This window comes from Petromyzon marinus, chromosome 60, assembly GCF_048934315.1.
Source record: "Petromyzon marinus isolate PM22_M1 ecotype Great Lakes invasive population chromosome 60, UKy_Petmar_22M1.pri1.0, whole genome shotgun sequence".
Classification (NCBI taxonomy): Eukaryota; Metazoa; Chordata; class Hyperoartia; order Petromyzontiformes; family Petromyzontidae; genus Petromyzon; species Petromyzon marinus.
In genome coordinates, this window is record NC_133726.1 from 9,361,536 (window position 1) to 9,433,624 (window position 72,089).

The following is a 72,089-nucleotide window of genomic DNA, read 5'->3' on the forward strand; positions in this document are numbered from 1 at the left end:
AGGTAGACTTTTTTCTTGAGCAAACTCCATGAAAGACTTGAATAAATCCTCACCTCTTGTGGACCCTTTTAATGGCAGAACAGCAAGACTTTCTTCGCGCAGTGTGTCACCAACAGCATATCTTGCAATCACGCTGAACTGCGACAAATGGCTCACGTCTGTTGACTCATCCAAAGCCAGAGAAAAGAACGGCGCTGCATTTATGTCCTTCACTTGCGTTTCCCCCACTTTGTTTGCCATCACGATGGTACGATCATGAACAGTTCTTGCCGACAGAGGCATGTCTTGTATCCGTTTGATTATCTTGTCTTTGTTCGGAAGATCATCAAAAAGTTCATTGGTTACATCCAGCATGAACGTTTTAGCATACTCGCCATCTGTGAATGGTTTTCCGTTCCTTACTATTGCTAAAGAACCAGCAAAGCTAGCCGAATTATAGTCACCTTGCCGGGTCCATACGCGGAGTTGCTGCTGGCTAGCTTGCACCCTGCTCAGAAGCTCTTGGCACGCTTTCTTTCTGCTGTCTCCCGCAGGGTATTTTGATGCAAAGGTAGCGTGGCGCGTGTCGAAGTGCCGCTTTACATTCGACCGTTTCAACGATGTAATTTTGTCATTGCAAATTAGACACACTGCAGAACCCGCTCTCTCCACAAAGGCGAATTCTTCGGTCCATTCGTCCTGAAATGTACGATACTCGTCGTCTTTTTTTCTTTTCGCCATCTTCTTCGTCGAAGGGTTAGCTTTGAGCTAATGACCGAGCAGACGCAGTCTCAGACTGATTCAAAAGGGGGCGTTTACCTGTTTTACCCAGCAACGGCAAACGTAGGCCAGTATCATCCAATTAAAATAATGGACAATTGCTCCTGCAGCCCTGAACAGGACATGTGCAGTGAAAAATCGATGGATGGATTAAAACAAGTGAGAATATTTTGTTTTATCTGCGAGCCATATGCAATCATCAAAAGAGCCACATCTGGCTCGTGAGCCATAGGTTCCCGACCCCTGGCCTAAACCACACACACAGCCTGCACCACACACACAGCCTGTACCGCGCACACACACAAGCTGTACCACACACACACAAGCTGAACCACACACAAACAAGCTGAACCACACACACACAGCATGTACCACAAACACACAGCCTGCACCACACACAGCCTGTACCACGTACACAGCCTGCACCACACACACAGCCTGCACCATACACACAGCCTGTACCATACACACAGCCTGTACCATACACACAGCCTGCACCACGTACAAAGATAAAAAGATCCCCCATATAGCCTTAACAGACTGTAGGGGCAAGTGCTGTTAGCGAGCACCTATGAAGGCCGGAACGGTACACGAGGGGGTGGGTGGCCAGCACCACGCCCGACCGCCTTTGTCTCCCTAGTGGCAATGTTTTTATCCACCGCACCAGGTACTCATTTGAGGCTGAGTCGACCTAGGGGAGGCCCGGGACCGGTTCAGATAATCGTCACAGGTGTTGGCCGTGAACGGGAATCGAACCCGGGTCGCCAGGTTCATAGCGCAGCACGCTAACCGGTACACTATCGCACCACACACACAGCCTGCACCACGTACACAGCCTGCACCACACACACAGCCTGCACCATACACACAGCCTGTACCACACACACAAGCTGTACCAGACACACACACACCCCATACCACACACACAGCCTGTACCACACACAGCCTGTACCACACACAGCCTGTACCACACATACACAGCTCGTACCACACACACACAAGCTGCACCACACAGACAGCCTGTACCACACACACTTACACGGTCTGTACCACACACACACAGCCCGTACCACAGACACACAGCCTGCACCACACACACAGCCTGCACCATACACACAGCCTGTACCACACACACAAGCTGTACCAGACACACACACACCCTATACCAGACACACAGCCCGTACCACACCCACACAAGCTGAACCACACACACACAAGCTGAACCATACACACAGCCTGTACCAAACACACAGCCCGTACCACACACACACAAGCTGAACCACACACACACAAGCTGCACCATACACACAGCCTGTACCACACACACAGCCTGCACCACACACACTTACACAGCCTGTACCACACACATAAGCTGTACCACACACACACACACAGCCTAGACCACACACACAGCCCGTACTACACACACACAAGCTGCACCACACAGACAGCCTGTACGACACAGACAGCCTGTACCACACACAAAGAAAAAAACAAAGATCCCCCATATAGCCTTAACAGACTGTAGGGGCAAGTGCTGTTAACGAGCACCACACACACAGCCTGTACCACACACACACAGCCTGCACCACACACACAGCCTGTACCACACACACAGCCTGCACCACACACACAACCTGTACCACACTAACGCAATCTGCACCACACACACACACAGCCTGCACCATACACACAGCCTGTACCACACACATAAGCTGTACCAGACACACACACACCCTATACCACACACACAGCCTGTACCACACACAGCCTGTACCACACACACACAGCCCGTACCACACACACACACAAGCTGCACCACACACACAGCCTGCACCATACACACAGCCTGTACCACACACACAAGCTGTACCAGACACACACACACCCTATACCACACACACAGCCCGTACCACACACACACAAGCTGAACCACACACACACAGCCTGCACCACACACACTTACACAGCCTGTACCACACACACAAGCTGTACCACACACACAGCCTAGACCACACACACACAGCCCGTACCACACACACACAAGCTGCACCACACAGACAGCCTGTACCACACAGACAGCCTGTACCACACACAAAGAAAAAATAAAGATCCCCCATATAGCCTTAACAGACTGTAGGGGCAAGTGCTGTTAGCGAGCACCACACACACAGCCTGTACCACACACACACAGCCTGCACCACACACACAGCCTGTACCACACACACACAGCCTGCACCACACATACAGCCTGTACCACACACACAGCCTGCACCACACACACAACCTGTACCACACTAACGCAATCTGCACCACACACACACACAGCCTGCACCACACACAGCCTGTACCACACACACAACCTGTACAACACTAACGCAATCTGCACCACACACACACAGCCTGTACCACACACACAGCCTGCACCATACACACAGCCTGTACCACACACATAAGCTGTACCAGACACACACACACCCTATACCACACACACAGCCTGTACCACACACAGCCTGTACCACACACACACAGCCCGTACCACACACACACACACAAGCTGCACCACACACACAGCCTGCACCATACACACAGCCTGTACCACACACACAAGCTGTACCAGACACACACAAACCCTATACCACACACACAGCCCGTACCACACACACACAAGCTGAACCACACACACACAGCCTGCACCACACACACTTACACAGCCTGTACCACACACACAAGCTGTACCACACACACAGCCTAGACCACACACACACAGCCCGTACCACACACACACAAGCTGCACCACACAGACAGCCTGTACCACACAGACAGCCTGTACCACACACAAAGAAAAAATAAAGATCCCCCATATAGCCTTAACAGACTGTAGGGGCAAGTGCTGTTAGCGAGCACCACACACACAGCCTGTACCACACACACACAGCCTGCACCACACACACAGCCTGTACCACACACACACGGCCTGTACCACACACACACAGCCTGTACCACACACACACAACCTGCACCACACACACAGCCTGTACCACACACACAGCCTGCACCACACACAAAACCTGTACCACACACACACAGCCTGTACCACACACACAGCCTGCACCACACACACACAGCCTGCACCACACACACTTACACAGCATGTACCACACACACAGCCTGCACCACACACACAACCTGTACCACACTAACGCAATTTGCACCACACAAACACACAGCCTGCACCACACACACAGCCTGTACCACACACACAAGCTGTACCAGACACACACACCCTATACCACACACACAGCCTGTACCACACACAGCCTGTACCATACACACACAGCCCGTACCACACACACACAAGCTGCACCACACACACAGCCTGCACCATACACAACAACAACAACAACCGCCATTCGCCACTAAGTGGCGGTGACGTCACCACGACGCTTGTGCCAGGCTATGTGCACCCTGAGGCCACGTGAAGTGTCGAACGCCCGCTGGCAGGAGGTCACGGGGCAGACCCAGGTGCCACGGGTCGACTGACTGAGATGACTGAGATGACTGGCTGATGCACCACCTGTGCCCCCTACTGTGCCAACCTGCTGTGCTTTAGCCACCCGGCGCTCCGCTCGCTGTTGTGAGCGTCGCTCCTCCGCCCTCCGTTGTTGTTGGAGGGCGACTGCCTCCAACTGCCCAGTAGCATCCTTCACGAGCCTCCTCCACAGAGGCCGATCTTGACACCGCTGGTACCAGTCATCGGCAAGTCCACTCAGCTCCACGTCCTCCTGTACCACATCACTCCATCTCTTCTCTAGCCCGTGCCGCGCCCGCTTAGCCCCCTCAATCCGGCCAAACAAAAGCTGTTTCAGCATGCGGTGGCTGGGCATGCGGGCTACATGACCCAGCCATCGCAGCCTTGCCTGCCGGAGGAGCTCACCGATGGGACCCTGCCCAGATCTTTCAAGGATTTGTGAGCTCCTCACACAATCCAGTCTGGTTAAACCCAGGATGGATCGTAGGCAGGTCAGCCTAAATGTTTCTAACCGGCGAAGATGTTCCATTAGGGGGGTCCACGTTTCGCAAGCGTAGAGAAGGGAGGGAATGATCGTGGCCGAGAAGACCTGAAGCTTAGTGCGGAGCGACAGACCAGGTAGCTTCCACACAGCGTTACGCAACCGATGAAAAGATATTGCCGCTCGACTGATTCGGAGTGAGACCTCTGCTGTTAAACTGGAGCCAGTCATAAGCACACTGCCCAGGTATGGGAAACTCTCCACTCTCTCCACAACTGCCCCATCACCGATTGGGAGTTGTGGGGGTGGAGTGTCCGATGGTACAAAATACCCAGGCAGGTGCTTAGTTTTGGTGGGGCTGATGGTAAGGCCCCACCTCTTAGTGGCACGCTCCAGTCTCAGCAGCAGCGTCTCCAACTCCTCCTCTGACTGAGCAGCTATTACCAAGTCATCAGCATACATAACGTGGTTGAGCAATAGGGAGCCATCCCTTGACCGCACCCGGGCATCGATTAGCCTCCCATTATATCTGTACCATATGGAGATTCCCCCGGTACAGCTATTGAAGGCTTCACGAACTACGTGGTCAAAATAGATGTTAAATAATGTGGGAGCCAGAGGACATCCCTGTCGCACCCCAAGGTGTACAGGGAATGGCTCTGACTCCCGGCCACGTAGTTTTACCCGGGCCCGCTCACCATCATGAAGGTCCTTAATGATCGTGAGCAGAGGGTCAGGTACTCCAAAAGCACGAAGAACGACCCAGAGCCCAGGCCTACTGATGGTATCATAGGCCTTGACCAGGTCAAGGCCTATGATACCATCACCATACACACAGCCTGTACCACACACACAGCCTGTACCACGTACACAGCCTGCACCACACACACAGCCCGTACCACACACACACAAGCTGAACCACACACACACAGCCTGCACCACACACACTTACACAGCCTGTACCACACACACAAGCTGTACCACACACACACACAGCCTAGACCACACACACACAGCCCGTACCACACACACACAAGCTGCACTACACAGACAGCCTGTACCACACACAAAGAAAAAAACAAAGATCCCCCATATAGCCTTAACAGACTGTAGGGGCAAGTGCTGTTAGCGAGCACCACACACACAGCCTGTACCACACACACACAGCCTGCACCACACACACAGCCTGTACCACACACACACGGCCTGTACCACACACACACAGCCTGTACCACACACACACACAACCTGCACCACACACACAGCCTGTACCACACACACAGCCTGCACCACACACAAAACCTGTACCACACACACACAGCATGTACCACACACACAGCCTGCACCACACACACAACCTGTACCACACTAACGCAATTTGCACCACACAAACACACAGCCTGCACCACACACACAGCCTGTACCACACACACAAGCTGTACCAGACACACACACACCCTATACCACACACACAGCCTGTACCACACACAGCCTGAACCACACACACACAGCCCGTACCACACACACACCAGCTGCACCACACACATAGCCTGCACCATACACACAGCCTGTACCACACACACAGCCTGTACCACGTACACAGCCTGCACCACACACACAGCCCGTACCACACACACACAAGCTGAACCACACACACACAGCCTGCACCACACACACTTACACAGCCTGTACCACACACACAAGCTGTACCACACACACACACAGCCTAGACCACACACACACAGCCCGTACCACACACACACAAGCTGCACTACACAGACAGCCTGTACCACACACAAAGAAAAAAAACAAAGATCCCCCATATAGCCTTAACAGACTGTAGGGGCAAGTGCTGTTAGCGAGCACCACACACACAGCCTGTACCACACACACACGGCCTGTACCACACACACACAGCCCGTACCACACACACACACACAGCCTGCACCACACACACAGCCTGCACCACACACACAGCCTGTACCACACACACTTACACAGTCTGTACCACACACACAACCTGCACCACACACACAGCCTGTACCACACACACACAGCCTGCACCACACACACACAGCCTGTACCACACGCACAGCCTGCACCACACACACTTACACAGCCTGTACCACACACACAGCCTGCACCACACACACAACCTGTACCACACACACAGCCTGCACCACACACACAACCTGTACCACACTAACGCAATCTGCAAAACACACACAGCCTGCACCACACACACAGCCTGTACCACACTAACGCAATCTGTACCACACACACTTACACAGTCTGTACCACACACACAACCTGCACCACACACACAGCCTGTACCACACACACACAGCCTGCACCACACACACACACAGCCTGTACCACACGCACAGCCTGCACCACACACACTTACACAGCCTGTACCACACACACAACCTGTACCACACTAACGCAATCTGCACCACACACACAGCCTGCACCACACACACAGCCTGTACCACACTAACGCAATCTGTACCACACACACTTACACAGTCTGTACCACACACACAACCTGCACCACACACACAGCCTGTACCTCTCCGACTCTCCCCCCTCGCTGCTGCCCCTCGTGGCATAATGTAAATGGCTGTACGAACCACCTCGCGAATGCGCCGCTGTGCCCCTCTCGTACACGCCAACCACGAGCTGCGCAGTGGCGAGAGTCCCCACGCAGGCAGAATACACGGGACACCACAACGCGCAGGCTCACAAGTTAACGTGCACGGCCGAGAGGTCCTTGTCCTCCTGTACCGCCCTGGCACCACACGTGGTGCAAGGTCCCTGCACACGTTGTGCGGAGACGAGGGCCCCCCCTCCCCCACTGTGGCTTCAGCAGCCCCCGTGGTGACCATGTAATTACCACTCAGGTCACAGCGCCGCGGTGCATGACAGCCTCGGGGAAGGTCGCTCAATTCCCTGGTCGCAGGAAGCCGTGCAGCTTCGTCCCATAAGGGGGCTTCTGGGTGAAAACCTGCCTCACTTTCCCAGTCACCCACTCACACGCCCAGTTACCCACTCACACACCCAGTCACTAACCTACCCACACACCCAATCACCCACTCACTTTCCCAGTCACACACTCACACACCTAGTCACTCACTTACCCACTCACACATCCAGTCACTGACCTACCCACGCACTCACCAAGTCACCCCCTCGCTCAGTCACTCACCCACTTACTTTCCCAGTCACCCACTCACACATCCAGTCACTGACCTACCCACACACTCACCCAGTTACCCACTCGCTCAGTCAGTCACTCACCTACCCACACACCCAGTCACCCACTTACCCATTCACGTGTGTATACATGCGTGTGTAAATGTGCGCATGTTTATACATATGCGCGCACATGTGCACACGCCTATACACACATGCACATACACACATTTACACGCGCATTTACACACGCATGTACACACACGTACATACACATGCACACACATTAACACAAGCATTTACACATACATGTATTTACACATGGGCACATATTCACACACGCACAAACCAACGTGTACATTCACATGCGAACACGCGTGTACATTCACATGCACACATTTACACACGTATGCACACACATGTACATACACATGCACGCACACGCATGCACATGCGTACACGTGTACATACACGCACACACATGTACATTCACACACGCACGTACACATGCGCACACATGCACACACGCATGTACACACATGTACATGCATATACACGAGTAGATACATGCGCACACACGCATGTACACAAACGTGCACATACACATGGGCACACATGCACACACGCATGTACGCACACATGTACATGCATGTACACAGACGAGGAGATGCACATGCACACACGCATATACACAAATGTGCACATACGCATGGGCACACACGCACGTACACACGGCACGTGATAATCTCGCGAGACGTGATGTTACTCGGGCACGTGACCAGGTCGGCGCAGCTGTTGTCGTCACAGATTACGTCATCGCGACGTCACCGGAAGCGAGCGCAAGTCCACGTTGAGAATCTGCAGCAGGAGCTTCGCATCGCGCCCAGCGCCTCGCAGTTTCACCACCGCCGCCGCCACCATCAGCAGCAAGTCAGATAAAGAGAGAGGGCAGCCGTGTACCCCGCTGTGAGTAGCAGCGGTGGCCACGAAGTTCCAACCGCAGCGCCGCGCCATCTTGTGGTTGCGAGGCACGCCGCGCGTGCGGCTCAACCTGGGCTTTGGGTGTCTCCGTGTCTGTGCGTCTCTGTCGCACGGACATACACCAGGGACGTGCGGTGAGGGGAGGCAGAGCCTCACCTGTCATACTCCAATGAAAATAGCTGTTACGAAAAGTTAAAAAAGATAAATAAATATTACAATTTTTCCACCGATCTGTGTTATAAATGTAGATTTTGTACGATTCCCATAATTTTTATCGTCAAAATCTGATTGCGCAACCCCTCAGTAACTAGATGGAGCGCGGGAAATAAGCGCGTGCCTGTTACTATCTCAGTATTTCACCAATATAATGTTTGTAGACCCCTTCACTTCATGTCCTCGCCTTCCATACTCCAGGTAACATTTCACGTATGTGTATAAAGATATTTAGGCTCGCTGGTCTCGTCATGAAACTGCAATCAAAAAGCACCAGGGGAGGCAGCTATCACATCTGCCTCACTAAGCGGGACGAGTTTAACACGCCCCCCTCCGTGATGCCACGCCCCCTCCGTGAGGCCACGCCCCCATCGGTGTGAATCTGGCTCTGACTAGCCAGTGCCTCATCAGCCATTGACCTCACCGCACGTCACTGGTATACACAGATGTCTGTGTGTGTCTTCGTGAGCGTGTTGTGCGTCTCTGTGTTCCTGTGTCTGTATTTGTGTATGTCTTGGTATATCCATATCTGTATATACGGAGATACAGATGGACATGTGTCAAACCTGCGTGTCTCTGGTATCTTGGTGCGTTCTACGTGTCTCTTTATACCTCCATCTCTGTTATACGGAGATAGAGGTACACGTGTCTTTGTGTGTCTCCCTGTGTGTGTTGTCCGTCTCTGTGTCTCTCCGTGTTTGTGGTGTGTCTGTATTTGTGTCTCTATATCTCCGCCTCTGATACTTATACGGAAATACAGAGAGACATGCGTCTCGCTTTGTGTATATCCGTGCGTGTCCGTGTATTCTCTGTACCTCCACGACACGTGTCTCTGAGACAACACGTGTTTGTATTTGTGTGCACGTGGTGCTTCAATGGCCTTGGCTGAGCTTGACAAACTCAGATTTTTGCGAATTAGACGAATGTTGCGTTTAGCCCCTACCCTGCATCTGTTTGTGTTGTCTGTGGTGTTTCGTCATTTGCGTAAAAAATTAGGCTTACAATGTGCAGTATTTGCAGAAATTACAGTTATATTTACAGTCCTACGCAGATTTGCCTTCACCACTTTCATGTCGTTTCACAAATACGTTGTCACTTTATTGATACCACTACCTAATTTGCATCGCCTCAACCCACAATTACGTCGCTGACAGCATCGTCCGTCCTTTTGTCGTCCATCACCTCGGCCTCCTCCTCCGCCTACTCTGTATATCACTTTGATTCACGTCATTTCGATATTAGTTTTCGCATCTTTCAGGAATGCATGGCCAACGTATAATGGGGTATTACTGTATATGACAATCATTATTTTAACACGTAGGCTTTCCCGACCAATACCCATAATACAGTTTTTTTTGGGTTAGATTGCGTAAATATATAAATTAATGAATGCATATAAATGAACAATGGGCGTGCTTAATGTACATGCATAATGTACGTTGATTACCATGTAAATAACCCAACCGGCAATGGATACCCAGTCATTTATATGCATTAATTAATCCACCCTGCCTCCCCCACCACATTGTTCAAGAAGTGCTCACAAGTGATACCATCACATCTACCCCTCTATTTAAGGAAAGGAACATGAGGATTTCTCGACAAATCTGGCTGTCGCCTGATGAAGCTAGTTGTAATTACTGGCGAAACGTCGTACTCCAATTATGAATGTTGTGGCTTTGCTCTCCAACACACTGATGTGCTGTACTAGTAACGAATTGACATGTTCTGTTTACATGACAAACCTTACTCATTGGCTATAGGGTGGTGGCGGGTTTAATGACACATTTATATATTTATGCGATCTAACCTAAAACAACCTGTATTATGAACACTAATTGTTATTATCTCTAATTAAGGCAGCGCTCTCCACGCTATGTGCTACCCGTGCACGCTAACCCCTTGGCCGATCGCACGCAGGAGGAGATGGTGTGCGGAGCGCGTGGCAGCAGGAGCCTCGCCAGCCCAGACGTGAGAGCTTCAAGTCACGGAGCCGACGTCGCCCGGGGGACGCGACTGACACGACTCGTGATCACCGCGCAGTCACCGCGACCCTTGCCACAACAACGCAATGATGCGAGTCCGATGGTACGACGTGTGAAGGAGGAGGTGTGTCACCTGATAGGTTATCGGGTCACACTCTTCATAACGACGTCACTGAGTATGTTGCGTCGTGTGTAGAGAGAGAGAGAGAACGCGCAACCAAGATCTGGCCAGGTGGTTCTGCAGTTGAGCAGTGGCTCACAATTGGAGTTCACGTCCTGGTTTGAATCAAGGGGGGGTGGAGTGGTGGAGGTGGTGGTTGACATAGCTCATCAATCTTCCCTTTTGGGTCTGTTAAGTAAGATTTTTTTGGAAAGATCCGCACTGGTTTTACTATGGATAGACTCGCCTCCATCATAGGAATGTTCACCACTGGCCAAATGTATGTATATATGTGTATGTATCTTGGGGGAGGCTCGTGAAGGACGCTACCGGGCAGTTGGAGACAGTCGTCCTCCAGCAACAACAGAGGGCATAGGAGTGATGCTCACAACAACGAGTGGAGCATTTGGCACCTAAAACACAATTTGGCACAGTAGGGGGTACAGGTGGTGCATTGGCCAGTCATCTCAGTCTGTCGACCCATAAAACCTGGGTCTGCCCCATGACCTCCTGCCGACGGGCATTCGACACTTCACGTGGCCTTGGCATGCACATAGCATGGCACAAGCGCCGTGGTGATGTCACTGCCACTTAGTGGCGAATGGCGGTTGTTGTTGTTGTATGTTGAACATGTTGAGATGGTAATTTGAGTGGAAAATCTCTTTTATAGTTTCACAATTCGATTTTTAACTTGCGTGACTCACGCATCCTCCCTCCCTGCCTAACACAGAAGCCGCCTTGGAACATAGCCAAAGGGGCCAAGTCAGGGCCCCAGCACGAGGTATCATGCTGGCTCCCTGATGTCCAGTAGTTCGCTGTGTTTCAGAGGTTCAAGATTCGAACCCAGCGGCCACCCTTATTGCTGAGATGTTGGTTCTGTACTCACCACAGTAACACTGGATTTACAGTGGACGATAAAGATGCCCTAATGTCCTTCGCAAGAGTAGGCCATCGTCAGATGATCTCAGGGTCCAAATAAAAAATTGAAGCTCAAATTACTCAATGCCCCAGGTTACTCTTGCAAATGGGACTCTATTCTGGCCTCCTGATCTCTCACCTGGTTCGACAAAATAAACTTAACCTGGCCATCCCTCCCACAGAAACAGTCAAGGGATGCGTACTTAAGAATCGATGGCGTGGCCCTGGCCCTGAAGCTGAACCCCTCTGCGGCACGTGATCACGGCGTCTCCCAGGGCACCACGGGGATGAGGCTTTGGAAATTGAACGAATCCATCAGCACCGGCAGCAGCAGCACTGACACCAAGGAGGTAATGTCTCACTTCATCGTGAGTGCATGTGTGGTAATGGACACTTTAATGCTTACAGTGCAAGGCTGTCATAATTGAAGGTGCTGCTGTGCCTTTCACAAAACCCATGCAGAACAGAGGGAGAACATACAAACTCCACCCAGACACACGGTCACTCACACTCGTGTACACTCATACTCTCATGTTCACGCTCTTATTCAAACTCTGCAGAACAGGGGCAGAACATAAAATGTCTACACAAAAAGGTATCTGAGTAGAAAATCGAATCTAGGCCCTTACTGCTGAGCTGAGGCATGTGCTTTTGCATTCGACCTTGCGGAGGCCCATTACAAGCTCAAATATTTGCCACTGTTTTTGATCATGAGCAGGTAGTGTTCTCGAGTCGCTGGCTTCCTTCGTAGCTTTGCGTGCTAACCGTTGCACCACCGCCCCCGCAGTGAGACACACACACACGTATCCACACAACAGCTGCAATTCACCCCTCCCTCCCTCCCTGACACAGAGACCGCCACGGAACGCGGCCCCGAGGGCCCAAGCCAGGGCCCCGGCGCCAACGCGGGGGATCACTGCCGGCTCACTGATGGCCACCCCGAGTCTGCCTCCCATCGCCATTGGTGGAAGCAGCAAGAGCAGCAAGAGGAGCAAGAGGAGCATTAGGGCATGGGCAATAGCGGCTAAGCGCTGTCTAAAGTCATATCACGAGCAGGTGAGGGCGATGCAAGGCAGGGGGTGCTGCTCTTCAAAATGACTGTTTAGCTGTTATTTCTCAATTGTTAAAAAATCCTGACAGATATGTCGGCAGCGTCACACGGCAAATAATGCATTCAGAACCCACGTAGCATGGCGCATCATGCCTGTGTGTTAAGACGATGGCACTCTGCCTTTGCCTCACTCCCTCCCGCAGGAACAGCCCCGGGATGCGCCGTTGAAAATATACGGCGTGGCCATGGTCCTGAGGCCGACCCCCCGTGCAGCGCGTGGGCACGGCCCTTCTCAGGTGACCGTGAGGAGGATGACTTCGTCGGTTTTTAATTCAGAGCCGGAGTCCACGTGCCCGACGGCGTTTTTACCATCGGCGTCGATGCTGTCGTTTTCGTTCGTGTCCGTGGTGCAGAAACTACCCTCGGAGGAGAGTGACCCGCCCAGCCGTCAGGAATCGAAGGAGCTGAAGAAGAATGTCTCCTTCGCTCGGTGTCCGGGCACCGCCACGGCTCTCGGGACGCAGCCGTGGCGATGAAGACGGCGACGAAGACGGCTTCCACAAACGTGTGAGTGCTGCCACGCGCGAAGCGCCGGGGCGTTCAGTTGGAAGTAGCGTGCACGACGCACGTCTAAGAGCGACGGACCTCGTCAGATCAGCTTTTTTCAGGGATGCCTCTCGCATGTCCCCCTTCGTTCTACAACGACGCTAGTGTCGAGGCGTATATGATGACTTGGAGGCAGATCTTCGTGTAGGGGCTCACGCCACATTTATTAAGGGCTTACGCCAGTTGTTTTATTAAAGACCTCTCTTCGTACACGACTCCGTGTACTGCACACTCACTGCCTACACTCCACACCCCAGGGGAAAGGTACTGGGGAGGTCCCTAGCACACCCGCAGGCTACCCTAGCCTGGTGCCAATTTCCCCCTACCCCGGGTCCCGACTTTCACCCTTCACGTTCCCGGACTCTCCAGACGACCCTGAACCCGTGACGGGTTCCAGCTTATATCCCCCAGGGGGACATGACATCACCGTCCCACCCCCTGTGCATGACGGCACCATCCGTGACATCATCATACCAGAGGGTGAGCGTGACATGACGTCACTAACTCCTACTCTACACTAGTAACATAATCATCACTGTTTGGCCGTGCGTAGGGATGGCAAGTTGGCACCGCACGTAGTAGCATTGCCCATATTCACCCTCTACTGAGTGAAAGCCTCTCCATGCCATGTGGGTTGTGAAGGTTATTTGACCTTACTTCACCTCCCTGGTTATTGCAGTTTGTTTAAGGGAGGGAGTATAACAATGGATTTTGCTACCCTGCCCTCAGGGCGGGTTGTAAGGGGGGCTAGACCTGGTAAAAGCCCAGATATCTCTCTGCATTTAACTTAGTGCACTACACCGTGAACCCGGCTTGCAGGGTTCACGGCGTAATGTGTTAACCACTGCACGCCCTCTATGCAAATCAGGTGGTGTAGCGTCAGCTCATGCTCCGTGTTGCGTGGCTTTGGTGAGTAATTGTATTGTTGTATTGTGTATTGGGGGTAAATCCCTGCACGTTCACACGGTGGCCTGAAGGGGGTGTTCTGTGCCTTGGCATTGCAGGTGGGATCCACTGAAGAGAATGGGCCGGGTCCAAACAATGACCTGTCCGTGGATTCACTCGAAGTGGCCTGAAGCAGTGGGACACGGATGCACATGCACACACACGCACACACATACACGCACACTCATACACGCACACACACCCACACGGTCATACACACGCATACACATACACACACACGCACACTCATACACGCACACACACCCACACACCCACGCGCACGCACACACACACCCACGCGCACACACCCACACGGTCATACACACGCATACACATACTCACACACACACACGCACGCATACATATACTACGCACATACATGTAAATTTGTTCTTAACTTTGTAACTATGCAATACAAATTAAACTACTGTACATAAATACGTATCAACTACTGTAATAACTTTTAATAAAGCCTCATGAGCTAAAAGAAGCACTTGTATTGCATAATTTAGTTTTTTGACAGCACAAATAATTGGACAAAGAAACTCTGCTTTGGTCATTGAAGATACAAATCGTCAAGATCACCGGCATCAACGCGAACGTCAACAACACAAACATCGATGACATCAATGCCATCTACGCAACTGGTGTAGATGGTCCACGGTAGGGCAGTGTTCGCTATGGACTCGGGTTCCAGTATCAGCACGTGTCTCTCTGTTACGTCCCCTGTTATGCATCTTGAATTGGTCTCGATGTACAGGTCCCGGTTTGAAACCTTGTTTGGCCAGAAGATGCGATATATTTTCCTCAGGCAGTTGTTGGGGAAGGTTGATAGGGGGTTCATGTCTCTATCTTGGTGGTTCTCCAACTTGCACTATTGTACAGCAACATTGATTTTTACATTGCTGTTATAGATTCGTACCTTAGTTGTAGATATCTATACACGTATAAATTATCTGAATTAATGATAGACGTGACTTAGGGAGGTTAACATCACGCAATTGAAAAAAAAAACCCTTGGAATGAAATTGAGATGCCGAAAGAGAAACGCGTGGATTGGGGAACATCTGCAGGTTACGAGCATCAGCCGGACTGTTCGAGAGGACGAGTGTGTTGGGGGCAGCACCCGTCAGCGGCACGGCGGAGACTCACGGCGGACGAGGGAGCGTGAGCTCACGTGCAGGAGTCAGACGCAGGGCCGCATCGCGCGAACAACCGTGCGAGATGATGGTGGCTCTTGGCTTTATTTTGTTTCAACGTTTGCTGGGTAACCAGCAGCACTACGCCCGGCATGAGAACGAGCCTTGTGCAGGCTGTGTGCTGGTACACATTGCCCTACAGGGTTAGTCTCCGTACGTTATTGGTCGCACACGTGTTTGTTGGTTATGTTTGCTGGCTTAGGCTATTGTTTCCGTGCGATCAGTTTCTTCATCATCTACCGATATGAATTGTAATTTGTAATCTAGGCAGCCCCTCACTTATGAACACAATTAGTTCCACACTCGGTCCCATTTTTTGCCATCCCGACTTCTGGCGAGCCAGGATACGGCGTCCCTTCTCGAGGCCCACACACAGCAAGTAGGAACAGACGGACGTTAGTCCACATTACTGCACCGCCTTCTCCAGGCGAGCCTGGGTACAGCTCCCCCCCCCCCGCCTCGACGCGCAGGAATGTTAATGGAGTTTCACGCCATCTGCGTGTGGTCCACCAACCCACGCGGCGGAGTCCGCAGCGCTGGGTCACAGGCAACGCAGCCGCCACCGCCTCCGCGGCTCCACTCCGCATCCTCAGTAGAGGACAGCAACTGCCCTTCCGTTCACGGGGTTCTCGGTTTGTTAAACAAAATCAAGTCAAGCGGTAAACCATTTACAAAATAGGTTACCGGTTTCGATAAGTCAAGAAGTGGTAACCGTTACCGGTGGAATGTTTGTAATGAACGTACCAGCTGGCGCCCGCACGAACAACCCGCACGTCGGCATAGGTCACTGGTAGGGTCCAGGCGAGGTCCTGAATTTGGGTCATTGAACGTGAAGGCCACTGCTCGCCTCCACGAGAGGGAGGCGTGGGGGATATTGTTGGCCTTTTGAAGAGGCGGGAGTAGTGCTGACACTTGGCACCGCCACACGTCCACGTACCCATCGTTGATTCTCCTGCGGTGAAGCCATGTCCACTGCTGCTGGGGGGACAGAGGCGGTGGTGGGGGGATTTGAAAAACTCGCTCCCCCATTGTTTCAACCGCCATGCCAGGAGATGGGAATTGAACCACGACCCCCGGATCGCAAGCCCAGTGCGACGCTGACCGCTCTGTCATCACTGTGGCATCTGCCGCCTGCGACTTTCAGTTATTGCTCCAGAATTACGATGCACTACTCCGTTGCTCCTGATGCGGTTATGTGGCTTGACCACCTAAATGTGAAATTGTAGTTACACTCACCATGGTCCCTCCCGCTCTCTCCATGCCCCGCGACTATATAATCCCTCGTCACAGCCATCTCTGAGACACACTTTAAGCGTTTGTGCTTTCGCTACGTCGTCCCCACCTGAAGGACGATTGTGATTTAGTTTTCATTTATTTTATTTATTTTTTACCTACGTGACTTTACCGAAAAAACCAAAGAGTATGAATCCTTGCAGTTACGAAAGCTTCAAATCTAGAAGAAATTGTAGTTGTTGCTCTGCATCTAGATCAGCCGCCATACGACAAGAAGAAGAGATTGCTCCAAACATTTTTAAATGTGTATAAATACGGTTTTTACAACTTTTCTCCACGTGGGTACTAGTAATGTAAGAGATCCGATTTTAAGAACCCTATCACACTTCAACCCCGCTTTCTATATTCAAGGCTCATCGTCAATCTGCTGGCTGCCACCTCTCATGATCCTGCGATTTATCAATCCGCCGATTTGATCGCTCCATCTCCTCAGTGGTCCTGCCCGAGGACGCGTTCCCTCCCTTGGCTGCCACTCGCACCCGTCACGTGACACGCGTCCCAGGCACGTGGCTCACCTCTTCAGGCGTCGAGTCTGGCCCATTCCCACTTAACGCTTCATCGCCATCATCTTCGTGTATGTTGGAACTTCTTTCGCACTGTACTAGCTGACCGTGCAAATCGGAGGTGCGGGGGAAGGACAACAAATATTTAACTTCCAGACTGATGAGACAGGGTCCAGTCTGGTGGCTACGCCTGTATTTTAATATACAGCTCTCCCATGAATCTTGTATGAGACAGAGAAAGGACTGGCGTGGGCCCGCCCGTAATGACTTCACCAGGAACGAGAGCTTTGTGCACTCTACCACGGGCCCTGTCGACAGCACGTGCTCACTGGGACTCCCAAAATCTGAACACCACCATGTTTTTACACACCGCACTATGTATTTACTTGAAGCTGAGTCGACCTAGGGGAGGTCACGGTAATCGTCACTTGGTGTTGGTGGCCGTGAGCGGGAATCGATCTCAGGTCGCCAGGTTCGTAGCGCAGTGTAGCGCTAACCACTACACTACCGCTCCCCCAACACAGATACACACACAGACACACGCAGATACACACACACAGATACACACACAGATACACACAGATACACACACAGACACGCAGATACACACACACAGACACACGCAGATACACACGCAGATACACGTAGATAACAACAACCGCCATTCGCCACTAAGTGGCGGTGACGTCACCACGACGCTTGTGCCAGGCTATGTGCACCTTGAGGCCACGTGAAGTGTCGAACGCCCGCTGGCAGGAGGTCACGGGGCAGACCCAGGTGCCACGGGTCGACTGACTGAGATGACTGGCTGATGCACCACCTGTGCCCCCTACTGTGCCAATCTGCTGTGCTTTAGCCACCCGGCGCTCCGCTCGTTGTTCTGAGCGTCGCTCCTCCGCCCTCCGTTGTTGTTGGAGGCCGACTACCTCCAACTGCCCAGTAGCGTCCTTCACGAGCCTCCTCCACAGAGGCCGATCTTGACACCGCTGGTACCAGTCATCGGCAAGTCCACTCAGCTCCACGTCCTCCTGTACCACATCACTCCATCTCTTCTCTAGCCCATGCCGCGCCCGTTTAGCCCCCTCAATCCGGCCGAACAAAAGCTGTTTCGGCATGCAGTGGCTGGGCATGCGGGCTACATGACCCAGCCATCGCAGCCTTCCCCGGCGGAGGAGCTCACCGATGGGACCTTGCCCAGATCTTTCAAGGATTTGTGAGCTCCTCACACAATCCAGTCTGGTTAAACCCAGGATGGATCATAGGCAGGCCAGCCTAAATGTGTCTAACCGGCGAAGATGTTCCATTAGGGGGGTCCACGTTTCGCAAGCGTAGAGAAGGGAGGGAATGACCGTGGCCGAGAAGACCTGAAGCTTAGTGCGGAGCGACAGACCAGGTAGCTTCCACACAGCGTTACGCAACCGATGAAAAGATATTGCCGCTCGACTGATTCGGAGTGAGACCTCTGCTGTTAAACTGGAGCCAGTCATAAGCACACTGCCCAGGTATGGGAAACTCTCCACTCTCTCCACAAATGTCCCATCACCGATTGGGAGATGTGGAGGTGGAGTGTCCGATGGTACAAAATACCCAGGCAGGTGCTTGGTTTTGGTGGGGCTGATGGTAAGGCCCCACCTCTTAATGGCACGCTCCAGTCTCAGCAGCAGCGTCTCCAACTCCTCCTCTGAATGAGCAGCTATTACCAAATCATCAGCATACATAACGTGGTTGAGCAATAGGGAGCCATCCCTTGACCGCACCCGGGCATTGATCAGCCTCCCATTATATCTGTGCCATATGGAGATTCCCCCGGTACAGCTATTGAAGGCTTCACGAACTACGTGGTCAAAATAGATGTTAAATAATGTGGGAGCCTGAGGACATCCCTGTCGCACCCCAAGGTGTACAGGGAATGGCTCTGACTCCCGGCCACGCAGTTTTACCCGGGCCCGCTCACCATCATGAAGGTCCTTAATGATCGTGAGCAGAGGGTCAGGTACTCCAAAAGCACGAAGAACAACCCAGAGCCCAGGCCTACTGATGGCAGCTTAGGCCTTGACCAGGTCAATAAAGCAGAGATGTAGGTCTTGTTGGAATTCCCTACACCTCTGCTGTAGCAGACGGACAGAAAATATGGCATCTGTGCAGGACCGCCCTTTCCTGAAACTGCATTGGGGCTCCGCAAGCCTCTCCTCAGCGTGCCTGGCAAGGCGATGCTGAATAATCCTTGCCAGGACCTTTCCCGGCACACTGAGGAGTGAGATGCCCCTGTAGTTGTTACAGTCTGTGCCGTCTCCCTTTTTAAGAAGGGCATCCTTCCAATCCTGCGGAACCCGTCCAGTGGTCCAGACCGTTGTTATGATGTCATATAGGGCAGTCTGCGCACAAACGCCACCCTCCCTCAGCATTTCGCTTGGGAGATCATCTCTGCCCGCTGCCTTTCCTGGTCTCAGACTCCGGATCGCCTTCAGTACTTCCTCAACAGATGGCACCTCAGCCAACCACTCACAGGGGGTGACTTCTTCCAATATTTGAGGCACGGTAACCTCAGCAGGGTCATCCTCACTTTGTGCCACGATGTGTTCCTGGCTGAGGGATTTTCCCTCCCCCAGGACCTCACAGAAATGCTCAGCAAATCTGCAAACCTGTTCCTGTGGGTCGGAGATTGGATCACCGTTTTTTCCCCTAATGATGGTAATAGGTGTGGCGCTGCAGGTTACTTTTTTGATGGAGTTAAATAGAGATTTGTGATCACGGGCCACTGAGGCAGACTCCATCTCCTCAGCAACCCGCGACCACCACCCATCCTTGCAGCGCCTCACGGCTCTCCGAACCTCCGAGCGAAGGCTGCGGTAAGCCTCCTCATTCTCTGACGTGGAATTCTGTAGCCGATGACAGTGGGCCTGTCGCTTTTTCTCAACCATCCTGAACACCTCCTCTGTCAGCCAGGGTCTCTGGGGAGGTCTGGACCGCGTACCCAAAGCCGCCATTGCAGCTGCATGAGTCACAGTCCTAAACCTCGCCCATTTACCCTCGACATCAGGAGGAGTCGGGGACGATGCCAATCCCAGCCGCAAGCGATGATGAAATTCTCGCTTGCAACTTTCATCAGATAATTGAGACCAGGCCACTTTAGGTTGGAATGGGGTCCTGGGTGTACACCCACAACCGGAGTGGAAGAATGGCAGGCGCATCTTACAGATGACTAGTCGATGGTCAGAGGGCAGATCAGCTCCACGGTAGGTCCTGGTGTCAAGGACATGGGCTCGCATCCGCTGGTCCGTCACTATGTAGTCCAGCAGATGTTCTTGCTTGGACCCGGCATGCAACCATGATGTTGTGTGGATGCGCCGATGCCGGAACAGCGTGTTGGTAATTACAAGCCAATGGGCTGCACAAAAATCTAGCAGCCTCCTACCGTTGTTATTGAGCTGATCTGGCCCATGCCCTCCAATCACTCCAGACCAAGTGCCAGTATCATGACCAACTCGGGCACTGAAGTCACCCAACATGATGACTCTATCCCGAGGGGCCACTTTAGCCAGCACCTGTGACAGGAGGCCATAGAAGGCATCTGACTCATCGGCTTTGCCTGCATCCCTCCACGGATGTTCATCTTCGGTGGGGGCATAAGTAACCACGACCACCATTCCTCGCCTCTGGTTGATGGGAAGGCGAGCCCAAAGTAGCCTGGGGCTTACAGCTTCCCACACCTCACCGCCACGCTCCCACGCCCCCTTCATTATTTTGTTCAAAAGAAGAGTCACACCCTGTTGTTTGGCAGTCTGCTGCCCCGAGTAAAGGACCTCCTGAATGCCACATAGATCCAGGCGGTACCGGTCCAGCTCCCGACAGAGGAGTGGCAGCCTCTCCTCCGCTGTGAGCGTTCGAACATTCCACGTGGCCACCCGTAGTGGCTTTTCGTTGTTTCTGGAGGAGCCACGAGGGTAGATACCACACACACAGCCTGTGTCGGGGCTGCTGCCCCCCGTCTCCCCGTTCATCTGCGACCCACCGCTCTCCGACTCTCCCCCCCTCGCTGCTGCCCCTCGTGGCATGATGTAAATGGCTGTACTAACCACCTCGCGAATGCGCCGCTGTGCCCCTCTCGTACACGCCAACCACGAGCTGCGCAGTGGCGAGAGTACCCACGCGGGTAGAATACACACGACACCACAATGCGCAGGATCACAAGTTAACGTGCACAGCGAGAGTACCCACGTGGGTAGAATACATAGGACACCACAACGCGCAGGCTCACAAGTTAACGTGCACGGCCGAGAGGTCCTTGTCCTCCTGTGCCGCCCTGGCACCACACGTGGTGCAAGGGCGAGGTCCCTGCACACGTTGTGCGGAGACGAGGGCCCCCCCCCCCCCCACTGTCTTCCTGTCGCTCGCTACTCTGTCCCCCCCCTACCCACCTGCTGACCCGTGTCGAGTGTGGATGTTTTCTACCTGCGGTGGCTTCAGCAGCCCCCGTGGTGACCATGTAATTACTACTCAGGTCACGGCGCCGCGGTGCACGACAGCCTCGGGGAAGGTCGCTCAATTCCCTGGTCGCAGGAAGCCGTGCAGCTTCGTCCCATAAGGGGGCTTCTGGGTGAAAACCTGCCGGCCAGGTGACCTCCCCTCGGGGCTCTATGTGGGGGGGGAGAGGTGTTCATGTGACGGAAGCCGGGTGGCTTCGTTGCTGCAGCCCCCCTGCCGCAGGTACGGCTCCCACGGAGTGGCTTCGCTGTGGTGGCACCACACCTGCACCACACACAGCCTGTACCAAACAAACGCAATCTGCACCACGCGCATACACTGCCCGAGACGCACTATAAACACTGTAGTACACCATTACGCTATACAAGGCACAGTACATCAAACACATTAAAACATAAAACGCACGCATAAAGGAACACATACACAGATACACAAATACGAAAAATCACGTACCGAAGAGAAAACATTATACATACACACCTAGTCACTCACCCACTCACACATCCAGTCACCCACTCACACACACACTCACCCAGTCACACACCCAGTCACTGACTCACACACCCAGTCACCCACTCACACACACACTCACCCAGTCACACACCCAGTCACTGACTCACACACCCAGTTACCCAGTCACTCATACACTCACCCAGTCACCCACTCACACACCCAGTCACACACCTAGTCACCCACTCACTTTCCCAGTCACCCACTCACACACCTAGTCACTCACTCACTTACCCACTCACACACCCAGTCACTGACCTACCCACACACTCACCCAGTCGCCGACTCGCTCAGTCACTCACCTACCCACACACCCAGTCACCCACTCACACACCCATTTACCCACACACTCACCCAGTCACCCACTCACACACCCACTCACCCACTCACACATCCAGTCACTGACCTACCCACACACTCACCCAGTCACCCACTCACATACCCAGTTACCCACTCACACACCCAGTCACCCACTTACCCACCCAGTCACCCACTCACACGCCCAGTCACCCACTCACACGTCCATTCACTGACCTACCCACACACTAACCCAGTCACCCACTCACACACCCAGTTATCCACTCACACACCCAGTCACCCACTCACACACTCAGTCACCCACACACACACTCAGTCACCCACTCACACACCCAGTCACCCACTCACACACCCAGTCACCCACTCACACACCCAGTCACTGACCTACCCACACACCCAGTCACCCACTCACACACCCAGTCACTGACCTACCCACACACCCAGTCACCCACTCACTGTCCCAGTCACCCACTCACACACCCAGTCTCTGACTCACACACCCAATCATCCACTTACCCACTCACACCCCCAGTCACCCACTCACACACCTAGTCACCCACTCACTTTCCCAGTCACCCACTCACACACCTAGTCACTCACTTACCCACTCACACACCCAGTCACTCACCTACCCACACACCCAGTCACCCACTCACACACCCAGTTACCCACTCACACACCTAGTCACCCACTCACACATCCAGTCACTGACCTACCCACACACTCACCCAATCACCCACTCACTTTCCCAGTCACCCACTCACACACCTAGTCACTCACTCACTTACCCACTCACACATCCAGTCACTGACCTACCCGCACACTCACCCAGTCACCCACTCGCTCAGTCAGTCATTCACCTACCCACACACCCAATCACCCACTCACCCATTCACGTGTGTATACATGCGTGTGTAAATGTGCGCATGTTTATACATATGCGCGCACATGTGCACACGCCTATACACACATGCACATACACACATTTACACGCGCATTTACACACGCATGTACACACACGTGCATACACATGCACACACATTTACACAATCATTTACACATATGTATTTACACATGGGCACACATTCACACACGCACTAACCGACGTGTACATTCACATGCGCACACGCGTGTACATTCACATGCACACATTTACACACGTACGTACACACATGTACATACACATGCGCGCACATGCACACACGCATGTACACACATGTACATGCATATACACGAGTAGATACATGCGCACACACGCATGTACACAAACGTGCACATACACATGGGCACACATGCACACACGCATGTACGCACACATGTACATGCATGTACACAGACGAGGAGATGCACATGCACACACGCATATACACAAATGTGCACATACGCATGGGCACACACGCACGTACACACGGCACGTGATAATCTCGCGAGACGTGATGTTACTCGGGCACGTGACCAGGTCGGCGCAGCTGCTGTCGTCACAGATTACGTCATCGCCGACGTCACCGGAAGCGAGCGCAAGTCCACGTTGAGAATCTGCAGCAGGAGCTTCGCATCGCGCCCAGCGCCTCGCAGTTTCACCACCGCCGCCGCCACCATCAGCAGCAAGTCAGATAAAGAGAGAGGGCAGCCGTGTACCCCGCTGTGAGTAGCAGCGGTGGCCACGAAGTTCCAGCCGCAGCGCCGCGCCATCTTGTGGTTGCGAGGCACGCCGCACGTGCGGCTCAACCTGGGCTTTGGGTGTCTCCGTGTCTGTGTGTCTCTGTCGCACGGACATACACCAGGGACGTGCGGTGAGGGGAGGCAGAGCCTCACCTGTCATACTCCAATGAAAATAGCTGTTACGAAAAGTTAAAAAAGATAAATAAATATTACAATTTTTCCACCTATCTGTGTTAGAAATGTAGATTTTGTACGATTCCCATAATTTTTATCGTCAAAATCGCCAAATTTGTGGAGCTCCGCTGCGAATACAGGAAGAGGTGAGGCAGTGACGAGCTCAGCCTCCCCTCTGATTGCGCAACCCCTCAGTAACTAGATGGAGCGCGGGCAATAAGCGCGTGCCTGTTACTATCTCAGTATGTCACCAATGTAATGTTTGTAGACCCCTTCACTTCATGTCCTCGCCTTCCATACTCCAGGTAACATTTCACGTATGTGTATAAAGATATTTAGGCTCGCTGGTCTCGTCATGAAACTGCAATCAAAAAGCACCAGGGGAGGCAGCTATCACATCTGCCTCACTAAGCGGGACGAGTTTAACACGCCCCCCTCCGTGATGCCACGCCCCCTCCGTGAGGCCACGCCCCCATCGGTGTGAATCTGGCTCTGACTAGCCAGTGCCTCATCAGCCATTGACCTCACCGCACGTCACTGGTATACACAGATGTCTGTGTGTGTCTTCGTGAGCGTGTTGTGCGTCTCTGTGTTCCTGTGTCTGTATTTGTGTATGTCTTGGTATATCCATATCTGTATATACGGAGATACAGATGGACATGTGTCAAACCTGCGTGTCTCTGGTATCTTGGTGCGTTCTACGTGTCTCTTTATACCTCCATCTCTGTTATACGGAGATAGAGGTACACGTGTCTTTGTGTGTCTCCCTGTGTGTGTTGTCCGTCTCTGTGTCTCTCCGTGTTTGTGGTGTGTCTGTATTTGTGTCTCTATATCTCCGCCTCTGATACTTATACGGAAATACAGAGAGACATGCGTCTCGCTTTGTGTATATCCGTGCGTGTCCGTGTATTCTCTGTACCTCCACGACACGTGTCTCTGAGACAACACGTGTTTGTATTTGTGTGCACGTGGTGCTTCAATGGCCTTGGCTGAGCTTGACAAACTCAGATTTTTGCGAATTAGACGAATGTTGCGTTTAGCCCCTACCCTGCATCTGTTTGTGTTGTCTGTGGTGTTTCGTCATTTGCGTAAAAAATTAGGCTTACAATGTGCAGTATTTGCAGAAATTACAGTTATATTTACAGTCCTACGCAGATTTGCCTTCACCACTTTCATGTCGTTTCACAAATACGTTGTCACTTTATTGATACCACTACCTAATTTGCATCGCCTCAACCCACAATTACGTCGCTGACAGCATCGTCCGTCCTTTTGTCGTCCATCACCTCGGCCTCCTCCTCCGCCTACTCTGTATATCACTTTGAATCACGTCATTTCGATATTAGTTTTCGCATCTTTCAGGAATGCATGGCCAACGTATAATGGGGTATTACTGTATATGACAATCATTATTTTAACACGTAGGCTTTCCCGACCAATACCCATAATACAGTTTTTTTTGGGTTAGATTGCGTAAATATATAAATTAATGAATGCATATAAATGAACAATGGGCGTGCTTAATGTACATGCATAATGTACGTTGATTACCATGTAAATAACCCAACCGGCAATGGATACCCAGTCATTTATATGCATTAATTAATACACCCTGCCTCCCCCACCACATTGTTCAAGAAGTGCTCACAAGTGATACCATCACATCTACCCCTCTATTTAAGGAAAGGAACATGAGGATTTCTCCACAAATCTGGCTGTCGCCTGATGAAGCTAGTTGTAATTACTGGCGAAACGTCGTACTCCGATTATGAATGTTGTGGCTTTGCTCTCCAACACACTGATGTGCTGTACTAGTAACGAATTGACATGTTCTGTTTACATGACAAACCTTACTCATTGGCTATAGGGTGGTGGCGGGTTTAATGACACATTTATATATTTATGCGATCTAACCTAAAACAACCTGTATTATGAACACTAATTGTTATTATCTCTAATTAAGGCAGCGCTCTCCACGCTATGTGCTACCCGTGCACGCTAACCCCTTGGCCGATCGCACGCAGGAGGAGATGGTGTGCGGAGCGCGTGGCAGCAGGAGCCTCGCCAGCCCAGACGTGAGAGCTTCAAGTCACGGAGCCGACGTCGCCCGGGGGACGCGACTGACACGACTCGTGATCACCGCGCAGTCACCGCGACCCTTGCCACAACAACGCAATGATGCGAGTCCGATGGTACGACGTGTGAAGGAGGAGGTGTGTCACCTGATAGGTTATCGGGTCACACTCTTCATAACGACGTCACTGAGTATGTTGCGTCGTGTGTAGAGAGAGAGAGAGAACGCGCAACCAAGATCTGGCCAGGTGGTTCTGCAGTTGAGCAGTGGCTCACAATTGGAGTTCACGTCCTGGTTTGAATCAAGGGGGGGTGGAGTGGTGGAGGTGGTGGTTGACATAGCTCATCAATCTTCCCTTTTGGGTCTGTTAAGTAAGATTTTTTTGGAAAGATCCGCACTGGTTTTACTATGGATAGACTCGCCTCCATCATAGGAATGTTCACCACTGGCCAAATGTATGTATATATGTGTATGTATCTTGGGGGAGGCTCGTGAAGGACGCTACCGGGCAGTTGGAGACAGTCGTCCTCCAGCAACAACAGAGGGCATAGGAGTGATGCTCACAACAACGAGTGGAGCATTTGGCACCTAAAACACAATTTGGCACAGTAGGGGGTACAGGTGGTGCATTGGCCAGTCATCTCAGTCTGTCGACCCATAAAACCTGGGTCTGCCCCATGACCTCCTGCCGACGGGCATTCGACACTTCACGTGGCCTTGGCATGCACATAGCATGGCACAAGCGCCGTGGTGATGTCACTGCCACTTAGTGGCGAATGGCGGTTGTTGTTGTTGTATGTTGAACATGTTGAGATGGTAATTTGAGTGGAAAATCTCTTTTATAGTTTCACAATTCGATTTTTAACTTGCGTGACTCACGCATCCTCCCTCCCTGCCTAACACAGAAGCCGCCTTGGAACATAGCCAAAGGGGCCAAGTCAGGGCCCCAGCACGAGGTATCATGCTGGCTCCCTGATGTCCAGTAGTTCGCTGTGTTTCAGAGGTTCAAGATTCGAACCCAGCGGCCACCCTTATTGCTGAGATGTTGGTTCTGTACTCACCACAGTAACACTGGATTTACAGTGGACGATAAAGATGCCCTAATGTCCTTCGCAAGAGTAGGCCATCGTCAGATGATCTCAGGGTCCAAATAAAAAATTGAAGCTCAAATTACTCAATGCCCCAGGTTACTCTTGCAAATGGGACTCTATTCTGGCCTCCTGATCTCTCACCTGGTTCGACAAAATAAACTTAACCTGGCCATCCCTCCCACAGAAACAGTCAAGGGATGCGTACTTAAGAATCGATGGCGTGGCCCTGGCCCTGAAGCTGAACCCCTCTGCGGCACGTGATCACGGCGTCTCCCAGGGCACCACGGGGATGAGGCTTTGGAAATTGAACGAATCCATCAGCACCGGCAGCAGCAGCACTGACACCAAGGAGGTAATGTCTCACTTCATCGTGAGTGCATGTGTGGTAATGGACACTTTAATGCTTACAGTGCAAGGCTGTCATAATTGAAGGTGCTGCTGTGCCTTTCACGAAACCCATGCAGAACAGAGGGAGAACATACAAACTCCACCCAGACACACGGTCACTCACACTCGTGTACACTCATACTCTCATGTTCACGCTCTTATTCAAACTCTGCAGAACAGGGGCAGAACATAAAATGTCTACACAAAAAGGTATCTGAGTAGAAAATCGAATCTAGGCCCTTACTGCTGAGCTGAGGCATGTGCTTTTGCATTCGACCTTGCGGAGGCCCATTACAAGCTCAAATATTTGCCACTGTTTTTGATCATGAGCAGGTAGTGTTCTCGAGTCGCTGGCTTCCTTCGTAGCTTTGCGTGCTAACCGTTGCACCACCGCCCCCGCAGTGAGACACACACACACGTATCCACACAACAGCTGCAATTCACCCCTCCCTCCCTCCCTGACACAGAGACCGCCACGGAACGTGGCCCCGAGGGCCCAAGCCAGGGCCCCGGCGCCAACGCGGGGGATCACTGCCGGCTCACTGATGGCCACCCCGAGTCTGCCTCCCATCGCCATTGGTGGAAGCAGCAAGAGCAGCAAGAGGAGCAAGAGGAGCATTAGGGCATGGGCAATAGCGGCTAAGCGCTGTCTAAAGTCATATCACGAGCAGGTGAGGGCGATGCAAGGCAGAGGGGGTGCTGCTCTTCAAAATGACTGTTTAGCTGTTATTTCTCAATTGTTAAAAAATCCTGACAGATATGTCGGCAGCGTCACACGGCAAATAATGCATTCAGAACCCACGTAGCATGGCGCATCATGCCTGTGTGTTAAGACGATGGCACTCTGCCTTTGCCTCACTCCCTCCCGCAGGAACAGCCCCGGGATGCGCCGTTGAAAATATACGGCGTGGCCATGGTCCTGAGGCCGACCCCCCGTGCAGCGCGTGGGCACGGCCCTTCTCAGGTGACCGTGAGGAGGATGACTTCGTCGGTTTTTAATTCAGAGCCGGAGTCCACGTGCCCGACGGCGTTTTTACCATCGGCGTCGATGCTGTCGTTTTCGTTCGTGTCTGTGGTGCAGAAACTACCCTCGGAGGAGAGTGACCCGCCCAGCCGTCAGGAATCGAAGGAGCTGAAGAAGAATGTCTCCTTCGCTCGGTGTCCGGGCACCGCCACGGCTCTCGGGACGCAGCCGTGGCGATGAAGACGGCGACGAAGACGGCTTCCACAAACGTGTGAGTGCTGCCACGCGCGAAGCGCCGGGGCGTTCAGTTGGAAGTAGCGTGCACGACGCACGTCTAAGAGCGACGGACCTCGTCAGATCAGCTTTTTTCAGGGATGCCTCTCGCATGTCCCCCTTCGTTCTACAACGACGCTAGTGTCGAGGCGTATATGATGACTTGGAGGCAGATCTTCGTGTAGGGGCTCACGCCACATTTATTAAGGGCTTACGCCAGTTGTTTTATTAAAGACCTCTCTTCGTACACGACTCCGTGTACTGCACACTCACTGCCTACACTCCACACCCCAGGGGAAAGGTACTGGGGAGGTCCCTAGCACACCCGCAGGCTACCCTAGCCTGGTGCCAATTTCCCCCTACCCCGGGTCCCGACTTTCACCCTTCACGTTCCCGGACTCTCCAGACGACCCTGAACCCGTGACGGGTTCCAGCTTAAATCCCCCAGGGGGACATGACATCACCGTCCCACCCCCTGTGCATGACGGCACCATCCGTGACATCATCATACCAGAGGGTGAGCGTGACATGACGTCACTAACTCCTACTCTACACTAGTAACATAATCATCACTGTTTGGCCGTGCGTAGGGATGGCAAGTTGGCACCGCACGTAGTAGCATTGCCCATATTCACCCTCTACTGAGTGAAAGCCTCTCCATGCCATGTGGGTTGTGAAGGTTATTTGACCTTACTTCACCTCCCTGGTTATTGCAGTTTGTTTAAGGGAGGGAGTATAACAATGGATTTTGCTACCCTGCCCTCAGGGCGGGTTGTAAGGGGGGCTAGACCTGGTAAAAGCCCAGATATCTCTCTGCATTTAACTTAGTGCACTACACCGTGAACCCGGCTTGCAGGGTTCACGGCGTAATGTGTTAACCACTGCGCCCCCTCTATGCAAATCAGGTGGTGTAGCGTCAGCTCATGCTCCGTGTTGCGTGGCTTTGGTGAGTAATTGTATTGTTGTATTGTGTATTGGGGGTAAATCCCTGCACGTTCACACGGTGGCCTGAAGGGGGTGTTCTGTGCCTTGGCATTGCAGGTGGGATCCACTGAAGAGAATGGGCCGGGTCCAAACAATGACCTGTCCGTGGATTCACTCGAAGTGGCCTGAAGCAGTGGGACACGGATGCACATGCACACACACGCACACACATACACGCACACTCATACACGCACACACACCCACACGGTCATACACACGCATACACATACACACACACGCACACTCATACACGCACACACACCCACACACCCACGCGCACGCACACACACACCCACGCGCACACACCCACACGGTCATACACACGCATACACATACTCACACACACACACGCACGCATACATATACTACGCACATACATGTAAATTTGTTCTTAACTTTGTAACTATGCAATACAAATTAAACTACTGTACATAAATACGTATCAACTACTGTAATAACTTTTAATAAAGCCTCATGAGCTAAAAGAAGCACTTGTATTGCATAATTTAGTTTTTTGACAGCACAAATAATTGGACAAAGAAACTCTGCTTTGGTCATTGAAGATACAAATCGTCAAGATCACCGGCATCAACGCGAACGTCAACAACACAAACATCGATGACATCAATGCCATCTACGCAACTGGTGTAGATGGTCCACGGTAGGGCAGTGTTCGCTATGGACTCGGGTTCCAGTATCAGCACGTGTCTCTCTGTTACGTCCCCTGTTATGCATCTTGAATTGGTCTCGATGTACAGGTCCCGGTTTGAAACCTTGTTTGGCCAGAAGATGCGATATATTTTCCTCAGGCAGTTGTTGGGGAAGGTTGATAGGGGGTTCATGTCTCTATCTTGGTGGTTCTCCAACTTGCACTATTGTACAGCAACATTGATTTTTACATTGCTGTTATAGATTCGTACCTTAGTTGTAGATATCTATACACGTATAAATTATCTGAATTAATGATAGACGTGACTTAGGGAGGTTAACATCACGCAATTGAAAAAAAAAACCCTTGGAATGAAATTGAGATGCCGAAAGAGAAACGCGTGGATTGGGGAACATCTGCAGGTTACGAGCATCAGCCGGACTGTTCGAGAGGACGAGTGTGTTGGGGGCAGCACCCGTCAGCGGCACGGCGGAGACTCACGGCGGACGAGGGAGCGTGAGCTCACGTGCAGGAGTCAGACGCAGGGCCGCATCGCGCGAACAACCGTGCGAGATGATGGTGGCTCTTGGCTTTATTTTGTTTCAACGTTTGCTGGGTAACCAGCAGCACTACGCCCGGCATGAGAACGAGCCTTGTGCAGGCTGTGTGCTGGTACACATTGCCCTACAGGGTTAGTCTCCGTACGTTATTGCTCGCACACGTGTTTGTTGGTTATGTTTGCTGGCTTAGGCTATTGTTTCCGTGCGATCAGTTTCTTCATCATCTACCGATATGAATTGTAATTTGTAATCTAGGCAGCCCCTCACTTATGAACACAATTAGTTCCACACTCGGTCCCATTTTTTGCCATCCCGACTTCTGGCGAGCCAGGATACGGCGTCCCTTCTCGAGGCCCACACACAGCAAGTAGGAACAGACGGACGTTAGTCCACATTACTGCACCGCCTTCTCCAGGCGAGCCTGGGTACAGCTCCCCCCCCCCCGCCTCGACGCGCAGGAATGTTAATGGAGTTTCACGCCATCTGCGTGTGGTCCACCAACCCACGCGGCGGAGTCCGCAGCGCTGGGTCACAGGCAACGCAGCCGCCACCGCCTCCGCGGCTCCACTCCGCATCCTCAGTAGAGGACAGCAACTGCCCTTCCGTTCACGGGGTTCTCGGTTTGTTAAACAAAATCAAGTCAAGCGGTAAACCATTTACAAAATAGGTTACCGGTTTCGATAAGTCAAGAAGTGGTAACCGTTACCGGTGGAATGTTTGTAATGAACGTACCAGCTGGCGCCCGCACGAACAACCCGCACGTCGGCATAGGTCACTGGTAGGGTCCAGGCGAGGTCCTGAATTTGGGTCATTGAACGTGAAGGCCACTGCTCGCCTCCACGAGAGGGAGGCGTGGGGGATATTGTTGGCCTTTTGAAGAGGCGGGAGTAGTGCTGACACTTGGCACCGCCACACGTCCACGTACCCATCGTTGATTCTCCTGCGGTGAAGCCATGTCCACTGCTGCTGGGGGGACAGAGGCGGTGGTGGGGGGATTTGAAAAACTCGCTCCCCCATTGTTTCAACCGCCATGCCAGGAGATGGGAATTGAACCACGACCCCCGGATCGCAAGCCCAGTGCGACGCTGACCGCTCTGTCATCACTGTGGCATCTGCCGCCTGCGACTTTCAGTTATTGCTCCAGAATTACGATGCACTACTCCGTTGCTCCTGATGCGGTTATGTGGCTTGACCACCTAAATGTGAAATTGTAGTTACACTCACCATGGTCCCTCCCGCTCTCTCCATGCCCCGCGACTATATAATCCCTCGTCACAGCCATCTCTGAGACACACTTTAAGCGTTTGTGCTTTCGCTACGTCGTCCCCACCTGAAGGACGATTGTGATTTAGTTTTCATTTATTTTATTTATTTTTTACCTACGTGACTTTACCGAAAAAACCAAAGAGTATGAATCCTTGCAGTTACGAAAGCTTCAAATCTAGAAGAAATTGTAGTTGTTGCTCTGCATCTAGATCAGCCGCCATACGACAAGAAGAAGAGATTGCTCCAAACATTTTTAAATGTGTATAAATACGGTTTTTACAACTTTTCTCCACGTGGGTACTAGTAATGTAAGAGATCCGATTTTAAGAACCCTATCACACTTCAACCCCGCTTTCTATATTCAAGGCTCATCGTCAATCTGCTGGCTGCCACCTCTCATGATCCTGCGATTTATCAATCCGCCGATTTGATCGCTCCATCTCCTCAGTGGTCCTGCCCGAGGACGCGTTCCCTCCCTTGGCTGCCACTCGCACCCGTCACGTGACACGCGTCCCAGGCACGTGGCTCACCTCTTCAGGCGTCGAGTCTGGCCCATTCCCACTTAACGCTTCATCGCCATCATCTTCGTGTATGTTGGAACTTCTTTCGCACTGTACTAGCTGACCGTGCAAATCGGAGGTGCGGGGGAAGGACAACAAATATTTAACTTCCAGACTGATGAGACAGGGTCCAGTCTGGTGGCTACGCCTGTATTTTAATATACAGCTCTCCCATGAATCTTGTATGAGACAGAGAAAGGACTGGCGTGGGCCCGCCCGTAATGACTTCACCAGGAACGAGAGCTTTGTGCACTCTACCACGGGCCCTGTCGACAGCACGTGCTCACTGGGACTCCCAAAATCTGAACACCACCATGTTTTTACACACCGCACTATGTATTTACTTGAAGCTGAGTCGACCTAGGGGAGGTCACGGTAATCGTCACTTGGTGTTGGTGGCCGTGAGCGGGAATCGATCTCAGGTCGCCAGGTTCGTAGCGCAGTGTAGCGCTAACCACTACACTACCGCTCCCCCAACACAGATACACACACAGACACACGCAGATACACACACACAGATACACACACAGATACACACAGATACACACACAGACACGCAGATACACACACACAGACACACGCAGATACACACGCAGATACACGTAGATAACAACAACCGCCATTCGCCACTAAGTGGCGGTGACGTCACCACGACGCTTGTGCCAGGCTATGTGCACCTTGAGGCCACGTGAAGTGTCGAACGCCCGCTGGCAGGAGGTCACGGGGCAGACCCAGGTGCCACGGGTCGACTGACTGAGATGACTGGCTGATGCACCACCTGTGCCCCCTACTGTGCCAATCTGCTGTGCTTTAGCCACCCGGCGCTCCGCTCGTTGTTCTGAGCGTCGCTCCTCCGCCCTCCGTTGTTGTTGGAGGCCGACTACCTCCAACTGCCCAGTAGCGTCCTTCACGAGCCTCCTCCACAGAGGCCGATCTTGACACCGCTGGTACCAGTCATCGGCAAGTCCACTCAGCTCCACGTCCTCCTGTACCACATCACTCCATCTCTTCTCTAGCCCATGCCGCGCCCGTTTAGCCCCCTCGATCCGGCCGAACAAAAGCTGTTTCGGCATGCAGTGGCTGGGCATGCGGGCTACATGACCCAGCCATCGCAGCCTTCCCCGGCGGAGGAGCTCACCGATGGGACCTTGCCCAGATCTTTCAAGGATTTGTGAGCTCCTCACACAATCCAGTCTGGTTAAACCCAGGATGGATCATAGGCAGGCCAGCCTAAATGTGTCTAACCGGCGAAGATGTTCCATTAGGGGGGTCCACGTTTCGCAAGCGTAGAGAAGGGAGGGAATGACCGTGGCCGAGAAGACCTGAAGCTTAGTGCGGAGCGACAGACCAGGTAGCTTCCACACAGCGTTACGCAACCGATGAAAAGATATTGCCGCTCGACTGATTCGGAGTGAGACCTCTGCTGTTAAACTGGAGCCAGTCATAAGCACACTGCCCAGGTATGGGAAACTCTCCACTCTCTCCACAAATGTCCCATCACCGATTGGGAGATGTGGAGGTGGAGTGTCCGATGGTACAAAATACCCAGGCAGGTGCTTGGTTTTGGTGGGGCTGATGGTAAGGCCCCACCTCTTAATGGCACGCTCCAGTCTCAGCAGCAGCGTCTCCAACTCCTCCTCTGAATGAGCAGCTATTACCAAATCATCAGCATACATAACGTGGTTGAGCAATAGGGAGCCATCCCTTGACCGCACCCAGGCATTGATCAGCCTCCCATTATATCTGTGCCATATGGAGATTCCCCCGGTACAGCTATTGAAGGCTTCACGAACTACGTGGTCAAAATAGATGTTAAATAATGTGGGAGCCTGAGGACATCCCTGTCGCACCCCAAGGTGTACAGGGAATGGCTCTGACTCCCGGCCACGCAGTTTTACCCGGGCCCGCTCACCATCATGAAGGTCCTTAATGATCGTGAGCAGAGGGTCAGGTACTCCAAAAGCACGAAGAACAACCCAGAGCCCAGGCCTACTGATGGCAGCTTAGGCCTTGACCAGGTCAATAAAGCAGAGATGTAGGTCTTGTTGGAATTCCCTACACCTCTGCTGTAGCAGACGGACAGAAAATATGGCATCTGTGCAGGACCGCCCTTTCCTGAAACTGCATTGGGGCTCCGCAAGCCTCTCCTCAGCGTGCCTGGCAAGGCGATGCTGAATAATCCTTGCCAGGACCTTTCCCGGCACACTGAGGAGTGAGATGCCCCTGTAGTTGTTACAGTCTGTGCCGTCTCCCTTTTTAAGAAGGGCATCCTTCCAATCCTGCGGAACCCGTCCAGTGGTCCAGACCGTTGTTATGATGTCATATAGGGCAGTCTGCGCACAAACGCCACCCTCCCTCAGCATTTCGCTTGGGAGATCATCTCTGCCCGCTGCCTTTCCTGGTCTCAGACTCCGGATCGCCTTCAGTACTTCCTCAACAGATGGCACCTCAGCCAACCACTCACAGGGGGTGACTTCTTCCAATATTTGAGGCACGGTAACCTCAGCAGGGTCATCCTCACTTTGTGCCACGATGTGTTCCTGGCTGAGGGATTTTCCCTCCCCCAGGACCTCACAGAAATGCTCAGCAAATCTGCAAACCTGTTCCTGTGGGTCGGAGATTGGATCACCGTTTTTTCCCCTAATGATGGTAATAGGTGTGGCGCTGCAGGTTACTTTTTTGATGGAGTTAAATAGAGATTTGTGATCACGGGCCACTGAGGCAGACTCCATCTCCTCAGCAACCCGCGACCACCACCCATCCTTGCAGCGCCTCACGGCTCTCCGAACCTCCGAGCGAAGGCTGCGGTAAGCCTCCTCATTCTCTGACGTGGAATTCTGTAGCCGATGACAGTGGGCCTGTCGCTTTTTCTCAACCATCCTGAACACCTCCTCTGTCAGCCAGGGTCTCTGGGGAGGTCTGGACCGCGTACCCAAAGCCGCCATTGCAGCTGCATGAGTCACAGTCCTAAACCTCGCCCATTTACCCTCGACATCAGGAGGAGTCGGGGACGATGCCAATCCCAGCCGCAAGCGATGATGAAATTCTCGCTTGCAACTTTCATCAGATAATTGAGACCAGGCCACTTTAGGTTGGAATGGGGTCCTGGGTGTACACCCACAACCGGAGTGGAAGAATGGCAGGCGCATCTTACAGATGACTAGTCGATGGTCAGAGGGCAGATCAGCTCCACGGTAGGTCCTGGTGTCAAGGACATGGGCTCGCATCCGCTGGTCCGTCACTATGTAGTCCAGCAGATGTTCTTGCTTGGACCCGGCATGCAACCATGATGTTGTGTGGATGCGCCGATGCCGGAACAGCGTGTTGGTAATTACAAGCCAATGGGCTGCACAAAAATCTAGCAGCCTCCTACCGTTGTTATTGAGCTGATCTGGCCCATGCCCTCCAATCACTCCAGACCAAGTGCCAGTATCATGACCAACTCGGGCACTGAAGTCACCCAACATGATGACTCTATCCCGAGGGGCCACTTTAGCCAGCACCTGTGACAGGAGGCCATAGAAGGCATCTGACTCATCGGCTTTGCCTGCATCCCTCCACGGATGTTCATCTTCGGTGGGGGCATAAGTAACCACGACCACCATTCCTCGCCTCTGGTTGATGGGAAGGCGAGCCCAAAGTAGCCTGGGGCTTACAGCTTCCCACACCTCACCGCCACGCTCCCACGCCCCCTTCATTATTTTGTTCAAAAGAAGAGTCACACCCTGTTGTTTGGCAGTCTGCTGCCCCGAGTAAAGGACCTCCTGAATGCCACATAGATCCAGGCGGTACCGGTCCAGCTCCCGACAGAGGAGTGGCAGCCTCTCCTCCGCTGTGAGCGTTCGAACATTCCACGTGGCCACCCGTAGTGGCTTTTCGTTGTTTCTGGAGGAGCCACGAGGGTAGATACCACACACACAGCCTGTGTCGGGGCTGCTGCCCCCCGTCTCCCCGTTCATCTGCGACCCACCGCTCTCCGACTCTCCCCCCCTCGCTGCTGCCCCTCGTGGCATGATGTAAATGGCTGTACTAACCACCTCGCGAATGCGCCGCTGTGCCCCTCTCGTACACGCCAACCACGAGCTGCGCAGTGGCGAGAGTACCCACGCGGGTAGAATACACACGACACCACAATGCGCAGGATCACAAGTTAACGTGCACAGCGAGAGTACCCACGTGGGTAGAATACATAGGACACCACAACGCGCAGGCTCACAAGTTAACGTGCACGGCCGAGAGGTCCTTGTCCTCCTGTGCCGCCCTGGCACCACACGTGGTGCAAGGGCGAGGTCCCTGCACACGTTGTGCGGAGACGAGGGCCCCCCCCCCCCCACTGTCTTCCTGTCGCTCGCTACTCTGTCCCCCCCCTACCCACCTGCTGACCCGTGTCGAGTGTGGATGTTTTCTACCTGCGGTGGCTTCAGCAGCCCCCGTGGTGACCATGTAATTACTACTCAGGTCACGGCGCCGCGGTGCACGACAGCCTCGGGGAAGGTCGCTCAATTCCCTGGTCGCAGGAAGCCGTGCAGCTTCGTCCCATAAGGGGGCTTCTGGGTGAAAACCTGCCGGCCAGGTGACCTCCCCTCGGGGCTCTATGTGGGGGGGGAGAGGTGTTCATGTGACGGAAGCCGGGTGGCTTCGTTGCTGCAGCCCCCCTGCCGCAGGTACGGCTCCCACGGAGTGGCTTCGCTGTGGTGGCACCACACCTGCACCACACACAGCCTGTACCAAACAAACGCAATCTGCACCACGCGCATACACTGCCCGAGACGCACTATAAACACTGTAGTACACCATTACGCTATACAAGGCACAGTACATCAAACACATTAAAACATAAAACGCACGCATAAAGGAACACATACACAGATACACAAATACGAAAAATCACGTACCGAAGAGAAAACATTATACATACACACCTAGTCACTCACCCACTCACACATCCAGTCACCCACTCACACACACACTCACCCAGTCACACACCCAGTCACTGACTCACACACCCAGTCACCCACTCACACACACACTCACCCAGTCACACACCCAGTCACTGACTCACACACCCAGTTACCCAGTCACTCATACACTCACCCAGTCACCCACTCACACACCCAGTCACACACCTAGTCACCCACTCACTTTCCCAGTCACCCACTCACACACCTAGTCACTCACTCACTTACCCACTCACACACCCAGTCACTGACCTACCCACACACTCACCCAGTCGCCGACTCGCTCAGTCACTCACCTACCCACACACCCAGTCACCCACTCACACACCCATTTACCCACACACTCACCCAGTCACCCACTCACACACCCACTCACCCACTCACACATCCAGTCACTGACCTACCCACACACTCACCCAGTCACCCACTCACATACCCAGTTACCCACTCACACACCCAGTCACCCACTTACCCACCCAGTCACCCACTCACACGCCCAGTCACCCACTCACACGTCCATTCACTGACCTACCCACACACTAACCCAGTCACCCACTCACACACCCAGTTATCCACTCACACACCCAGTCACCCACTCACACACTCAGTCACCCACACACACACTCAGTCACCCACTCACACACCCAGTCACCCACTCACACACCCAGTCACCCACTCACACACCCAGTCACTGACCTACCCACACACCCAGTCACCCACTCACACACCCAGTCACTGACCTACCCACACACCCAGTCACCCACTCACTGTCCCAGTCACCCACTCACACACCCAGTCTCTGACTCACACACCCAATCATCCACTTACCCACTCACACCCCCAGTCACCCACTCACACACCTAGTCACCCACTCACTTTCCCAGTCACCCACTCACACACCTAGTCACTCACTTACCCACTCACACACCCAGTCACTCACCTACCCACACACCCAGTCACCCACTCACACACCCAGTTACCCACTCACACACCTAGTCACCCACTCACACATCCAGTCACTGACCTACCCACACACTCACCCAATCACCCACTCACTTTCCCAGTCACCCACTCACACACCTAGTCACTCACTCACTTACCCACTCACACATCCAGTCACTGACCTACCCGCACACTCACCCAGTCACCCACTCGCTCAGTCAGTCATTCACCTACCCACACACCCAATCACCCACTCACCCATTCACGTGTGTATACATGCGTGTGTAAATGTGCGCATGTTTATACATATGCGCGCACATGTGCACACGCCTATACACACATGCACATACACACATTTACACGCGCATTTACACACGCATGTACACACACGTGCATACACATGCACACACATTTACACAATCATTTACACATATGTATTTACACATGGGCACACATTCACACACGCACTAACCGACGTGTACATTCACATGCGCACACGCGTGTACATTCACATGCACACATTTACACACGTACGTACACACATGTACATACACATGCGCGCACATGCACACACGCATGTACACACATGTACATGCATATACACGAGTAGATACATGCGCACACACGCATGTACACAAACGTGCACATACACATGGGCACACATGCACACACGCATGTACGCACACATGTACATGCATGTACACAGACGAGGAGATGCACATGCACACACGCATATACACAAATGTGCACATACGCATGGGCACACACGCACGTACACACGGCACGTGATAATCTCGCGAGACGTGATGTTACTCGGGCACGTGACCAGGTCGGCGCAGCTGCTGTCGTCACAGATTACGTCATCGCCGACGTCACCGGAAGCGAGCGCAAGTCCACGTTGAGAATCTGCAGCAGGAGCTTCGCATCGCGCCCAGCGCCTCGCAGTTTCACCACCGCCGCCGCCACCATCAGCAGCAAGTCAGATAAAGAGAGAGGGCAGCCGTGTACCCCGCTGTGAGTAGCAGCGGTGGCCACGAAGTTCCAGCCGCAGCGCCGCGCCATCTTGTGGTTGCGAGGCACGCCGCACGTGCGGCTCAACCTGGGCTTTGGGTGTCTCCGTGTCTGTGTGTCTCTGTCGCACGGACATACACCAGGGACGTGCGGTGAGGGGAGGCAGAGCCTCACCTGTCATACTCCAATGAAAATAGCTGTTACGAAAAGTTAAAAAAGATAAATAAATATTACAATTTTTCCACCTATCTGTGTTAGAAATGTAGATTTTGTACGATTCCCATAATTTTTATCGTCAAAATCGCCAAATTTGTGGAGCTCCGCTGCGAATACAGGAAGAGGTGAGGCAGTGACGAGCTCAGCCTCCCCTCTGATTGCGCAACCCCTCAGTAACTAGATGGAGCGCGGGCAATAAGCGCGTGCCTGTTACTATCTCAGTATGTCACCAATGTAATGTTTGTAGACCCCTTCACTTCATGTCCTCGCCTTCCATACTCCAGGTAACATTTCACGTATGTGTATAAAGATATTTAGGCTCGCTGGTCTCGTCATGAAACTGCAATCAAAAAGCACCAGGGGAGGCAGCTATCACATCTGCCTCACTAAGCGGGACGAGTTTAACACGCCCCCCTCCGTGATGCCACGCCCCCTCCGTGAGGCCACGCCCCCATCGGTGTGAATCTGGCTCTGACTAGCCAGTGCCTCATCAGCCATTGACCTCACCGCACGTCACTGGTATACACAGATGTCTGTGTGTGTCTTCGTGAGCGTGTTGTGCGTCTCTGTGTTCCTGTGTCTGTATTTGTGTATGTCTTGGTATATCCATATCTGTATATACGGAGATACAGATGGACATGTGTCAAACCTGCGTGTCTCTGGTATCTTGGTGCGTTCTACGTGTCTCTTTATACCTCCATCTCTGTTATACGGAGATAGAGGTACACGTGTCTTTGTGTGTCTCCCTGTGTGTGTTGTCCGTCTCTGTGTCTCTCCGTGTTTGTGGTGTGTCTGTATTTGTGTCTCTATATCTCCGCCTCTGATACTTATACGGAAATACAGAGAGACATGCGTCTCGCTTTGTGTATATCCGTGCGTGTCCGTGTATTCTCTGTACCTCCACGACACGTGTCTCTGAGACAACACGTGTTTGTATTTGTGTGCACGTGGTGCTTCAATGGCCTTGGCTGAGCTTGACAAACTCAGATTTTTGCGAATTAGACGAATGTTGCGTTTAGCCCCTACCCTGCATCTGTTTGTGTTGTCTGTGGTGTTTCGTCATTTGCGTAAAAAATTAGGCTTACAATGTGCAGTATTTGCAGAAATTACAGTTATATTTACAGTCCTACGCAGATTTGCCTTCACCACTTTCATGTCGTTTCACAAATACGTTGTCACTTTATTGATACCACTACCTAATTTGCATCGCCTCAACCCACAATTACGTCGCTGACAGCATCGTCCGTCCTTTTGTCGTCCATCACCTCGGCCTCCTCCTCCGCCTACTCTGTATATCACTTTGAATCACGTCATTTCGATATTAGTTTTCGCATCTTTCAGGAATGCATGGCCAACGTATAATGGGGTATTACTGTATATGACAATCATTATTTTAACACGTAGGCTTTCCCGACCAATACCCATAATACAGTTTTTTTTGGGTTAGATTGCGTAAATATATAAATTAATGAATGCATATAAATGAACAATGGGCGTGCTTAATGTACATGCATAATGTACGTTGATTACCATGTAAATAACCCAACCGGCAATGGATACCCAGTCATTTATATGCATTAATTAATCCACCCTGCCTCCCCCACCACATTGTTCAAGAAGTGCTCACAAGTGATACCATCACATCTACCCCTCTATTTAAGGAAAGGAACATGAGGATTTCTCCACAAATCTGGCTGTCGCCTGATGAAGCTAGTTGTAATTACTGGCGAAACGTCGTACTCCGATTATGAATGTTGTGGCTTTGCTCTCCAACACACTGATGTGCTGTACTAGTAACGAATTGACATGTTCTGTTTACATGACAAACCTTACTCATTGGCTATAGGGTGGTGGCGGGTTTAATGACACATTTATATATTTATGCGATCTAACCTAAAACAACCTGTATTATGAACACTAATTGTTATTATCTCTAATTAAGGCAGCGCTCTCCACGCTATGTGCTACCCGTGCACGCTAACCCCTTGGCCGATCGCACGCAGGAGGAGATGGTGTGCGGAGCGCGTGGCAGCAGGAGCCTCGCCAGCCCAGACGTGAGAGCTTCAAGTCACGGAGCCGACGTCGCCCGGGGGACGCGACTGACACGACTCGTGATCACCGCGCAGTCACCGCGACCCTTGCCACAACAACGCAATGATGCGAGTCCGATGGTACGACGTGTGAAGGAGGAGGTGTGTCACCTGATAGGTTATCGGGTCACACTCTTCATAACGACGTCACTGAGTATGTTGCGTCGTGTGTAGAGAGAGAGAGAGAACGCGCAACCAAGATCTGGCCAGGTGGTTCTGCAGTTGAGCAGTGGCTCACAATTGGAGTTCACGTCCTGGTTTGAATCAAGGGGGGGTGGAGTGGTGGAGGTGGTGGTTGACATAGCTCATCAATCTTCCCTTTTGGGTCTGTTAAGTAAGATTTTTTTGGAAAGATCCGCACTGGTTTTACTATGGATAGACTCGCCTCCATCATAGGAATGTTCACCACTGGCCAAATGTATGTATATATGTGTATGTATCTTGGGGGAGGCTCGTGAAGGACGCTACCGGGCAGTTGGAGACAGTCGTCCTCCAGCAACAACAGAGGGCATAGGAGTGATGCTCACAACAACGAGTGGAGCATTTGGCACCTAAAACACAATTTGGCACAGTAGGGGGTACAGGTGGTGCATTGGCCAGTCATCTCAGTCTGTCGACCCATAAAACCTGGGTCTGCCCCATGACCTCCTGCCGACGGGCATTCGACACTTCACGTGGCCTTGGCATGCACATAGCATGGCACAAGCGCCGTGGTGATGTCACTGCCACTTAGTGGCGAATGGCGGTTGTTGTTGTTGTATGTTGAACATGTTGAGATGGTAATTTGAGTGGAAAATCTCTTTTATAGTTTCACAATTCGATTTTTAACTTGCGTGACTCACGCATCCTCCCTCCCTGCCTAACACAGAAGCCGCCTTGGAACATAGCCAAAGGGGCCAAGTCAGGGCCCCAGCACGAGGTATCATGCTGGCTCCCTGATGTCCAGTAGTTCGCTGTGTTTCAGAGGTTCAAGATTCGAACCCAGCGGCCACCCTTATTGCTGAGATGTTGGTTCTGTACTCACCACAGTAACACTGGATTTACAGTGGACGATAAAGATGCCCTAATGTCCTTCGCAAGAGTAGGCCATCGTCAGATGATCTCAGGGTCCAAATAAAAAATTGAAGCTCAAATTACTCAATGCCCCAGGTTACTCTTGCAAATGGGACTCTATTCTGGCCTCCTGATCTCTCACCTGGTTCGACAAAATAAACTTAACCTGGCCATCCCTCCCACAGAAACAGTCAAGGGATGCGTACTTAAGAATCGATGGCGTGGCCCTGGCCCTGAAGCTGAACCCCTCTGCGGCACGTGATCACGGCGTCTCCCAGGGCACCACGGGGATGAGGCTTTGGAAATTGAACGAATCCATCAGCACCGGCAGCAGCAGCACTGACACCAAGGAGGTAATGTCTCACTTCATCGTGAGTGCATGTGTGGTAATGGACACTTTAATGCTTACAGTGCAAGGCTGTCATAATTGAAGGTGCTGCTGTGCCTTTCACGAAACCCATGCAGAACAGAGGGAGAACATACAAACTCCACCCAGACACACGGTCACTCACACTCGTGTACACTCATACTCTCATGTTCACGCTCTTATTCAAACTCTGCAGAACAGGGGCAGAACATAAAATGTCTACACAAAAAGGTATCTGAGTAGAAAATCGAATCTAGGCCCTTACTGCTGAGCTGAGGCATGTGCTTTTGCATTCGACCTTGCGGAGGCCCATTACAAGCTCAAATATTTGCCACTGTTTTTGATCATGAGCAGGTAGTGTTCTCGAGTCGCTGGCTTCCTTCGTAGCTTTGCGTGCTAACCGTTGCACCACCGCCCCCGCAGTGAGACACACACACACGTATCCACACAACAGCTGCAATTCACCCCTCCCTCCCTCCCTGACACAGAGACCGCCACGGAACGTGGCCCCGAGGGCCCAAGCCAGGGCCCCGGCGCCAACGCGGGGGATCACTGCCAGCTCACTGATGGCCACCCCGAGTCTGCCTCCCATCGCCATTGGTGGAAGCAGCAAGAGCAGCAAGAGGAGCAAGAGGAGCATTAGGGCATGGGCAATAGCGGCTAAGCGCTGTCTAAAGTCATATCACGAGCAGGTGAGGGCGATGCAAGGCAGAGGGGGTGCTGCTCTTCAAAATGACTGTTTAGCTGTTATTTCTCAATTGTTAAAAAATCCTGACAGATATGTCGGCAGCGTCACACGGCAAATAATGCATTCAGAACCCACGTAGCATGGCGCATCATGCCTGTGTGTTAAGACGATGGCACTCTGCCTTTGCCTCACTCCCTCCCGCAGGAACAGCCCCGGGATGCGCCGTTGAAAATATACGGCGTGGCCATGGTCCTGAGGCCGACCCCCCGTGCAGCGCGTGGGCACGGCCCTTCTCAGGTGACCGTGAGGAGGATGACTTCGTCGGTTTTTAATTCAGAGCCGGAGTCCACGTGCCCGACGGCGTTTTTACCATCGGCGTCGATGCTGTCGTTTTCGTTCGTGTCCGTGGTGCAGAAACTACCCTCGGAGGAGAGTGACCCGCCCAGCCGTCAGGAATCGAAGGAGCTGAAGAAGAATGTCTCCTTCGCTCGGTGTCCGGGCACCGCCACGGCTCTCGGGACGCAGCCGTGGCGATGAAGACGGCGACGAAGACGGCTTCCACAAACGTGTGAGTGCTGCCACGCGCGAAGCGCCGGGGCGTTCAGTTGGAAGTAGCGTGCACGACGCACGTCTAAGAGCGACGGACCTCGTCAGATCAGCTTTTTTCAGGGATGCCTCTCGCATGTCCCCCTTCGTTCTACAACGACGCTAGTGTCGAGGCGTATATGATGACTTGGAGGCAGATCTTCGTGTAGGGGCTCACGCCACATTTATTAAGGGCTTACGCCAGTTGTTTTATTAAAGACCTCTCTTCGTACACGACTCCGTGTACTGCACACTCACTGCCTACACTCCACACCCCAGGGGAAAGGTACTGGGGAGGTCCCTAGCACACCCGCAGGCTACCCTAGCCTGGTGCCAATTTCCCCCTACCCCGGGTCCCGACTTTCACCCTTCACGTTCCCGGACTCTCCAGACGACCCTGAACCCGTGACGGGTTCCAGCTTAAATCCCCCAGGGGGACATGACATCACCGTCCCACCCCCTGTGCATGACGGCACCATCCGTGACATCATCATACCAGAGGGTGAGCGTGACATGACGTCACTAACTCCTACTCTACACTAGTAACATAATCATCACTGTTTGGCCGTGCGTAGGGATGGCAAGTTGGCACCGCACGTAGTAGCATTGCCCATATTCACCCTCTACTGAGTGAAAGCCTCTCCATGCCATGTGGGTTGTGAAGGTTATTTGACCTTACTTCACCTCCCTGGTTATTGCAGTTTGTTTAAGGGAGGGAGTATAACAATGGATTTTGCTACCCTGCCCTCAGGGCGGGTTGTAAGGGGGGCTAGACCTGGTAAAAGCCCAGATATCTCTCTGCATTTAACTTAGTGCACTACACCGTGAACCCGGCTTGCAGGGTTCACGGCGTAATGTGTTAACCACTGCGCCCCCTCTATGCAAATCAGGTGGTGTAGCGTCAGCTCATGCTCCGTGTTGCGTGGCTTTGGTGAGTAATTGTATTGTTGTATTGTGTATTGGGGGTAAATCCCTGCACGTTCACACGGTGGCCTGAAGGGGGTGTTCTGTGCCTTGGCATTGCAGGTGGGATCCACTGAAGAGAATGGGCCGGGTCCAAACAATGACCTGTCCGTGGATTCACTCGAAGTGGCCTGAAGCAGTGGGACACGGATGCACATGCACACACACGCACACACATACACGCACACTCATACACGCACACACACCCACACGGTCATACACACGCATACACATACACACACACGCACACTCATACACGCACACACACCCACACACCCACGCGCACGCACACACACACCCACGCGCACACACCCACACGGTCATACACACGCATACACATACTCACACACACACACACACACGCACGCATACATATACTACGCACATACATGTAAATTTGTTCTTAACTTTGTAACTATGCAATACAAATTAAACTACTGTACATAAATACGTATCAACTACTGTAATAACTTTTAATAAAGCCTCATGAGCTAAAAGAAGCACTTGTATTGCATAATTTAGTTTTTTGACAGCACAAATAATTGGACAAAGAAACTCTGCTTTGGTCATTGAAGATACAAATCGTCAAGATCACCGGCATCAACGCGAACGTCAACAACACAAACATCGATGACATCAATGCCATCTACGCAACTGGTGTAGATGGTCCACGGTAGGGCAGTGTTCGCTATGGACTCGGGTTCCAGTATCAGCACGTGTCTCTCTGTTACGTCCCCTGTTATGCATCTTGAATTGGTCTCGATGTACAGGTCCCGGTTTGAAACCTTGTTTGGCCAGAAGATGCGATATATTTTCCTCAGGCAGTTGTTGGGGAAGGTTGATAGGGGGTTCATGTCTCTATCTTGGTGGTTCTCCAACTTGCACTATTGTACAGCAACATTGATTTTTACATTGCTGTTATAGATTCGTACCTTAGTTGTAGATATCTATACACGTATAAATTATCTGAATTAATGATAGACGTGACTTAGGGAGGTTAACATCACGCAATTGAAAAAAAAAACCCTTGGAATGAAATTGAGATGCCGAAAGAGAAACGCGTGGATTGGGGAACATCTGCAGGTTACGAGCATCAGCCGGACTGTTCGAGAGGACGAGTGTGTTGGGGGCAGCACCCGTCAGCGGCACGGCGGAGACTCACGGCGGACGAGGGAGCGTGAGCTCACGTGCAGGAGTCAGACGCAGGGCCGCATCGCGCGAGCAACCGTGCGAGATGATGGTGGCTCTTGGCTTTATTTTGTTTCAACGTTTGCTGGGTAACCAGCAGCACTACGCCCGGCATGAGAACGAGCCTTGTGCAGGCTGTGTGCTGGTACACATTGCCCTACAGGGTTAGTCTCCGTACGTTATTGGTCGCACACGTGTTTGTTGGTTATGTTTGCTGGCTTAGGCTATTGTTTCCGTGCGATCAGTTTCTTCATCATCTACCGATATGAATTGTAATTTGTAATCTAGGCAGCCCCTCACTTATGAACACAATTAGTTCCACACTCGGTCCCATTTTTTGCCATCCCGACTTCTGGCGAGCCAGGATACGGCGTCCCTTCTCGAGGCCCACACACAGTAAGTAGGAACAGACGGACGTTAGTCCACATTACTGCACCGCCTTCTCCAGGCGAGCCTGGGTACAGCTCCCCCCCCCCCGCCTCGACGCGCAGGAATGTTAATGGAGTTTCACGCCATCTGCGTGTGGTCCACCAACCCACGCGGCGGAGTCCGCAGCGCTGGGTCACAGGCAACGCAGCCGCCACCGCCTCCGCGGCTCCACTCCGCATCCTCAGTAGAGGACAGCAACTGCCCTTCCGTTCACGGGGTTCTCGGTTTGTTAAACAAAATCAAGTCAAGCGGTAAACCATTTACAAAATAGGTTACCGGTTTCGATAAGTCAAGAAGTGGTAACCGTTACCGGTGGAATGTTTGTAATGAACGTACCAGCTGGCGCCCGCACGAACAACCCGCACGTCGGCATAGGTCACTGGTAGGGTCCAGGCGAGGTCCTGAATTTGGGTCATTGAACGTGAAGGCCACTGCTCGCCTCCACGAGAGGGAGGCGTGGGGGATATTGTTGGCCTTTTGAAGAGGCGGGAGTAGTGCTGACACTTGGCACCACCACACGTCCACGTACCCATCGTTGATTCTCCTGCGGTGAAGCCATGTCCACTGCTGCTGGGGGGACAGAGGCGGTGGTGGGGGGATTTGAAAAACTCGCTCCCCCATTGTTTCAACCGCCATGCCAGGAGATGGGAATTGAACCACGACCCCCGGATCGCAAGCCCAGTGCGACGCTGACCGCTCTGTCATCACTGTGGCATCTGCCGCCTGCGACTTTCAGTTATTGCTCCAGAATTACGATGCACTACTCCGTTGCTCCTGATGCGGTTATGTGGCTTGACCACCTAAATGTGAAATTGTAGTTACACTCACCATGGTCCCTCCCGCTCTCTCCATGCCCCGCGACTATATAATCCCTCGTCACAGCCATCTCTGAGACACACTTTAAGCGTTTGTGCTTTCGCTACGTCGTCCCCACCTGAAGGACGATTGTGATTTAGTTTTCATTTATTTTATTTATTTTTTACCTACGTGACTTTACCGAAAAAACCAAAGAGTATGAATCCTTGCAGTTACGAAAGCTTCAAATCTAGAAGAAATTGTAGTTGTTGCTCTGCATCTAGATCAGCCGCCATACGACAAGAAGAAGAGATTGCTCCAAACATTTTTAAATGTGTATAAATACGGTTTTTACAACTTTTCTCCACGTGGGTACTAGTAATGTAAGAGATCCGATTTTAAGAACCCTATCACACTTCAACCCCGCTTTCTATATTCAAGGCTCATCGTCAATCTGCTGGCTGCCACCTCTCATGATCCTGCGATTTATCAATCCGCCGATTTGATCGCTCCATCTCCTCAGTGGTCCTGCCCGAGGACGCGTTCCCTCCCTTGGCTGCCACTCGCACCCGTCACGTGACACGCGTCCCAGGCACGTGGCTCACCTCTTCAGGCGTCGAGTCTGGCCCATTCCCACTTAACGCTTCATCGCCATCATCTTCGTGTATGTTGGAACTTCTTTCGCACTGTACTAGCTGACCGTGCAAATCGGAGGTGCGGGGGAAGGACAACAAATATTTAACTTCCAGACTGATGAGACAGGGTCCAGTCTGGTGGCTACGCCTGTATTTTAATATACAGCTCTCCCATGAATCTTGTATGAGACAGAGAAAGGACTGGCGTGGGCCCGCCCGTAATGACTTCACCAGGAACGAGAGCTTTGTGCACTCTACCACGGGCCCTGTCGACAGCACGTGCTCACTGGGACTCCCAAAATCTGAACACCACCATGTTTTTACACACCGCACTATGTATTTACTTGAGGCTGAGTCGACCTAGGGGAGGTCACGGTAATCGTCACTTGGTGTTGGTGGCCGTGAGCGGGAATCGATCTCAGGTCGCCAGGTTCGTAGCGCAGTGTAGCGCTAACCACTACACTACCGCTCCCCCAACACAGATACACACACAGACACACGCAGATACACACACACAGATACACACACAGATACACACAGATACACACACAGACACGCAGATACACACACACAGACACACGCAGATACACACAGACACACACGCAGATACACACAGACACACGCAGATACACACGCAGATACACGTAGATAACAACAACCGCCATTCGCCACTAAGTGGCGGTGACGTCACCACGACGCTTGTGCCAGGCTATGTGCACCTTGAGGCCACGTGAAGTGTCGAACGCCCGCTGGCAGGAGGTCACGGGGCAGACCCAGGTGCCACGGGTCGACTGACTGAGATGACTGGCTGATGCACCACCTGTGCCCCCTACTGTGCCAATCTGCTGTGCTTTAGCCACCCGGCGCTCCGCTCGTTGTTCTGAGCGTCGCTCCTCCGCCCTCCGTTGTTGTTGGAGGCCGACTACCTCCAACTGCCCAGTAGCGTCCTTCACGAGCCTCCTCCACAGAGGCCGATCTTGACACCGCTGGTACCAGTCATCGGCAAGTCCACTCAGCTCCACGTCCTCCTGTACCACATCACTCCATCTCTTCTCTAGCCCATGCCGCGCCCGTTTAGCCCCCTCGATCCGGCCGAACAAAAGCTGTTTCGGCATGCAGTGGCTGGGCATGCGGGCTACATGACCCAGCCATCGCAGCCTTCCCCGGCGGAGGAGCTCACCGATGGGACCTTGCCCAGATCTTTCAAGGATTTGTGAGCTCCTCACACAATCCAGTCTGGTTAAACCCAGGATGGATCATAGGCAGGCCAGCCTAAATGTGTCTAACCGGCGAAGATGTTCCATTAGGGGGGTCCACGTTTCGCAAGCATAGAGAAGGGAGGGAATGACCGTGGCCGAGAAGACCTGAAGCTTAGTGCGGAGCGACAGACCAGGTAGCTTCCACACAGCGTTACGCAACCGATGAAAAGATATTGCCGCTCGACTGATTCGGAGTGAGACCTCTGCTGTTAAACTGGAGCCAGTCATAAGCACACTGCCCAGGTATGGGAAACTCTCCACTCTCTCCACAAATGTCCCATCACCGATTGGGAGATGTGGAGGTAGAGTGTCCGATGGTACAAAATACCCAGGCAGGTGCTTGGTTTTGGTGGGGCTGATGGTAAGGCCCCACCTCTTAATGGCACGCTCCAGTCTCAGCAGCAGCGTCTCCAACTCCTCCTCTGAATGAGCAGCTATTACCAAATCATCAGCATACATAACGTGGTTGAGCAATAGGGAGCCATCCCTTGACCGCACCCGGGCATTGATCAGCCTCCCATTATATCTGTGCCATATGGAGATTCCCCCGGTACAGCTATTGAAGGCTTCACGAACTACGTGGTCAAAATAGATGTTAAATAATGTGGGAGCCTGAGGACATCCCTGTCGCACCCCAAGGTGTACAGGGAATGGCTCTGACTCCCGGCCACGCAGTTTTACCCGGGCCCGCTCACCATCATGAAGGTCCTTAATGAGCGTGAGCAGAGGGTCAGGTACTCCAAAAGCACGAAGAACAACCCAGAGCCCAGGCCTACTGATGGCAGCTTAGGCCTTGACCAGGTCAATAAAGCAGAGATGTAGGTCTTGTTGGAATTCCCTACACCTCTGCTGTAGCAGACGGACAGAAAATATGGCATCTGTGCAGGACCGCCCTTTCCTGAAACTGCATTGGGGCTCCGCAAGCCTCTCCTCAGCGTGCCTGGCAAGGCGATGCTGAATAATCCTTGCCAGGACCTTTCCCGGCACACTGAGGAGTGAGATGCCCCTGTAGTTGTTACAGTCTGTGCCGTCTCCCTTTTTAAGAAGGGCATCCTTCCAATCCTGCGGAACCCGTCCAGTGGTCCAGACCGTTGTTATGATGTCATATAGGGCAGTCTGCGCACAAACGCCACCCTCCCTCAGCATTTCGCTTGGGAGATCATCTCTGCCCGCTGCCTTTCCTGGTCTCAGACTCCGGATCGCCTTCAGTACTTCCTCAACAGATGGCACCTCAGCCAGCCACTCACAGGGGGTGACTTCTTCCAATATTTGAGGCACGGTAACCTCAGCAGGGTCATCCTCACTTTGTGCCACGATGTTTTCCTGGCTGAGGGATTTTCCCTCCCCCAGGACCTCACAGAAATGCTCAGCAAATCTGCAAACCTGTTCCTGTGGGTCGGAGATTGGATCACCGTTTTTTCCCCTAATGATGGTAATAGGTGTGGCGCTGCAGGTTACTTTTTTGATGGAGTTAAATAGAGATTTGTGATCACGGGCCACTGAGGCAGACTCCATCTCCTCAGCAACCCGCGACCACCACCCATCCTTGCAGCGCCTCACGGCTCTCCGAACCTCCGAGCGAAGGCTGCGGTAAGCCTCCTCATTCTCTGACGTGGAATTCTGTAGCCGATGACAGTGGGCCTGTCGCTTTTTCTCAACCATCCTGAACACCTCCTCTGTCAGCCAGGGTCTCTGGGGAGGTCTGGACCGCGTACCCAAACCCGCCATTGCAGCTGCATGAGTCACAGTCCTAAACCTCGCCCATTTACCCTCGACATCAGGAGGAGTCGGGGACGATGCCAATCCCAGCCGCAAGCGATGATGAAATTCTCGCTTGCAACTTTCATCAGATAATTGAGACCAGGCCACTTTAGGTTGGAATGGGGTCCTGGGTGTACACCCACAACCGGAGTGGAAGAATGGCAGGCGCATCTTACAGATGACTAGTCGATGGTCAGAGGGCAGATCAGCTCCACGGTAGGTCCTGGTGTCAAGGACATGGGCTCGCATCCGCTGGTCCGTCACTATGTAGTCCAGCAGATGTTCTTGCTTGGACCCGGCATGCAACCATGATGTTGTGTGGATGCGCCGATGCCGGAACAGCGTGTTGGTAATTACAAGCCAATGGGCTGCACAAAAATCTAGCAGCCTCCTACCGTTGTTATTGAGCTGATCTGGCCCATGCCCTCCAATCACTCCAGACCAAGTGCCAGTATCATGACCAACTCGGGCACTGAAGTCACCCAACATGATGACTCTATCCCGAGGGGCCACTTTAGCCAGCACCTGTGACAGGAGGCCATAGAAGGCATCTGACTCATCGGCTTTGCCTGCATCCCTCCACGGATGTTCATCTTCGGTGGGGGCATAAGTAACCACGACCACCATTCCTCGCCTCTGGTTGATGGGAAGGCGAGCCCAAAGTAGCCTGGGGCTTACAGCTTCCCACACCTCACCGCCACGCTCCCACGCCCCCTTCATTATTTTGTTCAAAAGAAGAGTCACACCCTGTTGTTTGGCAGTCTGCTGCCCCGAGTAAAGGACCTCCTGAATGCCACATAGATCCAGGCGGTACCGGTCCAGCTCCCGACAGAGGAGTGGCAGCCTCTCCTCCGCTGTGAGCGTTCGAACATTCCACGTGGCCACCCGTAGTGGCTTTTCGTTGTTTCTGGAGGAGCCACGAGGGTAGATACCACACACACAGCCTGTGTCGGGGCTGCTGCCCCCCGTCTCCCCGTTCATCTGCGACCCACCGCTCTCCGACTCTCCCCCCCTCGCTGCTGCCCCTCGTGGCATGATGTAAATGGCTGTACTAACCACCTCGCGAATGCGCCGCTGTGCCCCTCTCGTACACGCCAACCACGAGCTGCGCAGTGGCGAGAGTACCCACGCGGGTAGAATACACGGGACACCACAACGCGCAGGCTCACAAGTTAACGTGCACGGCGAGAGCACCCACGTGGGTAGAATACACACGACACCACAATGCGCAGGATCACAAGTTAACGTGCACAGCGAGAGTACCCACGTGGGTAGAATACATAGGACACCACAACGCGCAGGCTCACAAGTTAACGTGCACGGCCGAGAGGTCCTTGTCCTCCTGTGCCGCCCTGGCACCACACGTGGTGCAAGGGCGAGGTCCCTGCACACGTTGTGCGGAGACGAGGGCCCCCCCCCCCCCACTGTCTTCCTGTCGCTCGCTACTCTGTCCCCCCCCTACCCACCTGCTGACCCGTGTCGAGTGTGGATGTTTTCTACCTGCGGTGGCTTCAGCAGCCCCCGTGGTGACCATGTAATTACTACTCAGGTCACGGCGCCGCGGTGCACGACAGCCTCGGGGAAGGTCGCTCAATTCCCTGGTCGCAGGAAGCCGTGCAGCTTCGTCCCATAAGGGGGCTTCTGGGTGAAAACCTGCCGGCCAGGTGACCTCCCCTCGGGGCTCTATGTGGGGGGGGAGAGGTGTTCATGTGACGGAAGCCGGGTGGCTTCGTTGCTGCAGCCCCCCTGCCGCAGGTACGGCTCCCACGGAGTGGCTTCGCTGTGGTGGCACCACACCTGCACCACACACAGCCTGTACCAAACAAACGCAATCTGCACCACGCGCATACACTGCCCGAGACGCACTATAAACACTGTAGTACACCATTACGCTATACAAGGCACAGTACATCAAACACATTAAAACATAAAACGCACGCATAAAGGAACACATACACAGATACACAAATACGAAAAATCACGTACCGAAGAGAAAACATTATACATACACACCTAGTCACTCACCCACTCACACATCCAGTCACCCACTCACACACACACTCACCCAGTCACACACCCAGTCACTGACTCACACACCCAGTCACCCACTCACACACACACTCACCCAGTCACACACCCAGTCACTGACTCACACACCCAGTTACCCAGTCACTCATACACTCACCCAGTCACCCACTCACACACCCAGTCACACACCTAGTCACCCACTCACTTTCCCAGTCACCCACTCACACACCTAGTCACTCACTCACTTACCCACTCACACACCCAGTCACTGACCTACCCACACACTCACCCAGTCGCCGACTCGCTCAGTCACTCACCTACCCACACACCCAGTCACCCACTCACACACCCATTTACCCACACACTCACCCAGTCACCCACTCACACACCCACTCACCCACTCACACATCCAGTCACTGACCTACCCACACACTCACCCAGTCACCCACTCACATACCCAGTTACCCACTCACACACCCAGTCACCCACTTACCCACCCAGTCACCCACTCACACGCCCAGTCACCCACTCACACGTCCATTCACTGACCTACCCACACACTAACCCAGTCACCCACTCACACACCCAGTTATCCACTCACACACCCAGTCACCCACTCACACACTCAGTCACCCACACACACACTCAGTCACCCACTCACACACCCAGTCACCCACTCACACACCCAGTCACCCACTCACACACCCAGTCACTGACCTACCCACACACCCAGTCACCCACTCACACACCCAGTCACTGACCTACCCACACACCCAGTCACCCACTCACTGTCCCAGTCACCCACTCACACACCCAGTCTCTGACTCACACACCCAATCACCCACTTACCCACTCACACCCCCAGTCACCCACTCACACACCTAGTCACCCACTCACTTTCCCAGTCACCCACTCACACACCTAGTCACTCACTTACCCACTCACACACCCAGTCACTCACCTACCCACACACCCAGTCACCCACTCACACACCCAGTTACCCACTCACACACCTAGTCACCCACTCACACATCCAGTCACTGACCTACCCACACACTCACCCAATCACCCACTCACTTTCCCAGTCACCCACTCACACACCTAGTCACTCACTCACTTACCCACTCACACATCCAGTCACTGACCTACCCGCACACTCACCCAGTCACCCACTCGCTCAGTCAGTCATTCACCTACCCACACACCCAATCACCCACTCACCCATTCACGTGTGTATACATGCGTGTGTAAATGTGCGCATGTTTATACATATGCGCGCACATGTGCACACGCCTATACACACATGCACATACACACATTTACACGCGCATTTACACACGCATGTACACACACGTGCATACACATGCACACACATTTACACAATCATTTACACATATATGTATTTACACATGGGCACACATTCACACACGCACTAACCGACGTGTACATTCACATGCGCACACGCGTGTACATTCACATGCACACATTTACACACGTACGTACACACATGTACATACACATGCGCGCACATGCACACACGCATGTACACACATGTACATGCATATACACGAGTAGATACATGCGCACACACGCATGTACACAAACGTGCACATACACATGGGCACACATGCACACACGCATGTACGCACACATGTACATGCATGTACACAGACGAGGAGATGCACATGCACACACGCATATACACAAATGTGCACATACGCATGGGCACACACGCACGTACACACGGCACGTGATAATCTCGCGAGACGTGATGTTACTCGGGCACGTGACCAGGTCGGCGCAGCTGCTGTCGTCACAGATTACGTCATCGCCGACGTCACCGGAAGCGAGCGCAAGTCCACGTTGAGAATCTGCAGCAGGAGCTTCGCATCGCGCCCAGCGCCTCGCAGTTTCACCACCGCCGCCGCCACCATCAGCAGCAAGTCAGATAAAGAGAGAGGGCAGCCGTGTACCCCGCTGTGAGTAGCAGCGGTGGCCACGAAGTTCCAGCCGCAGCGCCGCGCCATCTTGTGGTTGCGAGGCACGCCGCACGTGCGGCTCAACCTGGGCTTTGGGTGTCTCCGTGTCTGTGTGTCTCTGTCGCACGGACATACACCAGGGACGTGCGGTGAGGGGAGGCAGAGCCTCACCTGTCATACTCCAATGAAAATAGCTGTTACGAAAAGTTAAAAAAGATAAATAAATATTACAATTTTTCCACCTATCTGTGTTAGAAATGTAGATTTTGTACGATTCCCATAATTTTTATCGTCAAAATCGCCAAATTTGTGGAGCTCCGCTGCGAATACAGGAAGAGGTGAGGCAGTGACGAGCTCAGCCTCCCCTCTGATTGCGCAACCCCTCAGTAACTAGATGGAGCGCGGGCAATAAGCGCGTGCCTGTTACTATCTCAGTATGTCACCAATGTAATGTTTGTAGACCCCTTCACTTCATGTCCTCGCCTTCCATACTCCAGGTAACATTTCACGTATGTGTATAAAGATATTTAGGCTCGCTGGTCTCGTCATGAAACTGCAATCAAAAAGCACCAGGGGAGGCAGCTATCACATCTGCCTCACTAAGCGGGACGAGTTTAACACGCCCCCCTCCGTGATGCCACGCCCCCCTCCGTGATGCCACGCCCCCATCAGTGTGTGAATCTGGCTCTGACTAGCCAGTGCCTCATCAGCCATTGACCTCACCGCACGTCACTGGTATACACAGATGTCTGTGTGTGTCTTCGTGGGCGTGTTGTGCGTCTCTGTTCGTGTGTCTGTATTTGTGTATGTCTTGGTATATCCATCTCTGTATATACGGAGATACAGATAGACATGTGTCAAACCTGCGTGTCTCTGGTATCTTGGTGCGTGTATACGTGTCTCTTTATACCTCCATCTCTGTTATACGGAGATAGAGGTACATAGAGGTACACGTGTCTTGTATTTGTGTGCACGTGGTGCTTCAATGGCCTTGGCTGAGCTTGACAAACTCAGATTTTTGCGAATTAGATGAATGTTGCGTTTAGCCCCTACCCTGCATCTGTTTGTGTTGTCTGTGGTGTTTCGTCATTTGCGTAAAAAATAGGCTTACAATGTGCAGTATTTGCAGAAATTACAGTTATATTTACAGTCCTACGCAGATTTGCCTTCACCACTTTCATGTCGTTTCGCAAATACGTTGTCACTTTATTGATACCACTACCTAATTTGCATCGCCTCAACCCACAATTACGTCGCTGACAGCATCGTCCGTCCTTTTGTCGTCCATCACCTCGGCCTCCTCCTCCGCCTACTCTGTATATCACTTTGATTCACGTCATTTCGATATTAGTTTTCGCATCTTTCAGGAATGCATGGCCAACGTATAATGGGGTATTACTGTATATGACAATCATTATTTTAACACGTAGGCTTTCCCGACCAATACCCATAATACAGTTTTTTGGGTTAGATTGCGTAAATATATAAATTAATGAATGCATATAAATGAACAATGGGCGTGCTTAATGTACATGCATAATGTACGTTGATTACCATGTAAATAACCCAACCGGCAATGGATACCCAGTCATTTATATGCATTAATTAATCCACCCTGCCTCCCCCACCACATTGTTCAAGAAGTGCTCACAAGTGATACCATCACATCTACCCCTCTATTTAAGGAAAGGAACATGAGGATTTCTCGACAAATCTGGCTGTCGCCTGATGAAGCTAGTTGTAATTACTGGCGAAACGTCGTACTCCGATTATGAATGTTGTGGCTTTGCTCTCCAACACACTGATGTGCTGTACTAGTAACATATTGGCATGTTCTGTTTACATGACAAACCTTACTCATTGGCTATAGGGTGGTGGCGGGTTTAATGACACATTTATATATTTATGCGATCTAACCTAAAACAACCTGTATTATGAACACTAATTGTTATTATCTCTAATTAAGGCAGCGCTCTCCACGCTATGTGCTACCCGTGCACGCTAACCCCTTGGCCGATCGCATGCAGGAGGAGATGGTGTGCGGAGCGCGTGGCAGCAGGAGCCTCGCCAGCCCAGACGTGAGAGCTTCAAGTCACGGAGCCGACGTCGCCCGGGGGACGCGACTGACACGACTCGTGATCACCGCGCAGTCACCGCGACCCTTGTCACAACAACGCAATGATGCGAGTCCGATGGTACGACGTGTGAAGGAGGAGGTGTGTCACCTGATAGGTTATCGGGTCACACCCTTCATAACGACGTCACTGAGTATGTTGCGTCGTGTGTAGAGAGAGAGAGAACGCGCAACCAAGATCTGGCCAGGTGGTTCTGCAGTTGAGCAGTGGCTCACAATTGGAGTTCACGTCCTGGTTTGAATCAAGGGGGGGTGGAGTGAGGGAGGTGGTGGTTGACGTAGCTCATCAATCTTCCCTTTTGGGTCTGTTAAATAAGTAAGACTTTTTTGGAAAGATCCGCACTGGTTTTACTATGGATAGACTCGCCTCCATCATAGGAATGTTCACCACTGGCCAAATGTATATATATGTGTATGTATCTTGGGGGAGGCTCGTGAAGGACGCTACCGGGCAGTTGGAGACAGTCGTCCTCCAGCAACAACAGAGGGCATAGGAGTGATGCTCACAACAACGAGTGGAGCATTTGGCACCTAAAACACAATTTGGCACAGTAGGGGGCACAGGTGGTGCATGGGCCAGTCATCTCAGTCTGTCGACCCATAAAACCTGGGTCTGCCCCATGACCTCCTGCCGACGGGCATTCGACACTTCACGTGGCCTTGGCATGCACATAGCATGGCACAAGCGCCGTGGTGATGTCACTGCCACTTAGTGGCGAATGGCGGTTGTTGTATGTTGAACATGTTGAGATGGTAATTTGAGTGGAAAATCTCTTTTATAGTTTCACAATTCGATTTTTAACTTGCGTGACTCGCACATCCTCCCTCCCTGCCTAACACAGAAGCCGCCTTGGAACATAGCCAAAGGGGCCAAGTCAGGGCCCCAGCACGAGGTATCATGCTGGCTCCCTGATGTCCAGTAGTTCGCTGTGTTTCAGAGGTTCAAGATTCGAACCCAGCGGCCACCCTTATTGCTGAGATGTTGGTTCTGTACTCACCACAGTAACACTGGATTTACAGTGGACGATAAAGATGCCCTAATGTCCTTCGCAAGAGTAGGCCATCGTCAGATGATCTCAGGGTCCAAATAAAAAAATTGAAGCTCAAATTACTCAATGCCCCAGGTTACTCTTGCAAATGGGACTCTATTCTCGCCTCCTGATCTCTCACCTGGTTCGACAAAATAAACTTAACCTGGCCATCCCTCCCACAGAAACAGTCAAGGGATGCGTACTTACGAATCGATGGCGTGGCCCTGGCCCTGAAGCTGAACCCCTCTGCGGCACGTGATCACGGCGTCTCCCAGGGCACCACGGGGAGGAGGCTTTGGAAATTGAACGAATCCATCAGCACCGGCAGCAGCAGCACTGACACCAAGGAGGTAATGTCTCACTTCATCGTGAGTGCATGTGTGGTAATGGACACTATAATGCTTACAGTGCAAGGCTGTCATAATTGAAGGTGCTGCTGTGCCTTTCACGAAACCCATGCAGAACAGAGGGAGAACATACAAACTCCACCCAGAAACACGGTCACTCACACTCGTGTACACTCATACTCTTATGTTCACGCTCTTATTCAAACTCTGCAGAACAGGGGCAGAACATAAAATGTCTACACAAAAAGGTATCTGAGTAGAAAATCGAATCTAGGCCCTTACTGCTGAGCTGAGGCATGTGCTTTTGCATTCGACCTCGCGGAGGCCCATGACAAGCTCAAATATTTGCCACTGTTTTTGATAATGAGGAGGTAGTGTTCTCGAGTCGCTGGCTTCCTTCGTAGCTTTGCGTGCTAACCGTTGCACCACCGCCCCCGCAGTGAGACACACACACACGTATCCACACAACAGCTGCAATTCACCCCTCCCTCCCTCCCTGACACAGAGACCGCCACGGAACGCGGCCCCGAGGGCCCAAGCCAGGGCCCCGGCGCCAATGCGGGGGATCACTGCCGGCTCACTGATGGCCACCCCGAGTCTGCCTCCCATCGCCATTGGTGGAAGCAGCAAGAGCAGCAAGAGCAGCAAGAGGAGCAAGAGGAGCATTAGGGCATGGGCAATAGCGGCTAAGCGCTGTCTAAAGTCATATCACGAGCAGGTGAGGGCGATGCAAGGCAGAGGGGGTGCTGCTCTTCAAAATGACTGTTTAGCTGTTATTTCTCAATTGTTAAAAAATCCTGACAGATATGTCGGCAGCGTCACATGGCAACTAATGCATTCAGAACCCACGTAGCATGGCGCATCATGCCTGTGTGTTAAGACGATGGCACTCTGCCTTTGCCTCACTTCCTCCCGCAGGAACAGCCCCGGGATGCGCCGTTGAAAATATACGGCGTGGCCATGGTCCTGAGGCCGACCCCCCGTGCAGCGTGTGGGCACGGCCCTTCTCAGGTGACCGTGAGGAGGATGACTTCGTCGGTTTTTAATTCAGAGCGGGAGTCCACGTGCCCGACGGCGTTTTTACCATCGGCGTCGATGCTTTCGTTTTCGTTCGTGTCCGTGGTGCAGAAACTACCCTCGGAGGAGAGTGACCCGCCCAGCCGTCAGGAATCGAAGGAGCTGAAGAAGAATGTCTCCTTCGCTCGGTGTCCGGGCACCGCCACGGCTCTCGGGACGCAGCCGTGGCGATGAAGACGGCGACGAAGACGGCTTCCACAAACGTGTGAGTGCTGCCACGCGCGAAGCGCCGGGGCGTTCAGTTGGAAGTAGCGTGCACGACGCACGTCTAAGAGCGACGGACCTCGTCAGATCAGCTTTTTTCAGGGATGCCTCTCGCATGTCCCCCTTCGTTCTACAACAACACTAGTGTCGAGGCGTATATGATGACTTGGAGGCAGATCTTCGTGTAGGGGCTCACGCCACATTTATTAAGGGCTTACGCCAGTTGTTTTATTAAAGACCTCTCTTCGTACACGACTCCGTGTACTGCACACTCACTGCCTACACTCCACACCCCAGGGGAAAGGTACTGGGGAGGTCCCTAGCACACCCGCAGGCTACCCTAGCCTGGTGCCAATTTCCCCCTACCCCGGGTCCCGACTTTCACCCTTCACGTTCCCGGACTCTCCAGACGACCCTGAACCCGTGACGGGTTCCAGCTTAAATCCCCCAGGGGGACATGACATCACCGTCCCACCCCCTGTGCATGACGGCACCATCCGTGACATCATCATACCAGAGGGTGAGCGTGACATGACGTCACTAACTCCTACTCTACACTAGTAACATAATCATCACTGTTTGGCCGTGCGTAGGGATGGCAAGTTGGCACCGCACGTAGTAGCATTGCCCATATTCACCCTCTACTGAGTGAAAGCCTCTCCATGCCATGTGGGTTGTGAAGGTTATTTGACCTTACTTCACCTCCCTGGTTATTGCAGTTTGTTTAAGGGAGGGAGTATAACAATGGATTTTGCTACCCTGCCCTCAGGGCGGGTTGTAAGGGGGGCTAGACCTGGTAAAAGCCCAGATATCTCTCTGCATTTAACTTAGTGCACTACACCGTGAACCCGGCTTGCAGGGTTCACGGCGTAATGTGTTAACCACTGCGCCCCCTCTATGCAAATCAGGTGGTGTAGCGTCAGCTCATGCTCCGTGTTGCGTGGTTTTGGTGAGTAATTGTATTGTTGTATTGTGTAATGGGGGTAAATCCCTGCACGTTCACACGGTGGCCTGAAGGGGGTGTTCTGTGCCTTGGCATTGCAGGTGGGATCCACTGAAGAGAATGGGCCGGGTCCAAACAATGACCTGTCCGTGGATTCACTCGAAGTGGCCTGAAGCAGTGGGACACGGATGCACATGCACACACACGCACACACATACACGCACACTCATACACGCACACACACCCACACGGTCATACACACGCATACACATACACACACACGCACACTCATACACGCACACACACCCACACACCCACACGCACGCACACACACACCCACGCGCACACACACCCACACGGTCATACACACGCATACACATACTCACACACACACGCACGCATACATATACTACGCACATACATGTAAATTTGTTCTTAACTTTGTAACTATGCAATACAAATTAAACTACTGTACATAAATACGTATCAACTACTGTAATAACTTTTAATAAAGCCTCATGAGCTAAAAGAAGCACTTGTATTGCATAATTTAGTTTTTTGACAGCACAAATAATTGGACAAAGAAACTCTGCTTTGGTCATTGAAGATACAAATCGTCAAGATCACCGTCATCAACGCGAACGTCAACAACACAAACATCGATGACATCAATGCCATCTACGCAACTGGTGTAGATGGTCCACGGTAGGGCAGTGTTCGCTATGGACTCGGGTTCCAGTATCAGCACGTGTCTCTCTGTTACGTCCCCTGTTATGCATCTTGAATTGGTCTCGATGTACAGGTCCCGGTTTGAAACCTTGTTTGGCCAGAAGATGCGATATATTTTCCTCAGGCAGTTGTTGGGGAAGGTTGATAGGGGGTTCATGTCTCTATCTTGGTGGTTCTCCAACTTGCACTATTGTACAGCAACATTGATTTTTACATTGCTGTTATAGATTCGTACCTTAGTTGCAGATATCTATACACGTATAAATTATCTGAATTAATGATAGACGTGACTTAGGGAGGTTAACATCACGCAATTGAAAAAAAAACCCTTGGAATGAAATTGAGATGCCGAAAGAGAAACGCGTGGATTGGGGAACATCTGCAGGTTACGAGCATCAGCCGGACTGTTCGAGAGGACGAGTGTGTTGGGGGCAGCACCCGTCAGCGGCACGGCGGAGACTCACGGCGGACGAGGGAGCGTGAGCTCACGTGCAGGAGTCAGACGCAGGGCCGCATCGCGCGAACAACCGTGCGAGATGATGGTGGCTCTTGGCTTTATTTTGTTTCAACGTTTGCTGGGTAACCAGCAGCACTACGCCCGGCATGAGAACGAGCCTTGTGCAGGCTGTGTGCTGGATACACATTGCCCTACGGGGTTAGTCTCCATACGTTATTGGTCAGCACACGTGTTTGTTGGTTATGTTTGCTGGCTTAGGCTATTGTTTCCGTGCGATCAGTTTCTTCATCATCTACCGATATGAATTGTAATTTGTAATCTAGGCAGTCCCTCACTTATGAATACAATTAGTTCCAGAGCAAACCCAGACGTGCAAGGGAGCAACACTCGGTCCCATTTTTTGCCATCTCGACTTCTTGCGAGCCAGGATACGGCGTCCCTTCTCGAGGCCCACACACAGTAAGTAGGAACAGACGGACGTTAGTTCACATTACTGCACCGCCTTCTCCAGGCGAGCCTGGGTACAGCTCCCCCCCCCCGCCTCGACGCGCAGGAATGTTAATGGAGTTGCACGCCATCCGCGTGTGGTCCACCAACCTACGCGGCGGAGTCCGCAGCGCTGGGTCACAGGCAACGCAGCCGCCACCGCCTCCGCGGCTCCACTCCGCATCCTCAGTAGAGGACAGCCACTCCCCTTCCGTTCACGGGGTTCTCGGTTTGTTAAACAAGATCAAGTCAAGCGGTAAACCATTTACAAAATAGGTTACCGGTTTCGATAAGTCAAGAAGCGGTAACCGTTACCGGTGGAAATGTTTGTAATGAACGTACCGGCTGGCGCCCGCACGAACAACCCGAACGTCGGCATAGGTCACCGGTAGGGTCCAGGCGAGGTCCTGAATTTGGGTCATTGAACGTGGAGGCCACTGCTCGCCTCCACAAGAGGGAGGCGTGGGGGATATTGTTGGCCTTTTGAAGAGGCGGGAGTAGTGCTGACACTTGGCACCGCCACACGTCACGTACCCATCATTGACTCTACTGCGGTGAAGCCATGTCCACTGCTGCTGGGGGGACAGAGGCGGTGGTGGGGGGATTTGAAAAACTCGCTCCCCCTTTGTTTCAACCGCCATGCCAGGAGATGGGAATTGAACCGCGACCTCCGGATCGCAAGTCCAGTGCGACGCTGACCGCTCTGTCATCACTGTGGCATCTGCCGCCTGCGACTTTCAGTTATTGCTCCAGAATTACGATGCACTACTGCGTTGCTCCTGATGCGGTTATGTGGCTTGACCAACCTGAATGTGAAATTGTGGTTACACTCACCATGATCCCCCCCGCTCTCTCCATGCCCCGCGACTATATAATCCCTCGTCACAGCCATCTCTGAGACACACTTTAAGCGTTTGTGCTTTCGCTACGTCGTCCCCACCTGAAGGACGATTGTGATTTAGTTTTCATTTATTTTATTTATTTTTTACCTACGTGACTTTACCGAAAAAACCAAAGAGTATGAATCCTTGCAGTTACGAAAGCTTCAAATCTAGAAGAAATTGTAGTTGTTGCTCTGCATCTAGATCAGCCGCCATACGACAAGAAGAAGAGATTGCTCCAAACATTTTTAAATGTGTATAAATACGGTTTTTACAACTTTTCTCCACGTGGGTACTAGTAATGTAAGAGATCCGATTTTAAGAACCCTATCACAATCTTAGTTCTTTCGGTAAAGTCACGTTGAAGGGAAACAACAAAATAAGAAAATATATATAAAACAATAAAAATTCTCACGACGTTTCGACCATAACACAAACGGTCGTCTTCAGGTGTGTCGGTTTGCATAAATGTATTTATTTTTAAACGGTGTATTTATTTATTTATTTAAAAAAAACCGTTAGCGCCACGCGCAGCGATTTGGCAGTTTATTTAGACGGACTAGTCCATCTATGTTCTGAAAAGAGGAGGGGGGAAACGAATTTTTTTTTTATGCTGTCTGAAAGCCACTGTAAGTGTGAACAATCAATTAAGACCTGAAATGGTTTATCAAATCTTTCCAATGATTGCTAAGCCAGAATCCATCTTCTCGGTTGAAATTGTCTCTGTGCTTGTATATGTGGATAGCCTCATGAAACGTCGTGATAATTTTTATTGTTTTATATATTTATTATTTTGTTGTTTCCCTTCAACGTGACTTTACCGAAAGAACTAAGAATATTAATTACTGCAGTCACGAAAGCTTTAAATCAAAATTTAACCCTATCACACTTCAACCCCGCTTTCTATATTCAAGGCTCATCATCAATCTGCTGGCTGCCACCTCTCACGATCCTGCGATTTATCAATCCGCCGATTTGATCGCTCCATCTCCTCAATGGTCCTGCCCGAGGACGCGTTCCCTCCCTTGGCTGCCACTCGCACCCGTCACGTGACACGCGTCACAGGCACGTGGCTCACCTCTTCAGGCGTCGAGTCTGGCCCATTCCCACTTAACGCTTCATCGCCATCATCTTCGTGTATTTTGGAACTTCTTTCGCACTGTACTAGCTGACCGTGCAAATCGGAGGTGTGGGGGAAGGACAACAAATATTTAACTTCCAGACTGATGAGACAGGGTCCAGTCTGGTGGCTACGCCTGTATTTTAATATACAGCTCTCCCATGAATCTTGTATGAGACAGAGAAAGGACTGGCGTGGGCCCGCCCGTAATGACTTCACCAGGATCGAGAGCTTTGTGCACTCCACCACGGGCCCTGTCGACAGCACGTGCTCATTGGGACTTCCAAAATCTGAACACCACCATGTTTTTACACACCGCACTAAGTATTTACTTGAGGCTGAGTCGGCCTAGGGGAGGTCACGGTAATCGTCACTTGGTGTTGGTGGCCGTGAGCGGGAATCGATCTCAGGTCGCCAGGTTCGTAGCGCAGCGTAGCGCTAACCACTACCATACCGCTCCCCCAACACAGACACACACACAGACACACGCAGATACACACACAGATACACACACAGACACACGCAGATACACACACACAGATACACACAGATACACACAGATACACACACAGACACGCAGATACACACACACAGACACACACACACAGACACACGCAGATACACACAGACACACATGCAGATACACACAGACAAACGCAGATACACACGCAGATACACGCAGATACACACACAAATACACACATATACTCACACATATACATGCGGATACACACACAGATACACACACACAGACACACGCAGATACACGCACAGACACATGCAGTTACACAGACACACGCAGATACACACACACAGACACAGTGAGGGAAAAAAGTATTTGATCCCCTGCTGATTTTGTACGTTTGCCTACTGACAAAGAAATTATCACTCTATAATTTTAGTGGTAGGTTTATTTGAACAGTGAGAGACAGAATAACAACAACACAATCCAGTAAAACGCATGTCAAAAATGTTATAATTTGATTTGCATTTAATGAGGGAAATAAGTATTTGACCCCCTCTCAATCAGAAAGATTTTCTGGCTCCCAGGTGCGTTTCATACAGGTAACGAGCTGAAATTAGGAGCACACTCTTAAAGGGAGTGGTCCTAATCTCAGCTTGTTACCTGTATAATAGGCCCCTGTCCACAAAAGCAATCAATCAATCAGATTCCAAACTCTCCACCATGGCCAAGACCAAATAACTCTCCAAGGATGTCAGGGAGAAGATTGTAGATCTACACAAGGCTGGAATGGGCTACAAGACCATTGCCAAGCAGCTTAGTGAGAAGGTGACAACAGTTGGTGCGATTATTCGCAAATGGAAGAAACACATAAGAACTGTCAATCTCCCTCGGCCTGGGGTTCCATGCAAGATCTCACCTCGTGGAGTTGCAATGATCATGAGAACGGTGAGGAATCAGCCCAGAACTACACGGGAGGATCTTGTCAATGATCTCAAGGCAGCAGGGACCATAGTCACCAAGAAAACAATTGGTAACACACTACGCCGTGAAGGACTGAAATCCTGCAGCGCCCGCAAGGTCCCCCTGCTCAAGAAAGCACATATACATGCCCGTCTGAAGTTTGCCATTGAACATCTGAATGATTCAGAGGACAACTGGGTGAAAGTGTTGTGGTCAGACGAGACCAAAATGGAGCTCTTTGGTATCAACTCAACTCGCCGTGTTTGGAGGAGGAGGAATGCTCTCTATGACCCCAAGAACACCATCCCCACCGTCAAACATGGAGGTGGAAACATTATGCTTTGGGGGTGTTTTTCTGCTAATGGGACAGGACAACTTCACCGCATCAAGTGGACGATGGAAGTGGCGATGTACCGTCAAATCTTGGGTGAGAACCTCCTTCCCTCAGCCCGGGCATTGAAAATGGGTCGTAGATGGGTATTCCAGCATGACAATGATCCAAAACACACGGCCAAGGCAACACAGGAGTGGCTCAAGAAGAAGCACATTAAGGTCCTGGGGTGGCCTAGCCAGTCTCCAGACCTTAATCCCATAGAAAATCTGTGGAGGGAGCTGAAGGTTCGAGTTGCCAAACGTCAGCTTCGAAACCTTAATTACTTGGAGAAGATCTGCAAAGAGGAGTGGGACAAAACCCCTCCTGAGATGTGTGCACACCTGGTGGCCAACTACAAGAATCGTCTGACCTCTGTGATTGCCAACAAGGGTTTTGCCACCAAGTACTAAGTCATGCTTTGCAGAGGGGTCAACTACTTATTTCCCTCATTAAAATGCAAATCAATTTATAACATTTTGACATGCGTTTTTTCTGGATTTTGGTGTTGTTATTCTGTCTCTCACTGTTCAAATAAACCTACCATTGTAATTATAGACTGATCATTTCTTTGTCAGTGGGCAAACGTACAAAATCAGCAGGGGATCAAATACGTTTTCCCTCACTGTACACACACACACAGACACACGCAGATACACGCACAGACACACGCAGATACACACACAGACACACACACAGATACACACAGATACACACACAGACACACGCAGATAAACACAGATGCACACACAGATACACACACAGACACACGCAGATACACACACACAGATACACACACAGATACACACAGACACACACACAGACACATGCAGATACAGTGAGGGAAAAAAGTATTTGATCCCCTGCTGATTTTGTACGTTTGCCCACTGACAAAGAAATGATCAGTCTATAATTTTAATTGTAGGTTTATTTGAACAGTGAGAGACAGAATAATAACAAAACAATCCAGAAAAACGCATGTCAAAAATGTTATAAATTGATTGGCATTTTAATAAGGGAAAAAAGTATTTGACCCCCTCTCAATAAGAAAGATTTCTGGTTCCTAGGTGTTTTTATACAGGTAACGAGCTGAGATTAGGAGCACACTCTTAAATGGAGTGCTCCTAATCTCATCTTGTTACCTGTATAAAAGACACCTGTCCACAGAAGCAATCAATCAATCAATCAGATTCAAAACTCTCCACCATGGCCAAGACCAAAGAGCTCTCCAAAGATGTCAGGGACAAGATTGTAGACCTATACAAGGCTGGAATGGACTACAAGACCATTGCCAAGCAGCTTGGTGAGAAGGTGACAACAGTTGGTGCGATTATTCGCAAATGGAAGAAACACAAAGAACTGCCAATCTCCCTCGGCCTGGGGCTCCATGCAAGATGTCACCTCGTGGAGTTGCAATGATCATGAGAACGGTGAGGAATCAGCCCAGAACTACACGGGAGGATCTTGTCAATGATCTCAAGGCAGCTGGGACCATAGTCACCAAGACAACAATTGCTAACATACTACGCCGTGAAGGACTGAAATCCTGCAGCGCCCACAAGGTCCCCCTGCTCAAGAAAGCACATATACATGCCCGTCTGAAGCTTGCCAATGAACATCTGAATGAGTCAGAGGACAACTGGGTGAAAGTGTTGTGGTCAGACGAGACCAAAATGGAGCTATTTGGCATCAACTCAACTCGCCGTGTTTGGAGGAGGAATGCTGCCTATGACCCCAAGAACATCATCCCCACCGTCAAACATGGAGGTGGAAACATTATGCTTTGGGGGTGTTTTTCTGCTAAGGGGACAGGACAACTTCACCGCATCAAAGGGACGATGGAAGTGGCGATGTACCGTCAAATATTAGGTGAGAACCCCTTCCCTCAGCCAGGGCATTGGAAATGGGTCGTGGATGGGTATTCCAGCATGACAATGACCCAAAACACACGGCCAAGGCAACAAAGGAGTGGCTCAAGAAGAAGCACATTAAGGTCCTGGGGTGGCCTAGCCAGTCTCCAGGCCTTAATCCCATAGAAAATCTATGGAGGGAGCTGAAGGTTCGAGTTGCCAAACGTCAGCCTCGAAACCTTAGTGACTTGGAGAAGATCTGCAAAGAGGAGTGGGACAAAACCCCTCCTGAGATGTGTGCATACCTGGTGGCCAACTACGAGAAACGTCTGACCTCTGTGATTGCCAACAAGGGTTTTGCCACCAAGTACTAAGTCATGTTTTGTAGAGGGGTCAAATACTTATTTCCCTCATTAAAATGCAAATCAATTTATAACATTTTTGACATGCGTTTTTCTGGATTTTTTTGTTGTTATTCTGTCTCTCACTGTTCAAATAAACCTACCATTAAAATTATAGACTGATCATTTCTTTGTCAGTGGGCAAACGTACAAAATCAGCAGGGGATCAAATACTTTTTTCTCTCACTGTACATACACGTGACATGACGTTTCAGCTCGTATGAAGCGAAGCTGCGGGGCACCATCTGATTTGTAGGTTCGGCCACCCACGCGCCAGTGACATGGACATTAGACGCGCCCTTCGAACACCGGGTCCCTGAACGCAGGAACACCCGCGCGCCTTATCACGGCTCACACAGGTGCGCACGAGCACAAGGAACCCTTGTAACCCCTGCAATACAGGGGCCGTTTTCATTAACACACATAACCCCTGTAAGCCGACGCCGGTAGATATCCGCGGAAGCCCCGCGCATTACTACTTTGGTCCATGGAGGGTTTGCATGTAAAGTGTCTTCCAGCTCAAATGAGCAAATAGAGTGGGCGCCCGTGACTGTGGTCCTGAACCAGTGATGGAAATTCCACATTGCTATGCTGGGTGCCAGTCTAGCCATATAATGACCAAAACACGCAGCGCTTCCAAAATCTGTATATTCGCAGGGCTCACTTCAAATTAACTAAAAAAACATTTACAGGATGGCTACACTGAGGTCATGTGAATTGTGAAAAGCTCGCTGGCAGATGGTCATGGGACAGGGCCAGGTGTTAACCGAGATGACTGGTTGATATCTGTTTGTATGTATGGTGACTGAAGGTGAATTGTGTTGCAGTCTCTATTTTTATTGGCGATTTAAATATCTTGGTTACTCTTAAGTCCGAGCCATCTCACTTAATACCAAAACAAGAAATAGAATTGGCTTGGGCCCCATTGTGGGTAGACCCACCTCTGCCACCCACATCCCAGCATCGGTTAAATCACCCAATGCTCTAGTGCTGGACGAGACAAAAATAACTCTGAAAAAATTCGTTGTTTCCAGAGAATGTGCCCGAACACCTTATAAAATAATGCGTTGTTGGCAAGGCGTGCGTTTCACGGTTGTGTGGTCGTGTTTTGTGTAAGCAAGGCTTTCATTTCACGTTGGTGGTGTTCGTGTGTTGTTTTAGTAGGCTGTTTGTGTGGTGTTCGTGTGTTGTTAGTAGGCTGTTCGTGTGTTGTGTTAGTAGGCTGTTCGTGTGGTGTTCGTGTGTTGTGTTAGTAGGGTGTTTGTGTTGTGTTAGTAGGCTGTTTGTGTGGTGTTCGTGTGTTGTTAGTAGGGTGTTTGTGTGGTGTTCGTGTTGTGTTAGTAGGCTGTTTGTGTGGTGTTCATGCGTTGTAAGTAGGCTGTTCGTGTGGTGTTCGTGTGTTGTGTTAGTAGGGTGTTTGTGTTGTGTTAGTAGGCTGTTTGTGTGGTGTTCGTGTGTTGTTAGTAGGGTGTTTGTGTGGTGTTCGTGTTGCATTAGTAGGCTGTTTGTGTGGTGTTCATGCGTTGTAAGTAGGCTGTGTGGTGTTCGTGTGTTGTGTTAGTAGGCTGTTTGTGGTGATCGTAGGGTGTGTGTGGTGTTCGTGTGTGGTGTTCGTAGGGCGTTTGTGTGGTGTTCGTGTGTTGTGTTAGTAGGCTGTTCGTGTGTTGTTAGTAGGCTGCTTGTGTGGTGTTCGTGTGTTGTTAGTAGGCTGTTCGTGTGTTGTGTTAGTAGGCTGTTCGTGTGGTGTTCGTGTGTTGTGTTAGTAGGCTGTTTGTGTGGTGTTCGTAAGGTGTTTGTGTGGTGTTCGTGTGTTGTTAGTAGGGTGTTTGTGTGGTATTCGTGTGTTGTTAGTAGGCTGTTTGTGTGGTGTTCGTAGGGTGTTTGTGTGGTGTTCGTGTGTTGTTAGTA

General features: G+C 51.8%; 4 protein-coding genes across 4 annotated transcripts; all 4 read left to right on the top strand.

Annotated features, from left to right (window-relative positions):
* Positions 1–7,554: 7,554 nt before the first annotated feature.
* LOC142905998 (uncharacterized) lies at positions 7,555–15,316 on the top strand. The gene is made up of 7 exons (XM_076053355.1): positions 7,555–8,933; positions 11,082–11,249; positions 12,407–12,574; positions 13,077–13,280; positions 13,479–13,571; positions 13,689–13,842; positions 14,886–15,316. The coding sequence occupies exons 2-6, from the start codon at positions 11,088–11,090 to the stop codon at positions 13,809–13,811; spliced, it is 750 nt and encodes a 249-aa protein (XP_075909470.1). The 5' UTR covers positions 7,555–8,933; positions 11,082–11,087; the 3' UTR covers positions 13,812–13,842; positions 14,886–15,316.
* Positions 15,317–24,340: 9,024 nt separating this feature from the next.
* LOC142905999 (uncharacterized) lies at positions 24,341–31,231 on the top strand. The gene is made up of 7 exons (XM_076053356.1): positions 24,341–24,778; positions 26,995–27,162; positions 28,320–28,487; positions 28,990–29,193; positions 29,394–29,486; positions 29,604–29,757; positions 30,801–31,231. Exons 2-6 carry the CDS (start codon positions 27,001–27,003, stop codon positions 29,724–29,726), a joined length of 750 nt encoding a protein of 249 aa, XP_075909471.1. The 5' UTR covers positions 24,341–24,778; positions 26,995–27,000; the 3' UTR covers positions 29,727–29,757; positions 30,801–31,231.
* Positions 31,232–40,253: 9,022 nt separating this feature from the next.
* On the top strand, positions 40,254–47,151 carry LOC142906000 (uncharacterized). The gene is made up of 7 exons (XM_076053358.1): positions 40,254–40,692; positions 42,909–43,076; positions 44,234–44,401; positions 44,904–45,107; positions 45,308–45,400; positions 45,518–45,671; positions 46,715–47,151. The coding sequence occupies exons 2-6, from the start codon at positions 42,915–42,917 to the stop codon at positions 45,638–45,640; spliced, it is 750 nt and encodes a 249-aa protein (XP_075909473.1). The 5' UTR covers positions 40,254–40,692; positions 42,909–42,914; the 3' UTR covers positions 45,641–45,671; positions 46,715–47,151.
* A 9,135-nt stretch (positions 47,152–56,286) lies between these two features.
* On the top strand, positions 56,287–62,993 carry LOC116955614 (uncharacterized). The gene is made up of 7 exons (XM_032976773.2): positions 56,287–56,725; positions 58,753–58,920; positions 60,073–60,240; positions 60,743–60,955; positions 61,156–61,248; positions 61,366–61,519; positions 62,563–62,993. Exons 2-6 carry the CDS (start codon positions 58,759–58,761, stop codon positions 61,486–61,488), a joined length of 759 nt encoding a protein of 252 aa, XP_032832664.2. The 5' UTR covers positions 56,287–56,725; positions 58,753–58,758; the 3' UTR covers positions 61,489–61,519; positions 62,563–62,993.
* The last annotated feature ends 9,096 nt before the right edge of the window (positions 62,994–72,089 follow it).

Excerpts from the sequence above, each read along its gene's own strand:
- LOC142905998 (XM_076053355.1), top strand. The coding sequence starts at position 11,088 with ATGGTGTGCGGAGCGCGTGGCAGCAGGAGCCTCGCCAGCCCAGACGTG. Across the intron at positions 11,250-12,406 it reads GCAATGATGCGAGTCCGATG|AAACAGTCAAGGGATGCGTA; the intron begins GTACGACGTGTG and ends TCCCTCCCACAG. Across the intron at positions 12,575-13,076 it reads GCAGCACTGACACCAAGGAG|AGACCGCCACGGAACGCGGC; the intron begins GTAATGTCTCAC and ends TCCCTGACACAG.
- LOC142905999 (XM_076053356.1), top strand. The coding sequence starts at position 27,001 with ATGGTGTGCGGAGCGCGTGGCAGCAGGAGCCTCGCCAGCCCAGACGTG. Across the intron at positions 27,163-28,319 it reads GCAATGATGCGAGTCCGATG|AAACAGTCAAGGGATGCGTA; the intron begins GTACGACGTGTG and ends TCCCTCCCACAG. Across the intron at positions 29,194-29,393 it reads TAAAGTCATATCACGAGCAG|GAACAGCCCCGGGATGCGCC; the intron begins GTGAGGGCGATG and ends TCCCTCCCGCAG.
- LOC142906000 (XM_076053358.1), top strand. The coding sequence starts at position 42,915 with ATGGTGTGCGGAGCGCGTGGCAGCAGGAGCCTCGCCAGCCCAGACGTG. Across the intron at positions 44,402-44,903 it reads GCAGCACTGACACCAAGGAG|AGACCGCCACGGAACGTGGC; the intron begins GTAATGTCTCAC and ends TCCCTGACACAG. Across the intron at positions 45,108-45,307 it reads TAAAGTCATATCACGAGCAG|GAACAGCCCCGGGATGCGCC; the intron begins GTGAGGGCGATG and ends TCCCTCCCGCAG.
- LOC116955614 (XM_032976773.2), top strand. The coding sequence starts at position 58,759 with ATGGTGTGCGGAGCGCGTGGCAGCAGGAGCCTCGCCAGCCCAGACGTG. Across the intron at positions 58,921-60,072 it reads GCAATGATGCGAGTCCGATG|AAACAGTCAAGGGATGCGTA; the intron begins GTACGACGTGTG and ends TCCCTCCCACAG. Across the intron at positions 60,956-61,155 it reads TAAAGTCATATCACGAGCAG|GAACAGCCCCGGGATGCGCC; the intron begins GTGAGGGCGATG and ends TTCCTCCCGCAG.